General features: G+C 42.0%; 3 protein-coding genes across 3 annotated transcripts; all 3 read left to right on the top strand.

The window, feature by feature from the left end:
* The first annotated feature begins 36,402 nt into the window (after window positions 1–36,402).
* On the top strand, window positions 36,403–38,180 carry rgs5b (regulator of G protein signaling 5b). Its single transcript, XM_048239212.1, has 5 exons — window positions 36,403–36,545; window positions 36,680–36,763; window positions 36,879–36,940; window positions 37,068–37,234; window positions 37,438–38,180. Exons 1-5 carry the CDS (start codon window positions 36,502–36,504, stop codon window positions 37,609–37,611), a joined length of 531 nt encoding a protein of 176 aa, XP_048095169.1. The 5' UTR covers window positions 36,403–36,501; the 3' UTR covers window positions 37,612–38,180.
* Window positions 38,181–41,703: 3,523 nt separating this feature from the next.
* On the top strand, window positions 41,704–58,953 carry nos1apb (nitric oxide synthase 1 (neuronal) adaptor protein b). The gene is made up of 10 exons (XM_048238766.1): window positions 41,704–42,161; window positions 42,327–42,398; window positions 43,685–43,777; window positions 43,968–44,029; window positions 44,358–44,466; window positions 47,110–47,203; window positions 48,163–48,260; window positions 56,230–56,382; window positions 56,967–57,132; window positions 57,715–58,953. The coding sequence occupies exons 1-10, from the start codon at window positions 42,057–42,059 to the stop codon at window positions 58,161–58,163; spliced, it is 1,401 nt and encodes a 466-aa protein (XP_048094723.1). The 5' UTR covers window positions 41,704–42,056; the 3' UTR covers window positions 58,164–58,953.
* Window positions 58,954–59,667: 714 nt separating this feature from the next.
* Window positions 59,668–71,233, top strand: ddr2b (discoidin domain receptor tyrosine kinase 2b). The gene is made up of 17 exons (XM_048238448.1): window positions 59,668–59,846; window positions 60,978–61,084; window positions 62,667–62,769; window positions 63,002–63,233; window positions 63,540–63,687; window positions 64,267–64,369; window positions 65,020–65,203; window positions 65,337–65,577; window positions 65,715–65,780; window positions 66,070–66,206; window positions 67,361–67,565; window positions 67,866–68,095; window positions 68,845–68,966; window positions 69,047–69,244; window positions 69,350–69,584; window positions 69,797–69,946; window positions 70,798–71,233. Coding segments are annotated over exons 1-17 (2,595 nt in total). The 5' UTR covers window positions 59,668–59,844; the 3' UTR covers window positions 70,930–71,233.
* Window positions 71,234–72,089: the final 856 nt, after the last annotated feature.

The raw sequence follows: 72,089 nt of genomic DNA, 5'->3' as shown, positions 1-72,089 counted from the left end.
CACACACACACACACACACACACACACACACACACACACACACACACATGCACTCATACACACAAACATGAAGCCTATGGCACTGTGACTACTCCCTCGCTTTTTTCCACCAACCATCTCTAGATACACTTCTTAACAAACACAAGCACACTAATCATGAGAGGAGGGAGAAACTTCTGACAGACTTCTGAGGGGATGTGGGAGTCCTTGAAGTGCAATCATCACTTGACAAGGCCGTTAACTGTCGAGAATCTCTCCCTCCCTCCGCACCCCTGGGGCCACCCACACCGTGCACAAGGTTTCTGTTCTCCGGAGATCACACGTGCTATGCACTATAGTTCACAAAAGTCTGTTTTCAAAATAAAGTGCATCTTAAAATTTCTCGGAATAACACCAGTATTTGCATTCTCACCTTTTTCCGCTCTGATGAATCTATAAACTAACAACCCTTTCCAGACAGAGGTTTGTTTTCCTGGCAAATGGCTCTCTGGGTGATAAGGTTCGGTAAAAAGATGTGTTACAGTGATACAGTGAGTAGTTTTTGCAGATCCTATTTCTAAACTTATAGTATAACCATGATGAATGATGAGTAATGGTGATGAATAAACAACGTTCCCCTAAATTATGTTGTGGCGTGCCTCACAGACTTTGTTTCATTTTTTATGTATTTCTTAACATAACAACACCCCCCTGAATGAAGAAATCTTGATTCTAACCTGGAGACAGGTTAAAGTCTCAAGCCCTTCAGGTAAATGGCATCATGATAGGTATTACTTTAGGTACTACATTAGGTACTACAAAATAGCTGACTGTTCTGAAGGGATTCTCTGTAGAAAATGTCTAAAGCCTGTACACCTCCTGTACCTCTTTAGGCAAGAGAGAATCTTCAGGTTCTCAGATACAAAGCTTGTAGCCTGTGGCATTCCACTACCAACTGTCCATCAAGGAGTTGGAAATGGATCTTGCAGTGTAACATCTTTTGTTGTTGTGTCAGAAGCAATACACCAGTAATAAATACAATTGGTTGAACATACTGTACTAGCCTGTCTGGTTGAAGATATTCCATATCAGACGCATGATCTTTATGTTACTGCAGTGCTTTGCATTAGCATATTACTGAGGCTCACTTCCAATCATGGTTGGTGCAATTGTCCTGTGATTGTTCACTGCAATGCATTTTACACCTTGTATATTAATTCTGGCCAACTCCATACCACTTCAGGCAGTACATAATCCATTTTGAAATCTTGGCAAGCACAACCCCTTCTACTGTCCCATAGCACACAATGAAAATTATGTTGTCTTGTCTATAATGGATGAATTTGCAGTGTTCTTACAAACATTGCAAATTATAACCAACAATGATCTAACAGTAAGTGGCTGCAGTTGTAAATAGGTCACCACAGGGAGATGCCTGCAGCGGGTGTGATTGCTCCTCTGCTGGGGCCTTGGGGAGCCGGCACTTTATGAGAAACTCATTAAAAAAAATAACACTCCGCTACGCCAACATAAATCAAATATCGGCAAAACCTGCACATAAACACACGGCTAGGGACAGCTTTGCAATTAAGTGTGCCAAGAACCACACGAAGGGATGTCCACATCAGCAATTTTTCCCTCTTCCGGGAGTATCAGTGTAGCAAAAAGCCTGCCACGCAAAGGTGATGTGTGATCTAGCGAAAAGAAATGAGAGGGAGGGGGCACACATGCTAAAACTGCAGAGAACTGCTACAGTATGCAGCAACATTTTCAGGGGTGAGTTAAATAATCTCATTACTGTAAAAAAGACAGAAATCATCAAGTGGTGTTGGTGTAGACGTCTGGCTATGCTTACAGAGGCCCAGAGGAGCGACGACTGATTAAAGAGTGGACTGGAGAGATCCTCCTGGCCTCTCCAGATGGCAGAGATGCCTGTGAAGTGTTACCATTACTTTGAGGGATGAGAGGAAGGATCTGTGATTATTATTAACCATTATGGCCGTGGAGGACTTCCATGTGTTCACCCATCTGTGCACGTATCTGTCACTCACAGCCCATCTCTGAATCTGACTGAAGTGTCCACCAGGAGGGAGTTCTGCAGGAGCAGGCTGTTAATTGGTAGGTGAGACAAGCAAGGGAAGATCTAATTGGATGGCATGCATGTCCAACATGTCCAATGACCCACCTCCTCACTGGGGGTGGTTGGTTCCCACCACCGGGATGCACTCCACATGTGTTAGTGTGGCGAACGAGACCCGCACCGTGTGTCTGATATTCTGCTTCCGCACCATTTTATTTAATCTCCCAGCCTCTAACTGTGCTCTAGACACTCTCTCACTCTCACACGCGTAGTAGAGGGAGCGGCTGCATGCGTGATTCAGTGGCTGCGGCGGTTGTTTGATTCAGTCGGCCAACCTGCGGGGCCAGTGTGTTTCTCACAGTAGCGCTCCCACCTGTCAACTCCTCTGCATCTCGCCAGGCTGTTTGCATTCAGATAAAACGGCCTCTTAACAGCCCTCGGTGAAATGCCCTTGGTTATCCTAATGACAACATCCATCATGCAGACCGCCTTGCTTTTCACTGTTAATGCATTTATGAATTCCAAGGCATGAGCAATGGCCTGTGTTTCACAATAAATGCTCTTCCACAGCAGAGGTAGTCTACAGTAAGTCGCGGTAGTGAGGTGGTTCATATCTCAAGGAGAGGGAGGGGAAAATAATAATACGAGAAGCACACTTACAGCCCCGAAATTAAATTCAAAAAGAAATATTTTCGTGGTGCATCCTTCAAGCGCTGGGGGAGGGAGAAAAGTGCCCTTTCTTCTTTGCTGCAGAACCTGTCTATGGTGTGTAAGCTTTCCCTGGGTTTGGAGATGATGATGATGAAAGAGCAGTTGTATCCTAGCTGAAGATGAAAGAGATGTCTCAGCTCCATTCTGGACTCATTATTCTCAATTCAGGTGCCCTCCCCCCCCCCCTTCCCGCTCCGCTAGCCCCCATCCACATCCACATCTCCTGTGCTCCCCCGGTATCTCTGCCTGATAGTCCTCTCCCCAGCTGAGTGCAGTCATCTTGCAGTCATCTCTATTTAGCCGTGCTCTCTAATACAACCGTTAGGATCCTCCGGGGACTCTGGTGGACAAATGGAGACAAATCTGCAGTGGGCTGCCAGATACCCAGCCTGTCACACACAACCCATTCAAAACCAAAGATGAAGCCCAGGCGCTTACCCTATTAATTGTTCTTCACTTTAAATTAGCTGCATGATCTTGGTGTAAGAGCCACTCAATGCGTTGAAGGGTTCTTATGTTAAATACCATTTAAAATATTGCAGTTAATGTTTTAGAATTTGATATTACCAGTTACCTATATAAATGTGTATCAACCAATCAGCTACTATCATTATTGGCTGCAGTTATTATAATTACGTTAACTAGCCTTAGGCACTATCTAAAAAATAACTTAATTTATTGAAAAGCACAATTTATGTCTGTGTTGTGATATTGTACGTTTAGAAAGGATCACAGATAGTGTTTATATGTGTGATTGACATTTGATACTACATGCTTACGATAACACCATAATATTAATATCCACTGTAGATTTTTACAGACAGTTTACAGATTTTTGCAGTTGGCTAACTTGGCTTTCATGGAGAAGGAGAAGGCGCAGTAAATAAAGACAAAGGCTTTGCTGCTTTAGAATAAAGGTGAAAGAAGTGCTCTGCACTCTGCATGTTATACATGCCTGGTGGAATGTTCTGTCACAACATGTCATGTTACATTTGTGAGGACATATGTCTAAATTTCAAAAACTGATATTAACAAACAACATTCTCTCATCTTCACATTGAAAAACATGCTACAAAAAAGTCTCTCTCTCTCTCTCTCTCTCTATATATATATATATATACACACACACACACAATTGACCTCTCTTTATCTCAGTGAAGGTAATGTGTTGACTAGTGTAAAACAGTAAAACATGTTTGTTATGAAAAATGTAACAGTCAGTCCATATGTAAAAAAAAAAAAAACATTATGTGTGGTTGTGTTCAAGTGTTTGCAGTAGTCAGCTCATTCAGAATTCTTCCCCACTAAGACCTCTCCTCAGCACATTAGGTGGAGGTTGCACAGCCAGTAAGACCGCGGATGGTTGACCAAGAGACAGTGTCAGCCCAAGTTGGGCACAAACTTTTAAAGTGGTGAGTTGCAGCAGTGCTGACGCCAACAGAGCAACGTTCATCAGCTTTCAGGGGAGGACTGTGGCCTGGGGACATCTTGGCCATGGGGAAAGCATTAACCTGCATTACTGTCAAAGATGTACTGTGGCAAGTTTTTTGGCCCTCAGAAGACACCATAGAGGCAGAATAATGTCCTGCTCCCACTGTCATCATTACCCACGAGGCATCCTCCCACAGTGACATGGTGCTCAACAGGAATCTTTACAAACTGTCCATAGTAAAGGTGACACTTCCCCACCTGGCTTTGTCAGGCGACTTTGTGTGCCCTTAGTCTTTGTGCTTCCCATACCCCAAACGCCTCATTGAGTTACATAGGCCACACATTTACAACCTCGATTTCACTCTGTGCTCATAAACCTCTCAAGAGTTATCACCAGCTTACCACCCCTCTGAGATGCATTCTGGGAGAGACACACAAGGCATATTTTAAATGGCTGCACAATTAATCTGCCCTCCTATTTTATAACTGCCCCTTAAGTACCATGCTACCATATGCTAATTTTACAGGGCTAAACAGTTGTGAGTTATTATCTGGATGCATTTTTTTTTTTTATCTGCTATTGGGTAATGGTCCATCCCAATGGAAATAAGGTTACCAAGGCAAAAAACATGCCCTGTTTGATATCTTTGAAGATCAGTTATAAGTTATAATTACTTCAAAATAATACATTTGTCCAATGTTCAAATAATTGTGTTACTTGTGTTAATTAAATATGACTTCAGGCTCTTTGATAGTGGAATATTACAGAGAAGGTTGAAAGAAAGAACTACTGTACACTTTGTAAATTAAGTCCTCCTGTGACACATGTATTCTACATTTATTAGATCCTCTATTAGTCCACCTTGAGTTATGAGCACCTGACTAAAATACACAACATGGGTGTATGTGGGTAGTTTGAATATATTAGCATTTCATGTCCTGCTCTCCCAGGCCAACTTTCTGCCATTTCAGTTTGTCAGTTGTCAGGCATGCATTCGTGTCAGGTAATTCACAGAACCTGCAATTATGGCCTAATCGTCATTCTCGCTGCAAAGAGCTTTCCTGCCAAAGCTTATGAGCACTGAAGAAGATGTCAATTCTGTATCACCATAACATACAGATGGTCAAGTGAGTCATAGAGTTGGTCACATGGGGAAAATAAAACTCTCATCAAAAGGTCACAAATTAAATGGAGAGCCTCTTGATAACGCTCATTTCCAGACAACCATTTTATGTTGAGAGTTTATTCTGCTAAAAGCCTCTCTGAGATATTTCTAAACGTTTCACAGCAGGTTTCACACTGTAACCAATAATCCAGCAGCAATCACATCACAGCCTTCTTCATTACTGGACACTTTCCACATGGCCTTCTGTTTCAACTTCATTTTCAGTTTCAAGATGAGGAATCGTTACAAAGCAGCTTTATTGACACTCTACACAAATCCTTCAAGGATTAAGCGAATGGCAACAGTCTTAAGCTACCGCTATGACAAGGAGGGAATGTTAAGCAGAACCTGGGTGGAATCAGGTGGTGGTTTCAGTTTGTCTCGTGTAGAGATGAAGGAGAAATAAACATCATAACAGAACGAGGGGCCAGGTTAGCAAGGGTGGTGAGGGCGGTGGAGAGAGAAGGCAGGGGGAGTCAGGTGTAAGATAGTACAATAGCATCAAAAGAGTTGAACTGGGAACTGACTTTGTCTTGGCCCATGTCATCACAGGATGTGAAATTACAATAAAATTAACTATATCTGAACTGGCACTCTGCCAGGTGTTGAGTGTTGGTGTGTTTTTATCAAGGTTTAGGGTGAGAACTTATTTTCTTTCTTTTATATGTCAGAATGAAAGCCAACCTCTGGTGTCCTAATATATACATCTGTCTAATTTCAGAATGAGGAAATAATGGATGAAAAGGATATGGCTAAAGTAATTGTTAAAGGCATAGCAGAAAATGTATATAAACTGTTTTATGTGATGTTTTCTCCATTAGGTCTTCCATTTTGGTGTGCTATCATTGGTTTTACAATGCTCACATTTTAGACTTTTCAGACACACCTAAACCAAAATTGGCTTGCAAGTGTGTGTTCAAACTCCAGCTACCCGGAGGGGTTTCCGAAGCTCAGATAACACAGCAGGTCTGAGACAGTCATTTTTAAAAGAGCTGAGAGACAGACAGACAGAGAGGAGGAAGAGAGAGAGAAATGAGAAAGAGAGAAAATGTCTGCGCTCCTGCTCTCATATCCTCCTCGGAGTTGTGTAGTTTGCACTTCTCATTTTCAGACAAATTACACCTGAGCCATCATCTACACTCACTTAGTCTATCATTTGGGTCAAGTCTCTCAAAGGAAGGTGGACAGTCAGTGAAATTAATCCAGGTTTCCGCACTGTTCAAACCACCTTGCCATGACTCTAAACTAAACCCACTTCCTTGTTTTTTTTTTTGTTTTTTTTGCAAAATGCTCAGGTCAAGTCTACATATAAATGCGGACATTTGTTCAAACCCTTCCCCACCATTAATACAAGTGCAGTGCTAGACATGAGGCAGGTGTGAGACCCAAGTTTCAATCTGGTACTTGCCCTCGTGTTGAACACACTGGGGAAATGTGCACGTCGAGGCAATTTGAATGCATTTGTGCACCTGGAAACAGGTGGCTTACCCTGCCATGTAATAAGCCATTTTAGATTCTCACTGTGCCGAATGATGCATACCAAGTACACACTTGGCCTCAGGGCAGTCTACATATCCAGGCAGTGCTATGCCGCCGACTGCCTCTCCAACCGAAATGTCGACAGAAAAAAAAAATAATTCCTGTTCTGTGTTCACTGTTTTTCCTCTCAAGCGGACATCCTGTGGCGCAGTTACCTCAGGGCACACAAAGAATGCCATTAACATTCACAACAAGATTTTAATACTGACTTTTTAAAGGATGGACCCTGTCAAAGGGTGATTGCTGCTGACTCTTGCTGTTTTATTGTGACTGTGTGTATGTGTGTGTGTTTGTCTGTGTATGTGTGAGCAAGAGAGAGAAAAAGAGAGAAAGGAAAAGAGTGCATGTGTGTGTGTGTGTGTGTGTGTGTGTGTGTGTGTGTGTGTGTGTGTGTGTGTGTGTGTGTGTGTGTGTGTGTGTGCCGTGCTTAGTGAATGGGAGCAATATGCCACCAAGCTGGCAGAATGCAGCAGAGCAATCAAAATTGCCTCCTCAACTGCGGCCCTTAACACAGAATTGATTCAACGCACTGGCTGCAGTGTTTCCACTCCTCCCTCTGCATCCTCAGAACAGACAAACAAGCCCCAGAAAATCAGCCCCAGGTCCGTCTGGGAGCTGTTTGGCTTTGAACTGATTGGCGGTGGGTGAATTAAAATAAACTCCAAAAACTAGGGATTTATGCCTCAAGTTTGGGTTCAGCATCCATTTGAGAAGTGATTTGTCCACCTGATATTCAGTCAAGTTTAATGAAAATACCCATTCAGTAGAGATGGGTACATCAAGTTTACAGTAATATGATCAAAGTTGTAAGTGTTCACCTACAAATATAAACAAAGGTAAGCTTTAAATGTGACCTATAAACATCTGTTTAGCAGGGATGTTAACACTATCACAACCACCTCTCAGGCCATAAACAGTCTCAGTTTGTTCAGTCCCTTTACAGTGCACTGCAGCACAGTAGTAAGGTCCACTTGACTGCAACGTTGAAGGAAATTAGGCTCTTCCTGCCATCTTCTGGTAACATGGCAACATGTCTATCTGTTCGATCAGATACCTTGTAATGGCACAGTATCAGATCGAACAGATAGACATTCAACTCTTTCTTCAGACGAAAAGCAGCATGCAATAATTTACTGTATAGAATGCCGCTAACTATAACTATGAGCATTTGAGCAACATCACTTACAGTGTGTTCACTGGTGTAACATGTTCAGCAGCATACAAATATCATAGATCTCTGCTGTATCAGTATCAGGTGAAAAGACAGCTAAAAACAAATGGGGAAAGTGAGACAGTGTCATTTTTTGACATGCAAAAAAGGGGGTGTGGACACTGATGCTTGCCTCTATTGGACTTGGGTATAATTCAAGGACTTCCCTTTTGAGATTAAAATGTCAATGATCTGTTACAATATTCCTCCCTGACCAGCAACTAACTGGTTACATACGTCATGTTAACTTCCCGAGGAGAACATCAATATGAATCTTGCTCCTTTCTCAAGGTACTTGAGCTGTGTTCGTAATGTCAAGAAAACACAAATTACATGTTCTGAAAAAACATCAAGGACACAATATAATATCGGTACTGAAATATCGGTATATATATAATGATGTGCACACACATACTCCATGTTCATACATAAAGCAACATAATGTATTTGGAATCGGAATTCACCCCAATTTTCAACATTTTCCAATGTGCAAGGCAGTTTGAGAGACATCGAGAGAACCCTGCATGTTGGTCTTTTGGATGAAAATATAAACCAAACCAATATTGAGAAAATGGAGGAAAAAGGCCATATTTCCTAGAGAACACCAAAGTTCCACGGTGCAATCCCAGGTGTTACAACCGTGCAGTAGAAATACATAACAGAGATGCCATTATTATTTAGCGTACCATCAAAATGAATATCAAGCTATTATGTTAAGATAAAGAACTACATTTTGTTGCTTTATCTTCCTGACCTGGATTTTGTGTTTGAGTGTGTGTGTGTGTGTATGTGTGTGTGCGCGCACGCATGTGAGTGTGTGTGTGTGCATGTGAGTGTGCGTGTGTGTGTGCGTTATGCTGTTAATGAGTCTGCTGAATCAGTGGAAAGACTCAGGTGAAGCCTCATTAACCCCCTCCATGTGGTGGGCCCTCCAGTGTGCCTGAGCGGACCCAACACTGTGTGCCGTTCAGTGGCTCAGTATGGAGCTAAGTGGACCAACCTAAGTCAAGCACAGAAGGTGGCCCTCACCACCTGTTTGGCTTGCAAGGTTTGTGCACTTGGAAGCTCAGGCAAAAAGGTGTTATTGAACACAAATGCTAAATCATGCATGAGGGAAATGGAAACTCCCATAGTCAATAACAATATGCTTGACTGGTCAATGGGAAAATAAGTCACAGTGAAGGATAAAGAAACAGATTAATTTCACTCCACCTGCGCAGCCATTTTCTCACCCACCTCATTGCCTCTGTGTGCCTGTGTGCTGATGTACTGCTTCTTGTTGTTTAACCAAATCTCAATTCATTCCAGTGTTCAGAAAAAAATAATCAGTGAAGGAAAGTGATAGAACACAACCGGGGCCTAATGTTTAGATTAATACAAGGTCATTACCAACCAACCAAACCAAGGAGCACACCAATGGGTAGCTTATGCTGTATATCAATATCAACCTTGTCAAGGAGGGCAAAACATGACCCCAGTATCTACTACAGCCAAAATAGCAGGCATCAACAATGGTGCGTATTGAATTAAGTTAAATGTACAGGTGAGCAGCACCCTCTAGAGGAGAGAAGTGATGGTCAGAAATAAATGCACATTGCTGGACTGTTTTTGCCACAAACTAGGTCCATGTTATATTTATTAACTCAAACATACCCTGTATGTATTTCATCACATAGGGAGAGTGGCGAACATTGTCATACATTTCAGTTTCTTACAATGACTGCAAAAGATGCATGGATATTATATCAAATTAAATTCTTGGGCACATTTTTCTTATTTCACACATTGCATTGTCATAATATTTTACATGTAACAAACAAATACAATTTATTAACTTGAAAATGCATAGCCTACTTGTGTTGAATTGCCTCATAAGCTGGAGTAAAAATATAAAATCAAAAACCACTAACTTGTCAAATAGTTTTTTGTAAGGGTCTCGTCTTTGTCCTGTTTCCATGTTGTCTGCTCCTTACTTCCTGTTGCCTTTGTTTACTTCCTGTGTCCTGTGGTCCTATGTTTATCCTGGTTGTGTGCCTTTATTCCATTCCTTATTCCCAGAAGGACAGTAGGGGTTAAGTCATTTAGAGACCGTCAGACGAGTCCAGGAAGTGACGCCAAGCACGTCAAAATAGGTGTGTTCGACTTGAGGCAGATCTGTGCAGATCTGACTTGATGCGATGCATGCTGGGTTGAACACAATGCATACTGGGATGGACGCAATGCTTACTGGTTAGAAATTCTGTCCGACTTCTGTCAGCCGGGGAGGGACTTACCCCTGTGACACCATGTCACATGACCTTAAAGGGACACCAGGCAAGCCTGATGCTTTTCTCTCTGAAACTCCCCTCGCTTTCGGTCTGAAGCTCTTTTCCTTTTCTTTTCGTCTTCCGTCAAGGGTTTTAGCTGCTTCTTAGCCCGGCTCTGCCATTATACACCGCGTTTGCAACAATCTCTAGCGTTTACGTTAGCCTGCCTCTGTGCTGTAAACTGATCCTGCTTCGTCGGGTGGGTAGGATACACCGAACTTACAAGTGGGATATTCTTCCTACAGGCAGTAGAAGGGCGAGAGAGCCTTCATTAAGCCCGTAATGAGTCATTTAACCATATACCGACTTACGAAGATGATTAATTAACTAAAGCGTTGCCTGGTGTCCCTTTAAAATATCGCGGGAGTCTTAGGGTGCATTCAGGGCGCCGAATGACAAGGACGCCCCATGGCTACTTTGTTTTTCCGACAGCAAGTGTTCATGTGCTTTGCCGTCGGAATGTGTGACAAACACGGATGCCACAACAAAGGTTAAAACATACACTCACTAATCCTAAACAAACAACTGTATTTGCTTAAAATATAGTGTAAGACGCTCATGAAAGAAAGATATGCAGCTTTCAAGTGGCAAAAACGGCAAATTCCCTAGTTCACATTAAAACTGTTGGACATGAAAGGCCACATGGACTACAAACGAACTACAACGTGACGACAAAAGTGACGACGAGCCCCTAACTGGGCAACTCTGTTAGCAAAATCTAGCCCCAGTTTCCGACCTCTGACTCACACATTACGTGACGTGAATGACGCGGAATGATGATGTTTTCACTCGGAGAAAGGTTTTTCCGAAGCCCATGAACACTAGGTTAGCCCATAGACATAATATACATAGATCTCCCAAGGGGGCAGGCGAACGTTCGGAGAGCGTAGACACTATGGCTGATCTGAGGCTAAATAGTAGACCAATTCACCTAGCCATCCCATTGAAGCCCATTCAATTTTGGCGCCACTTTGACATCAAATAACGTTACAGCTGAAGCGTTTTAAGCCTTTATATGAACTTTTTCTATTTTCGGGGTAATACAACATTGTGTAATTGGCATCATAACCTCGTAACTGACTTAACGCCTGAGTAATAAACTTTTTTCCAAAATCAATGCTAAAGTGACGTAATGAGCATACAACCAGAGCGTGTGAAAGCGTCGCACAGGAGCAAAATAACCGTATTCTCTGAATAAGAATGAAAGCACATTGGAGCACACACATCGGAGCACATTTCTGCGAAGTTTTGATGGATTGACAGTAGCCTAGGCTATGAATGTGGCAAGTGCTGTTTATATGAAATCACATTTATCTACGAACAACTAGGACATTTAGAACAGTAATGTAGACATGGTGGTAACGAAGGAAGTGGCTACATAGCCTAGCCAATCTCTCGGTGCAGCTATCACAAGAGTTAGAGTCAGACTACGTGCCTACGTTACATTTACGTCCCCTGAGCCTGCGCAGAAAGCCTCGTCGACCAACAGGAAACTTTCTGAAATTTGCTTCACCCGCCCAGAGAATAGGCTTGTTCGATTTCGGCTGAGTCTGACTTGGTCTGGCTTACTACGTAAACGTGATCTTCAGAGGCTAGCCGGGAGGAGCTACAACAGAGGGCAGCTCATCCCGGACAGAAAGGCTACAGTCTGCCTGACGTGACTCGTGGGAGACATGGCGGGAGATATCGCGGAATGTTGTTTGCAATAAACACAGCAGAACTTTCATTCTTACTCATTAAAATGAGCATGATGACTGACGAAATAAATTCTTATGATGTAGTTTAAATAAACCACTGTTGTCATACAGTTAACAGGCCTGCATTGTAGCACATACATTCAATATCAAGTGTTTCCCACATATGTGTGTCTATCTATTTAGCCAACAGCAGAAAATAACAGAATATCCTAATAGGCGAGTTCGACTTGCGGCAGATCTGTGCAGATCTGACTTGATGTGATGCATGCTGGGTTGAACACAATGCATACTGGGATGGACGCAATGCTTACTGGTTAGACATTTTGTCCGACTTCTGTCAGCCGGGGAGGGACTTACCACCGTGACACCATGTCACATGACCTTAAAATATCGCGGGAGTCTTAGCTTGCAGACAGATCTTGCAGTTGCCTTCCACTAGCTGCACGAGCTGAAACACGCCCTCATGACGTCAGTTCAAAGACGTGATAGGGCCATTTGGGAGGAATGTCCTCATGACGATTTTGACGGGAGTCTCATGCTGCTTCTTTATGTTGGAATATGCGAAAATAAACAGAAATCGAAGGGATACCTTCTCATACTGATTTCTGCAACAATGGTAGGCTAGCCTACTGAAAATGTTTGGATATTCTGTTATTTTCTGCTGTTGGTTAAATAGATAGACACACATATAGGGAAAACACTTGATATTGAATTTATGTGCTACAAAGCAGGCCTGTTAACTGTATGACAACAGTGGTTTATTTAAACTACATCATAATAATTTATTTTGTCAGTCATCATGCTCATTTTAATGAGTAAGAATGAAAGTTCTGCTGTGTTTATTGCAAACAACATTCCGCGATATCTTCCGCGATGTCTCCCGCGAGTCACGTCAGGCAGGCTGTAGCCTGTCTGTCCGGGATGAGCTGCCCTCTGTTGTAGCTCCTCCCGGCTAGGCTCTGAAGATCACGTTTACGTAGTAAGCCAGACCAAGTCAGACTCAGTCGAAGTCGAACACGCCTTATGTCTAATAAGGGGAGAACCGCCACTCTCGGGAAACTTCCGGTTTCTGAACTGGTTGCAGTTCCCGTTCTGGTTCCACATGAGGGCGCTCACGAATAAGTGCAGAATTAATGGAGGTCTGTGGAGCTGTACCCCTCAAATCCACTTTTCTCGGGATATAATTTTTTGCCCAGAAATTTGAATGTTGCATGCGAAAGAGGGGACAGAGAAAATACACACCGTTGAGTATTATATTTTTTGAGTCACTTATTTGTTCTAAAAAGCCTTTCAAATGTGTCAATGACGTCATTCATTAGCAGAAAGCTAGTGTGTTGTGGGCAACAACGACCCAACCTGTAAGAAATCGAAAGGACGTAAGTACTTGTTCATTCAACTTTTGACCTATAATCCATGGTGAGCTTGCAGAAACCACAATAAAATCTTCGATTTTTCAATGACAACCAGGTGAAAGAGACAAATTTAGCCGTCTAGCTCCATAGACCCCCATTGTTTTTGCACTTATTCGTGATCGCCCCTAGCGGAACTGCAACAGATTGCATGTACAATGGAGTTAATAGGGAGTGATCCGGCTCTCCGTAAACGGGCTCTGACCCGCCTCGATTGACATCTACGTGATGACTCTGTCCATATCTTTTACTGTCTATGGCTACTCCCTACTAGCACTGACGAGACGTGGAGCTGCCATCTTGGACCGGTCATCCACTCCACTTAGTGTAATCTGTTTGGCCGGTGAGCTGTCAGCGCACTTAATTAATCATATCTCACTGAATACCGAACAGATTCTCACGCGTTTTTTTTTGCTGCAAAGGTCATACATGTAGCTATGATACAGGACACAAGCGTATTTTAATATTCATAGTGGGTTTAACAGTAATAGAATATTCTGATATATGATATAAAGTGACCTGACGTCCGATATCAAAACTGGGAACATAATCCATGTTTGACAGCATAGACAAAACTAGTTTGATACAAGTTTAATGAGTTCAATATAGTTCACAGTTGACAGAAAAGTTCCATCAACGGCATTATTCACAGAAAGGTTCCATAAACATTTAAGTAAGATCAGTGCCATTCAGACATCTGAGGGGTATTCCAAGTAGGCCTATGTGGTTTAGTGACAAACTTGGGTAAATTGACAGAATAAGTTGTAAATCTCCCAGTAGAAAAGCTGTATGATACAGGAAACATTGTTGTGTGTATTTTAATATTCATAGTGGGCTTAATAGTAATAGAATATTCTGATATATTATAAAGTGATGACATCCAATATAAACACTGGGAACATAACTAATCCATGTTTGACAGCATAGACAGAAACTGGTTCTGATTCTGTCAACAAGTTTTAATGAGTTAAATTGACAGAAAAAATCCATTAACATTTTCAGTTCAGTGCCATCAAAAATAAAGTTTGATGAACAGACATTGGTGTGGCATACGTAAAGGAAATGGAGTAACTGGGTTCAGTATCAACAGTAGACAAGTTCCATAAATATTGTAAAGTGCAGGTTTGTAGGTTTGTTTCTGATCCTTAAAAAACAGACATTGGTTTGGCATGATAAGTGTAACAGTTCATCAATTCAAGACAAAAAGGTGACTTGTCACTTGTACAGTGTCAATGGGTTCATCAACAGCATCTGTTATTTACAGTTCACAGAAAGGTTTTAGCTCCAATGAAGAGATTAAATAAAGAGGAATTAAGAAACATTTTAGAAACTGCTAAGATCAGCCCCGTTCATTGCAATCAGTAAAGAATCGGCGAGTGTCTTCACAGGTGCATGTAATTTTGTATGTTCCCACCTTGCTAAAATTGCTTGGGTACACTTTGGCTAAAAAGACAGACTTTGGCTTTCAGACAGCAGGTGGGCAAATAAGATAGCAGTACAAAGTGAAACTGGGTAAACTCCATAAAAGAGGACTGAGTCAACCAGACGATGGGAAAATGGGACACAGAGTGGTGAATGCAGGTGATGAAGGTGGAGCTCATAAACCAAAAATTCAGTCACAGTGTAGCAGATGCCCTGTAATACTGCAATGAAGAGCTGCACCTTCATCAGTTCCAGGGATGTGAGGAGACTGTTCTGTTCATTCACAGTCTCCTAGAGCAAGGCAGCTGGGGATATATAAAATAAATAAATGAATAGGAATTTGAGAGGCATCTTATTCTTGTTAGGGTAAATGACACGTGAATAACAGTGTTGGGCAAGCTACTTCGAAATTGTAGTGAGCTAAACTATCAGTTACTCTGCCATGAATAAAACACTACACTATACTATTACTACCACCCAGTCAAATGTATTAGTAACACAAACACAGCAGTAGGCTAGTTCTCTACATAGGAAGCTACTTTAAATTGTGCCAATTACACATGACAAGAAAAGTGTAGCTTGTGTGGCTAAGCTACTTGATAAATAAAGAAGCTATTGAAAAGTTACTTTATTCAGGAAATAGTGAAGCTAGGCTACCAACACGCTTAGGCTACAAGTAGCAGCTAGCGATTGCCCAATAATAGGCTACAGTCTGTGCCACTTGTGTAAAATTCGCCGGCCAAATCTAGTATGATTTATTTCTACAATAGCCTTTTTGTGTCAGTTGTAATCTAAGTCAGTGTTATGGATTATGACTTATCAAGTCTCAGTTCATAGCCAGGTGAACACCGAGTAAACATAGCCTAGCTAGATAGCTGGCTACGATTTTCATACAGTAATATCAAAGATCTTTGCTCCTTCTCAACTCTCTGGTAATATTCTATTCACAAAATACAACCAATAGTACGGTAATGTTAAATCTCCCGAGCCCTGTTTGCGATGGTCCGTCGATTTGAGTAGGAACATGCTGCACAGGGCTGGCATCTTGTGTCTTCTGCTGCAACGCAACGAGGAGTATGACCGGTCCAAGATGGCAGCCGCATTTCTCGTTTCCAGTGCAGCTATGTATATTATGTCTATGGGTTGCAGACAGATCTTGCAGTTGCCTTCCACGAGCTGCACGAGCTAAAACACGCCCCCATGACGTCAGTTGAAAGACGTGATTGGGCCATTTGGGAGGAATCTCCTCATGACGATTTTGACGGGAGTCTCATGCTGCTTCCTTATGTTGGAATATGCGAAAATAAACAGAAATCGAAGGGATACCTTCTTATACGTGATTTCTGCAACAATGGTAGGCTAGCCTACTGAAAACGTTTGGATATTCTGTTATTTTCTGCTGTTGGTTAAATAGATAGACACACATAGCCTATAGGGAAAACACTTGATATTGAATTTATGTGCTACAAAGCAGGCCTGTTAACTGTATGACAACAGTGGTTTATTTAAACTACATCATAACAATTTATTTCGTCAGTCATCATGCTCATTTTAATGAGTAAGAATGAAAGTTCTGCTGTATTTATTGGCAACAAAATTCTGCGATATCTCCTGTGATGTCTCCCGCGAGTCACGTCAGGCAGACTGTAGCCTGTCTGTCCGGGATGAGCTGCCCTCTGTTGTAGCTCCTCCCAGCTAGCCTCTGAAGATCACGTTTACGTAGAAAGCCAGAAGTCAGACTCAGTCGATCTCAAACAAGCCTAATGTGTCATACCGGAAGTAAGATTCCGGAAGTAGGTACATCATATACTTTACTGTTTATGAGATCCAGAGTTCCTTTGAGAGGATGAGAGAAGTGTAAAGGACTAACATCAGTGCATCACTCCACCAACCAGGCCTTTATGGTAGAGTGGACAGATGGAAGCCATTTCTTGCTGGGAATTTCCCAAAAAGCACCTGAACGACTTTCAGTCCATGAGAAATAAAATCATCTGGTCTGATGAACCAAAGGCTGAACTATTTGGCCACAATTCCCAACTCCTTATGTGGAAGAAACCAGGCACTGAGCTACACTGATGTTTGTCCTTTACGCTTCTCTCATCCTCTCAAAGGAACTCTGGATCTCATTCATAGTGACCATTGGGTCCTTGGTTACCTGTCTGACCAAGGCCCTTCATCCCGGATTACAAAGTTTTGCTGAGCGGCCAGATCTAGGAAGACTGTTGGTTCTTCCAAACTTTTCCATTTGAAAATGATGGAGGCTACTGTATTCTTGTATCCTTCTCCAGGTCTACGGACAATTCTCTCGACCTCTTGGCTTGGTTTTCACTCTGACATTGACTAGGCTCTCGGTGAGCTTGTTTGTTTCCTGTGGAGCCAGGCGTGTACACAAACCTGGTTGGGTGTTGCTTCTAGTGCATCAGCATGTTACGATAAAGGACGTGTAGACACATTCAGAATAGCGGCAGGTTCAAAAACACCTGGCTCCACAGGAAACAAAAGAGCTCACCGAGAGCCTTTAGTGCAACTAGTCCATTGTAAGAGTCCTGTCTTGTTCTGTTTAGTGTTTTTTCCATCATGTCTGCTCCTCTTGTGACTTCCTGTTAGCTTTTTTTACTTCCTGTGCCCTGTTCCATGTGCTCCTTTGTTTACCCTTGCCATGTGTTCTTCATTACCTGTCAGCGTCTTCACCTGTGTCTCGTTCCACAGTGTATTTAGTCCTCTTGTTCCCTCTGTTTCTTGTTGGTCTTTGTTGTTGTTTGTGTCGTGTTATACATGCGGTTTGTTCTGTTCCTAGTAAAGATTCCCCTAATTCTAAGTTTGCCTTGCCTTGCCTTGCGTTTGGGTCCAACCCTCCCCTACAAACCATAACAGATCAACTGTGAGACCTTATATAAAGAGATGTGTGCCTTTCCTAATAATGTCCAGTGAATTAATTTAGGTACAGGTGGACTCCAATCAAGTTGTAGAAACATCTCAAGGACCATTGATAGAAGTAGGGTGCACCAGAGCTCAATTACAAGTGTCATAACAAAGGGTCTGAATACTTATGTAAATGGAATATTTCTGTCTTCAGTCAAACACTCCAAACACCTGTTTTTTGTAGAGTGTTGGAGTATTATGTGTAGATTGATGAAAAAAATACCATATGTACAGTAATTAGTGTCTACACCTATTGAATGAGCATGTTACGATAAAAAAAGGATGTATAGACACTAATTACATAGGCGCATGCATCACATCAAGTCAGATCTGCATGAAGACGAACACGCCTAATAGCGGCAGGTTCAAACACACCTGGCTCTACAGGAAACAAACGAGCTCACTGAGAGCCTTTTGCGCAACTAGTCCATTACAAAGCATGATTGATTATCACATTACAGCATGACCTGTGCTATTTAAATTAGGGGCGTCTTTCAGAAATCAGGGGTGAATAACATAGCCCATCTTATATGATTAAGGGGCCCAGATCATATCCATATTTTGGAATTTGGTCTCACTTTCTTTTCCATTGTGAGATAGGGGTGAGGGTCTGCAGTGACCTGACTGCATGTGTTATTATTGTAACGCCGAATGGCCTAGCCTAAAGTCCCTGTTGAGAAGAAAAGTATGGACAATGCAGATGAGAACATCAAAATGTCAGCTAGATATTAGTCTAACTGATCTGCTCCTTGCAGAAATAGAAAACATGTTTGGTGGCACCCTAGACTCACGTCATGGCACTGACTTTTGGAATACCTTCCCTATAGGGCACATGGTAAGGAAAATGGTGGTAGGACACTACATCTCATTTTACTGGGATTTGTTCATTTCCATTGCAAGGGCACTTAGTGCAGCAGTACCCTAAGAGGTAGAGGTAATCATTTATTTTCTTCCATAAGGGCACCTACCACATATTTATCACTGCAGGGGCATCCATTTCAGAAACTTCCCTAAATTGATGCAAGTAGGGACACCCTTCACTGAATCACATTTTATCCACTAGAGGAGCACCTATGTTGGCACTTCTTTCTCACATACTGTAAAGTACAATTTATATGGAACACTGTCATTTAGGGGCAGCATAGAGGGCACTTCATAATGCTACCCTTTTCGAACGGAAGGGCACACATACTGTAGGGAACGGCAAGTAGACCGTGCTCCCATGGTTGAAAAAAACATGAGAAATTATTTTGTGCATGCCAGTGGTGGTATAAGTTTTTTTTTGGAAGAGGAAAACTGGCTAAGCCCAGTTTTGGAGAAGCTTGACTAAAGGTAAACAAGATCTTGGAGTGGAGTGGGATATACAATGGTGCTGTTTTGGCTTTGATAAATCTGTGTCTTCAGTGTTCTACCCAGGGGGCTGGACCCTGACCTGGCTTTTCTATGTTAGCATGCAGTCACACAAACCACAAAAATCAGGCTGCTTTCCCAACCACAGAATCTTAGAAGGTTGTGATGGCTTCCAGAGAACTCTTGCCATGGAGTTTGTGGGTTGGCCCATATTGTTTATTTTTTTATTGCTGATTTTGTTGCTGATGAGAGCCCTCTTGGGTGCATTTGTTTCATGAGAAGACAAAAAAGCAAACAAGCCCCTATCCCAGTGTTTCTCAAACTTTTTTTCTGGGGACCCACTTTTGAAAAATGACAGACTATCGCGACCCAACTTGTGACTGTGGTAGTTAACAAACTAGATCCTTATAGAAAGCTGTTAGCTTTCCTATATAAGGTATAAGGAACCAATGAGCTAGACAACAAATTCCCATTATGTTATTGTGTAGCTTAGTACCCTGGGAGTGAGACAGCTATAAGTTAGTGTCTTGAGAGTGAGACAGTTGTCTGTGTGACTTTCTGAGTCACTCCTTAGAGCAGTGGTTCTCAAACGTTTTCTTTCATTCCCCAAAAACATTTGCTGACTGTAGCAGAGACACAGCACTCAAAAAATCCTCCATAGAAATGCATGGGCTTATCACACCCCTTCCGCGGCAAAACGTCGACATGTGAATGCATTGAGCCAATAATGTGGTGTGTTGTGAAGACATCGTGCCAATCATGTGTTGTGATCTCGCCGCTGGAGCAAGATTGGTGTCGTGAAACCTTGTGCACGCGCATTTCTGCCGAAATGGATGCCCGAATAGTGTAACTGTAGGTCTGTACCAGTTTGAGAGGATGCCCTTTGTCCTGTGCAATGCCCTGACCATGTTTCAATGGTTGATCCAACAGTGTCTAGGAGACCAGGTTAGTGACTTTCTAGTTATTTATTTGGATGACAAGTAGCCTAAGATAAATGCAAATAATGCTAAGAACTTGTAAAGTGCTGCATGTTTTGAACCATATCAGCTTGCAGGAATGCATATTGTAGTTCCACAACTAATGAGAAGTTATTCGCATCTTCAACATGGCCTTACAGTCCTGTACAGTATTACATTTTCATTTATTACAACAAAGCAGTTGTACAGATTTTTTCTCTCTCTTCAATCTCTCTTTCAACTGTTAAAGGTCCACAAAGTTCTGATTTGTTGACAGTTGACAGAGTGTGCACTGTCAGCAGTGGATATCGTAATGTGATTTTTTAAAATGGGGAAGCTATCTCCAAACATGGTCTTTTCAACAGTCCCAGAAGAATTCCCCTGAACAGCAGACCCACTCAGTGCAGTACGTGTCTCTTTTGTGATGATGTGTCTAAACAGTGATAGGCAAGCTTACAAAATGTAGCTTAAATAAAGCTTTAAGGACAGATCCGGCAATTTTTCCATATAGATTTCTGTTTCTTGTGGTACTGTCAGTATGGGAAAAAAATCAATACAAAATCGGTAAAGAAGCCAGGCAGCTGCAACACTACACTCTGGGGGCATGAACACGGGGGCTCATGAACATGCAGAGTGTAGCACTGTAGCTGCCTGGAAGCTCTAACTGTTGGCTGCAGCAACTTAAGTTTTTGTGACCTCGAGAATCGGAGCTCTATGAAAAATGGCTGTATTTCTCCTTTAAAAGTAGCTTATAGAGTAGCTTGTAGCTTAGGTCACTACATCTTGCCCATCACTGTCTGAATAACATGGGCTCTTTCTCTTTAAATCTATCAGCGTTGCTTATGTGACAGTAGCCTACCTTGTATATAAACAGTCACCAGGTTCTAATACCCTGTTACCCAGGAACCTACCCGTTAAATTAACCTGAATTTCCTGTTTACCACTAGGGTCACACAAGTTGGTAGTCTGAATAATAGGCAGAGACGTGAGATTACAATACAAAACTATTACAATTTATTTAAAACAGGACCAATGTACATGCACTTCAATACCAGAGCAACACCATGTAAGGCTAGGTCGTCAGGATCAATGTTGAAACTAGATTGGGCTTACCGTAGAGGGCAGATGTCAAAGCCTCTGAGGCGAAATCTGTGATTCAAACCACACTGCAAATCAAAAATGAAAAGGTGACTTATCTAAACTAATTAACACCGCACACACAATAAGGGATGGACACCACCAGAGGAGAATACACCCTCCAACATGCGCCAAATGTAGCCCCCAGCAGGAGACAAGCAACATACACAGGGAAAGCCCACTTGACAGTACATGCAGTAGAAAAACAAACAAAAACAAATGAGTACAAATAAGACAAAACAAAATACAGAGAAAAGCACAGAGCCTCAATAGAGCAGCAAGTAAACCAAACTCCCACGCATGCACACTCATGCAACAAACACGCACGTCCGCACTAAACAGGCCCAAGCAGATAGCCACCACAAGGTTAGCTAGCAATCATGCATCAAAGACGCAGCGATGGAAGGCCACAGAGAGAAGCGGAAGGCGCTCCACACAGCAAACCCCAAACAGGAACAAAACAGCAAGGCCGTCACCACATCAGGATACCATACAGATCCATGCAACAGCTAACGTCAGATGTAGGGAGCCCGGACCACGCAACACTGTGATGTTGCTAAGCTGGAATTGATGAGCACACCGGGGGTACGATCAGCCGTGAGAATATCCAGACAGTATAGCAGCGACTTCTGTTACTGGAGCAAATGGTGGAACAAGCTACAGCCAAACGTCGGAGATAGGCGATAGGTCGGTCAGAGTCGTCCCTGGACAAAGCAGACGTCTGCCCTGGATAGCCGCGCTTCCTTTTTATGGAGCACAGCTGCCAATTACCCACTTACGAAGTAGGTGGGGCAGGAGCGAGACACAACAAAACCCATCACAATGCTCCAGGTAAGGACTCGTCCGGCTACAATCACAAGATACAGGTGATCTTCTCTAGGTGTTCAGTGAATGAGTCACATCTATGCACAGGAGAAGTCAGACACCAAAAAAATGGCCAAACAATGTCACAGTTTTTTGTACAGCTAACATGACACAAATCAATTGAAAAAAACACATCATAAAATCTGAAACACATTGGCCATGGAAGTTGCTGAGAGTGATTAGTCATCTCCAAGTTACCAAGTTACTGCAAAGTATGCAAGACCTTTTCTTTGTAAAAGCTCTCAATTATCAGCTCTGACAAAATGTTGAGCAAAATGTGACAGTCCTTTAGAGACTCTGTGGGCAGATGCCTCATTACATTTAGCTTTGAGGGTTTTCCCTTTCCCCAGTGCGTGCGTGTGCAAACCTCTGCAGTCCAGTTGTGGTCTTCCTTTCTTTATGCCATTGCAGGCCTGGGCATACATCGTTTCTGTACAACATTGATATCGGAACTCCCCCTATTACCGTCGGTCCCGTATTTCCACCGTCTTGCGTGTATGTGTCATTTAATATCAATTTCTATACAAACCAAGACAGCAGACTCCTAAAGAAACGCAACCACCCACACCATATGTGTATCTAAATTAGCTATGTACCAAAAATGACATTTTACCGTGACTCAAAGAGCTGTAGACAGTGTTGTAAGGCTGCGTGTACACAACCGCTTGGAGCTCCAGTAGAATTTTAATTTCACGACGAGAATTCTCGGTCTAACCGTTCATGTGCCGTTGAAACGGTGTAAATAGGCGACCCATCAGGCCAGCACTATAACTACGAGCGTGGTAAACAAAATCGGATATTTCAGGCAGTAAATGCTCCCGTTAACAAACAAACCAGATTTTGTTCAAATCTACACACCTATGCCTACTGAAAAATGTCAGGTTAATTTAGCAAATGTTATTTTGAAGTTTTGAAAAACGTCGTTGTTTTAGAATTTCTGAATAAAAGTGGTGATAATTGGGGGTGTTACGATAGGTATGCTTTAAGGTAAGTGCACACCTTCCTTAAAAAAGTGCAGACTTCAAAGCACTATACCTATTATGCTGATTGACTGTTGAGTTGCCTTGCCTTTCCCTAACAAACAAAAGTTTCATTGCACACACTGAAAAGACTACCCACTGTAGCCTATGCTACATTCTGCTGTTAACACAATGTACGTATATAATATTAACAAAGCAGTATATACAGTTATACCAGTTCTATGTAAACAAAGTAGTACTAGCTTAACATTTTCACTCTAGGCTACTCTTATTCACCAAAGAAAATGCCTACTGCACAAAAGGTGAAATTGCTCATTAGATCCAGTCATTCAGAGGCAAAACCCCACCAGGATTGTTTCTCCTTACTAGAATATCTAATGATTAAACACTGTGATTACACTTTTAAACAAGTAGGCCGGCTAAATAGCCCAATCAGAGTATCCCTTTTCCCGACACCTCAGAATTAACTGAGATTCAACATGTTCAATCGGAGTCTGCAAATAAGCCAATGGGTCTGTCCGTTTTGCCAGTGCTGCACACACCACACTGATTGGACAGACACTCTGGCCAGACATTATCAGATGTTGACCATCACCTAGGTCTGCATGCTCCAGTACACTGTCCTCTGTGATAAATAAGGATTTTGGTAAACTTATTTCAGTAGATAGTTTGTACACACTGTCATAGTTTTCCAAGTGAAGATTGTTCTTGTAGGCCAGCCTGTGTGGTGCTTAGCCAAGCCCTCAGCTGAAGGAGTCAGCATTATATTGTGATTGTTATGGAGTAGCCTAGGCTAGCACAACAACTTAGGCTAGCACAACAACTTTAAAGTCTGTTCACATAGGCTATACATTCTATAAATTGATTTTACAGCCACGCACAGAAAAATCTATGGATTCACAACTGCCTGGCTGCCAATGACAGTAGGCCTGCTATTTGGATGTCAGTGCATATGGATCCCAACTAGCACAGTTACGTTGCCATTACGTTGCTGAAATGTAATTTAATGGTCAGGTTCATAGGCCAAGTATACTTGCGTATACAAGGAATTTGGTCTCATCTATCCAAGTACAACTTTTGTGATAACATCCCATCTCATCAGTAAGTATCAACCTGTGCTGGTGGGACCCAGTCATCTTCTTCCTTCTAGCTATTCATGAGGCTATTTGCTGTAATGAAAGTGGTTCTGGTAGACTTATTAGAAAATTACATACATTTAAGCAGCTGGTCTATTTTTAGACAGCATTGTTTTGACTGAGTCTGCTGTTTAGGCGTAGTTGTTTAGTCTAACTAGATTTACCACATAGCAACAATTTGTTTGGCAATGCAAGCAATTCAGTTTGACCTGAAAAACAAAATTACATGGAATCCAAAACTATACCACAGTGTTTCTCTTTCTCTGTGTGTGTGTGTGTGTGTATGTCTGTTTTTCTAAAATCTTGTGTATATTGCTTCACTAACAATGGACAAAATATACTGTACCTGAATAATGAGGGGAAAATGAGTAGTACTACAAAGTACTACAAAATACTACAAAGTACATTTTTTTTTAATTATATTTTCATTCTAGTGTGATAATGACTTCCTGTACTTTACATCCCTAAAACAGACAATAAGTAAAATCACAGAGCTGTGTCAGTTTACATGGCTTAGATTAGAAATCTTAGAGCGTTTTCACACCTGAAAGTGCGGACCAAGGTCTGGACCAACGTTCATGTTTAGTTACATTGAATACATTTGATCCGGTTAGTTAATGGTTTCACATTGCAATTTTTCTAGCTCCCTTAAGAACTTTCATGACATCCCTGCATCCTTTTGTTACCACCTACGTGCGCTGTGTCTCCCTTTGATTGGTTTGTTAACAGGCATGCGTCTGACGTTGACATGTTGTCAAATCAGTGGCCTATTTCAGCAGGCTGACAACATCTCCTCCTCTCCATCCGCAGCTCATTTTAAGCTATTTATTAGGGCCTATCCGTTCTTTGGTAGTTAGCTGCCTCAACTTCCTGTAATTGGTCCAAAGGTCTGAACCATCCAAAACGTGTTTTCATCCTGCAAACAAACCGAACCATGGTTCAGTTTAATCTGGACCGAGACCACCTCTTTAGTTCGGACTAAATTTTGGTCTTTTGATCCGGACTGTGGTCCATGGTACCTTTCTCACATACAATTTTGGTTCAGACCAAACTGAAAAGTCCGAAGGTCCGGACCAAATGAGGTAGCCTACAGTATGTGTGAAAACTGTTGTTTTTCACCAGGCGTGACATTCCGTTCTATTTTCTCTTATGATGACCAATTTACAGGACTCTAAGGGGTGCATCAGCAGTGTGCTCATGGCAATCATCTTAGATTAAAGAAGCATCAGGCACTGGCTCCCACACTCCTTACAATGTTCCCAATTAGGCTTTGTATAAAAACATCCTGCTGTTCGCCCGTTGCCTTTCCTAGTACCAGAGAAATTATTGGGTTCAACAAAGAGGGACCTTATTCTCTAATCAAGTTCAAGTTGAGCCCCCCTGCAGTTTTACGCTGAAAATCGCCTGAAGTTGTGTTGAGTCCCAGCACTTTTGAATATGATCAGTATATGATTTTTTCTTTTTTTAATTCTGAGAATACATTGCCCCTGGGTGTAAAGGGTTCATGCACAAGAAAATTCTGCCCAGACCAAAACAGTAATTGTAACTGTATGTATATTAAAGGGGACACCTTTAGCAAATCATTAGGACATCTAAAAATCATAAATACAATTTGAGGAGGAGATGCATGTAGGACATGTTTGCCTACTTTGCTTACCTTGATGAATATATGGTATGTCGGATGAGTTATATATCTCTATTACTGCCTACAACTACATAACCTAATACCATCAGAAATTAGGATTAAGGATTAAGACTAGTCCTAGACTTGAATAAAAATCTCCATTGTCAAAAAGCTTTTAGTCTAGGACCAGGGTTACCCTATGTACAGGAAACCGGAGTAGTAAATACTTTTTTTTGGAACTGCAGCAAATGTGGGGGCGACATTTGTTTTCCCTCTCCCCAGTGTTGACTCCATGGCCATGGTCCAAGTTGTAGTTAGTGAAGCAAGGAAAAGCAAGTATGCGGAAGACACACAACAAAATGTCTGTCTGAAGCATTCAAACTTTTTTTTAAATGCATTGCCTGGCCTAGCAGCAGGTGGCATGTAATTGAGATGAGCACAGATTATTCATGTCAAATATCACCACCTTTGCCAGACTGCCCTGGATTAAAAATGGGCGAGCATGTGATTCAGTAACCGAAGCTGAAAAATGTAGATGGCACCAAGTGAATAAAGATGTGGCCATGTTGATTGCATTGCAGCCGTAGTGCTACATATGCACAGCAACCTGTTTGCTGTTAAACACAGCCTGTGATGTGCCCTGCTGTTTGCTCTGACTGTGCCGGGTGTCTTTGCTGCACCACGTTACGGCTGGCTTCGTCTGATCAGCAACCTCTGCAGTAACATATGAATGGGCATCACAGCCTGGTCCTCAGCCATATGGCAGTGGCAGGGGCCCAAAAGATGTTGTCTTATCTCTAACCACCCAAAACATAGTGTAACAACACTTGTAGTTTGACAATTACATGTTGAAGATGGAGAATTGTGAGAAAAAACTTTGCTAAACTTATCATGTGCTGTCTGAATGAATGGGTCTCAAGATCCTTGTTTTGAGCATATTATCAAGTAAACTATGAATAAAGGATAGCACTCACGGTGCTGTGGCAGATTAAAAAAAAATAAAAAAGAACTGTGAGTGCTATCCTTTATTCATACAATTTATATTGACGCTCAAAAGGAGTTGATCGTATTTATTTAATCTTATCAAAGTATGATCATTTTGAATATCCAAAAGCATGATCTGATCACTTCTCTCTGTAGAAGCATTCAGTAAAATCAAAGCCAAACCAAAAGCTGTGTGGGACAGGTACAGATCAGCAAAACTGAACAGTTCAATGACAACTTGTGTAGCATTAAGACATGGCACATGGGTTATCACTACCTGTGTAGCATTGAGACATGGCACATGGGGTATCACTACCTGAGTAGCATTGAGACATGGCACATGGGGCATCATTGAGACATGGCACATGGGGTATCACTTCCTGAGTAGCATTGAGACATGGCACATGGGGCATCATTGAGACATGGCACAAGGGGCATCACTACCTCAGTAGCATTGAGACATGGGGCATCAGTAGCATTGCGACATGGCACATGGGGCATCAGTAGCATTGAGACATGGCACATGGAGTATCACTACCTGAGTAGCATTGAGACATGGCACATGGGCCATCATTGAGACATGGCACATGGGGTATCAGTAGCATTGAGATATGGCACATGGGGCATCACTACCTGAGTAGCATTGAGACATGGCACACGGGGTATCACTACCTGTGTAGCATTGAGACATGGCACATGGGGCATCATTGAGACATGGCACATGGGGCATCACTACCTGAGTAGCATTGAGACATGGCACATGGGGCATCATTGAGGCATGGCACATGGGGCATCACTACCTGTGTAGCATTGAGGCATGGCACATGGGGCATCATTGAGGCATGGCACATGGGGCATCACTACCTGAGAAGCATTGAGACATGGCACATGGGGCATCACTACCTGAGTAGCATTGAGACATGGCACATGGGGCATCATTGAGGCATGGCACATAGGGGCCATATGTGCTTATCGAGAAAATGGGGAAACACACAGGGGATGCTGACTTCCTGTGAATGGGCAAGACGTAAGACCCAGTGACAACAATATTTCTAGAAAATAGTGGGCATCTGTCCAAGTGGATATTTTTAACACGTCACGGTCCCATGAGCAGGCCACACTCTCGCTTCCACACAACAAATGTCTGTCTGGAGACTTCCGGAGGGCAGCTAGGGTTGATTAGTCAGAGTGAGGCTTGGCTGGATGTGTCTTGGGAGGCAGGCCAGCATCTGGTGCATATCAGTGAGCAGGCTGACAAAACAACCTTCCCCCCCGTCTGGGGAAACATGGGAAAGGGATAGGCTTTTCCCACAGTGGCCACAGAGTCACCCGTCGGACACAGTCACCAGACACGTCATGTCACCGCTGACTCAAGTTGGGCTTTCTGCAACACCAGCATTGTGTGCAGTTAGTGGTTTTGGGGAAATAGAGCTCAACAGTCCAGCCCCTTCTCCGAGAGAGTTTAGTTTCCGGAAGTAAGTTTCCCATTCATTTCTCCAATCGACATCTGGAGAAATCTGTATCGTGCCGTAGCTGGTTTTAAGTCTACCATGGACAGTTACGATTTTATTGCTTATACGCCAATTGTCAAATGAGAAATTGTATTGTATTCTTACTTCCGGAATCTGTGAGCGTGACTGTTGAGGTTTATGCAGTTGCAGATGCAGTTAGTAACAGAAACAGGGTCATTTCATTTTGAATTAAGATTAGATTAGATTAGATGCAACTTTATTGTTATTGTACAAGGACAACCAGTACAAACAAATGCAGTTTAACATCTAACCAATAGTGTAATCATTAAAAAGTGCTTTTCTTTATAGCAGTGCTTAAAAAAAGACATAAAACACAGAATACAGTATTAGTCCATTATTGAACTGCATTAGCAAATAAAGTGCATAGTTCTGAGGAATCAGACAGTCCATAGTCCATAATTAGTAAAGACAGAATGCAGTATGGTCATATATAGTGCATTGTTGAGGTGGATTATGTGCATAGTGGTCAGAGGTAGTCAGACAGTCCATAGTCCATGTGCAAAAGGAGAGGGGACGGAGTGTGGGGGTAGTTATGGGTCTTGGTGTTGAGCAGCGTTATGGTGTTGTGAAAAAAAAAACTGTTTCTGAGCCTGCTGGTATGACTCCTAAGGCTCCTGTAAGGTCTCCCAGATGGGAGGATGGAGAACAGTCCAAGAATGGGGTGTGTGTGGTCCTTGAAGATAGTGTGTGCATGTCGCAGACACCGTGAATGATGAAGGTCAGTGATGGTCAGGACTGATGTGCCAAGGATTTCTTGTCAGTTTTCACCACTCGCTGTGAAGCAGCACCATGAAGCAGTTGGGGAGGATGCTCTCGACGGTGCAGCAAATGATGTTTTCTAAACAAAGTTCAGGAGGAGCCCTTAGGGATGATTGACAGCAATTAACTCACCTGTCTTCCGCCGCCAGGGTATTTAAGCCGGCCTCCTTATCCATACGTCACACGCCGCGGCGCTCACAAAATTATCCCTCCTCCTCCCCTTACTCCTCCATTTCACTGATGACCCAGTCACGCATCCTCCTTACACTGGGGGGTGCAAGCGGCCATCGCTCTATTGCGATCTCCGCTTCAGGCATCTCATGACCACGGCCAGCTACCATGCCAAACGCTTAGCTTATTCACTCAGTATAGCAATCATGCCGACGGGCGAACTAGTGAATAGATGTTGCGGAGGATCTGAGGGGAGAGTCCAGCTTTTTCAGTTTTCTGAGGAAGAAGAGGCGTTGTTGAGCTTTCTTGATTAGAGTGGAGGTGTTGAGTGACCAAGAGAAGTCTTGTGAAATGTGGACACCCAGGAACTTGAAGCTTGAAGACAATGAGTTCTTTGGTTTTGGAGGTGTTGAGGTGCGCAAGGTTGTTATTTGCGCACCATGCTGCCAAGTGCTGCACTTCCTCCCTGTAGGCTGATTCATCATTTTTCCCAATCAAGCCAAGCACTGTAGCGTCATCTGCAAATTTGATGATGGAGTTAGTGTTGTGAATGGGGGAGCAGTCATGGGTGAAGAGGGTGCACAGTAATGGGCTGAGCACACACCCTTGTGGCACACCAGTGTTTAGAGGAAGTGTAGTGGATTGGAGAGATTGTTTAACCTCACCGCCTGGGGTCTGTTGATCAGAAAGTCCAATATCTAGTTGCAGATGGATATGCTGATGCCAAGCCTATAGAGTTTCATGATCAGATCAGATGATGTGACTGTATTAAAAGCTGAGCTAAAGTCGATGGATAGCATCCTAATATAGGAGTTGCTATTATCTACGTAGATGGGTGAGGGCAGAGTGGAGGGCTGTGGAAATAGTATCCTCAGTCGATCTGTTGGCACGGTATGCATACTGGTGGGGGTCTAGTGCAGGAGGAAGACATAGTAAGATACATTTGACAATGTAAATCACTATTTACATAGAAAGGTTGTCATGTATGGATTCCCAATAGTCCAAGCTTTCAAATGGTGTATAATATGACTACGCTACATCCCTATGTATACCCATGATGGATAAATTTGATTTAGAATGTTGGGGCGGACAGGTGAATGAATGGGTTTACAATTCCAGTGGCATACATTACAAATTTAAGTAGTAAGTATGTAAGTATGACAGATGAGAAACAGAAGTATGAAATGAAAGATGAGGAACAGAAGATGCATAGAAGACTGCATAGTCGTGATGTAAGCATGTTGTGAATGTTCAACTTGGAACATTTGATTTGTTTTGGCACTAGAAACTGGAAAATGAACCCTGAAGTCATAAACCTACCACCCCCTTTCCAAAAAGATTGCCCTATTTCCGTTCTTTTATGTGTATACTGTATGTCACTTGAAATCCATTTCTATAAAATCCAAGACGGAGGATTCCTAAAGAAACACAAGGGTATGTAAATTATCTTTGTACTAAAAATGCCATTTTACAGTGACTCAAAGAGCTGTAAACAGTTTTGTAAGGCTGCATGTACAAAACCACTTGGAGCTCCAGTGGAATTTAGATTTCGCATCGACAATTCTCAGTCTAACGTTATTTTTTTCCTCTTGAGTTTTATCCTCAATGTTTTCTGTATTAGCTATCCACTAATCTGAACACATGAGCTGATTACCTAATGAGAAAGGGGTCTTGGGAGAATACAAATGAGTCTGAATGTGGTTTTCAACTCACCAGTACATTTCAAGGCTACTGAAAAATGTAAGGTTCATCAATCAAATATTATTTTGAAGTATTAAAAGATTTTTCGATTGAACAGGACGGAAATTTGTCCTTTTCCGAAAGATAACATAAAAGTGACAAAATGGACTGTAATGGAAAATGAAATGAAACATGTCTCCCTGTGGTTAGACAAATACAATTGTGTAATTCCTTTTGGAACTGATGGACTCATCCTCCAGGCTATAGAGGAGAGGGACTATCCAACTTGTTATTAGTGCACAGTTGAAAAGCCAGCATCTATAAAGGGAATGGGGGTGCATTAGTGCCTATGGTATGGCCATCTTGCACATCTGGTAAGGCACAATTAATTCTAAATTATCAGGCTTTTGAGCAACATATGCTCAGAGTAAGGTGAGACCTTGAATATTTCAAGAAAACAATGTCAACATGCTTTCTACACATGTTACAACAGTATGACACCATAGTAAAAGAGTACAAGAGCTAGTCTAGTCCAGACCGGTCACATTGGGTGCATCATGGAGTCAAACCTTAATTAAGAAGACCCCAGACTGTTGAGCTGCTGAAATTATAGGGAAAGAATGGGACATTTTATACTCAAAACTCCAGCAACTGGTCTCCTCAGTTTCAACATTTTTACGGAATGTTGTTAAATGAGGTGAAGAGACACAGTGATTAACATGCCCCTGTCCCACCTTTTTTCAAATGTGTTGTTGGCATCAAATTCTAAATGAGCATACTGTATATTTTGTGAAAGAAAAATATATACTGTAGTTTCAACGTCATTGTACTTTCCTCAGCATTAATATGATTTGTAAATAATAGCATTCTGTTTTTATTTACATCTCACACTGTCCCAAAGTATTAGGAAATGGGGTTGTACTTTTACTTTTGATCCCATGATTTTCTGTCTTCTAAACCTTAAACTAGAGTAAGATGTTCTGTTGACAGGAGTTCATTATTACAAGGGTCATGAGAACATTTTGTCCCAGACTGAAGGCAGAGATACCGTTTACAGAATGTAACCGTGCCAGAATACAGGCAGAGGCCTACTGACACTTAACTAAATTATGTTATGTAAGCCAAAAAAGGATCTGCACTGCACTGTCAAATAACATCAAGCAGTTTATTCTGAGAGTGTGTCAGAGAGTAATGCAAATACAGCACTTGCATTATGATATTCTGTCTTAATAAAGACAAAACAACATATTGCTAAAAGACATTGTTGCAGAATTCAGCCTGTGATTTGACCTAAAGGGTGGGCAACATATCCCTGTGCAAAAGTAGTCTTGTTGTGATACTTCTTCATCCCCATAAATGACTTTCCATCAGGATGCTTCACTGAAGAGATGGCTCATAAATGCATTCATGGCTTGGCTTACAGACATGGTATTTGTTTCTCTTGTTCCCACATGGTTCACTGTGTGGTGGATATGTGCCAGACAATAAGGTGAATTATGTGCATTACAGGTTATTTTCTTTTCAAGGACATAACATCATTTGGTCTGGTTATTAGTTTTTTTTCATCCATCAACACTTGACCCAATTGCAGGCAGACCAAATAACACTGGCCATTTAGTTTTACATCAGATGCATGAATCTTATGCAAACAATATGCAGGTAATCTGCAGGGCAGTAATCAAAAGAGATTGAAATGAGACAACACGAAGAAAAAGAAAACTACATGATCTCTCACAAAGGTAAATTCTCTGATCTAGGTCAATGGGGCTTCAAAACCGTGTCAAGATATAACACAGTTTACATAAATGTGAAAATCTGGAGTGGAATGTGAAACCTTTTGAAGTCTAAATATCCTCCAAAAGCTTTTCTGTGCTAACTCCGCCATCATCATTCAAGTTTTTGGGCTCCATCATTTCCCAGGATCTGAAGTGGGAGTTCAACGCCATCCTTAAAAAGGCACAGCACAGGATGTACTTCCTACTGCAACTGCGGAAGCATGGCCTACCACGAGAGCTGTTGGCCATCTTCTACACTGTTGCCATTGAATCCATCCTCTTCACATCCATTTGGTTTGGGGCAGCCACAAAACAGGACAAACGCAGATTACAACACACAATTCGGACAGCTGGAAAAAAATCATTAGTGCACCCCTGCCCTCCCTCCAGAACCTGTACTCTGGTAAGACCAAGAAGCGGGCAGAGAACATCACCAAAGACCCCACACATCCTGCACACACACACTCTTTAACCTCCTCCCCTCTGGCAAGCGCGACAGAACCCTGTACACAAAAACAACTAGGCACAAGAACAGCTTCTTTCCCACTGCCATCACTCTCCTGAACTGCGGATAAGTGGGGTCATCCCCACTTTGGCCATTCACCCACTTCTCCAACACATTACATATACTTTATCATTCCAATATGCATCTTGCACACTACATTTGTTTTCTCTACAGTATGATATGTTACTGAATGTAAAAGTTACTACTACATGTCTATTTTGTATTATTTGTTGAATGTCTAGAGAGTTAACACCTAGCGAAGTCAAATTCCTTGTGTACGTACGTATACTTGGCCAATAAAAACTGATTCTAATTCTGATCATTGTGTTTCATCAATACCACAATGCCATCACACATACTAATGTGAGGAGTACCAAAGGAAAGTTGGATGAATTTTGAATGAGGTTTGGTTTTCACCTTGCTTCCCCCACCCCATGCTACGTGAATAGCTTTGGAAATTGGGGAATGTGGTGTGTGTGTTATAGGGTTGTGTTGAGGGTGATGGTTTATTCATTTAAAGGCAGTATCTCTGCTCAGCTGTCGGTCTCATTCAAAGTTGTACGTTTTTTTTTCTTCCTCTGGCATTTGAGTCTATTGCTTACATTGTTTATCAAAACACTACAGACAGTTGGAGTGGTTGTAGAGATTTACCAGTAAACAGGTTATGTATAATTAAAGAATTTTGGGAAGTGGCTTGAAAAGTAAAGCTCTATAAGCTCATCCTTACATTCTTGAAAGATGAATACAGTTTAAGGAAAAATACTCACATTTTGTAATTCAGCTCTTGTAACAATGACATCATGACTATGATATTATAACACAATAGCAGTAGTTACTAACATTTTAAACAGAAATTCACTGCTCACACATTAGCACCTTGACACCAAACCAAATCTTATTTGCAGAGTAAGTAAACATGCGTATCTTCCCGAGGACCAGCCTCCCCCTGCACTGAGTATGCTGAGTTGGGCAGGTTATGTAAGGGATAATGGGCGACACGGTGGTCTGTTCACAGAAGTTAATGCACGGTCGAGGTTGTAAAATGGCCCCGACGCGAACCTCGTAAGGTAATACATTTCAGGCCTTGCTGACAGGAACTTAATGGTTTGTATTGACTGTTTCCCCCTTTACCGGAATGCAGGATGACTAATGGCTGATGAATTCCCAGCTGATTCTGTCATCTCCAGCCATCAGAGGCATTCTCTAACAGATTTAATAAAAAAATCCTGGATGTTAGATGCAGTTGGATCTGTACACTTCATCTACATTTTTCATGGGATAAATATTTGTATCTGTATACTTCATCTTCATCTTCACTGGATAAATGTTTGCCTCATCGCACTAGTGTTCCTGTAATCAAAACATGTTTTCAGCACAGTTTGTGTAGAATGGCCAAGGGGAACATCGGATGGAATTTGGCACGCATGTTTTTAAGTCACTGTGTCCCAAATGAATAGCAAAACAAGTGTGAAAAGCACACTCCATCATTTGCTCCCCACATATGATCTTTTTCAGACTTACAGTGTACTTACAGCAAGCTTGCAGTGTTCTTTCTGACATATTACACTCTGGAGCAGGTCATTTCTAAATTAAGTCATTTCCATTTTTTTTTTTTTTTTCTAACTGGCTTTTGTGGTTGTGTGCTGTTTCAACCATTGAACAGGAAATGAGAAGAATGGGTATTCCAGCTCTTACACTATCAAGGGCAAAGGAAGAATAATTACCCATGAGGGCATCGGTGACACATTTTGATCAATATCTGATTATTCCAGCACCACAAAAGATAGTTAATGCATAAGATATACAGTATTCATGTGCTGACTTCCATATATTCATACAAATAAAAAATAATCAGAGACCCTAACAATACAAGATATTGTGACAGTGTGTCATTTGTCAATACAATATCCCATAATATTGTCATTCAGTCCATGAACTTCAAAAAGATTAATGAGTGTTCCATTTTTCATTAATTTTATATTCACCCCATCCTAATCAATTAAACATTTGCACTCCACTTGTCTATCATGGGTGTACTCACAAGAATACATTATGACAGTCAAGCTCTAAAAATAATCTCCAAATGGGACCTATTTGAGGAGGCAACTGGGCATTTGTTCTTACCTCACAGGGCTTCACGGGGACACATAGTAATCATGACCACAACAAATATCTTGTGTGGAGACAAGGCATCATGCTAAAGTTCTCATTAGGTCACCCCAAGCATAAATAATAAATTACATGACTAAACTACAGTTTAGCCTATTGCAATTGCACCACGCATGTGATTGCACATGCGCCTTGGGTCTGAATTCAGTTTTTGCGTGTGGGCGAGATAGCTCGGGGAGGTCCGTGTGTGCTGAGCACGCTGGTGCATCACAGTTCAGCCTGATTGACCAGTTGGTTAGCAGGACAGCCATGCGGGGGCCGAGTGTCCTGAGGTTCTTCCTAGGAATTCCCTTCTGTGGCCCCCCTGCATTAATTCCACTAATTACCACCATGATAATATATGATGTTACCATGGTAATAATAATAATTATCACCCACAGTAGTGTGCTCAGTTCACTGACATAATTCTTGTTCACATATTGTGCTCAGTTCAGTCAATAAAGGTCACATTTGGTTAGCATACACTTTCTTATATACTTTTGCAGGGTTAAGAGGCATGATTTGTTTAAAATGTAAAATGATGATCAATCAAGAATGGTTTGAACTTTCTAACTTGTTTCATATTTCATGAATTTCATGCCATTCTTTATAAACTACTGTATTTCTTACCACTTCTAGTAATTATTTATCAGGATCATCTCAAAGCATTCCACATTTTCGCAATCTGAATATTTCATAGAGAATCCTAATCCAACTGAATAAAAATAGATTTGGGGGAGTCCAAAGCTAAGCTCATGGGATCACAGTCTCATGGGGCTGAAGCTAGTGATTTGAGGATAAATCACAGCAAGCCGCTTTGCTCTAAAAGACTCCCCCTCCTCCTCTTACTTCCACTGCCCTCATCCTATTGGCTGGGTGTTGTGATGTCACAGGCCAGTCTACAGTATAAAAAGACAGTTTCTCATGCTTCTCAGGCAGAAACAAAGTAATCCACTCACTCACACACACATAGACAATCAAGCACTCTTGCCTGTGATCAGCAGCACACAGCATCTCAATCTGACACAATGTGCCGGGGACTGGAATCTCTACCATCTGCTTGCTTGGAGAGGTATGTTTTCTGCCATTTTTGTGTACGTTTAATTTTCATATACTGTTACGTCTTTGCACTCAAGTCTCAATCCTGCACATTTTTTTTTTAAAACATATGGTATAATAATGATCGATTGCTTGTCTACTCTTTAGGGCAAAGGAACTGAAATCTCGTTTGGGAAGTCTTCTTCATAAAAAACAGATGGGCCTAATTGGACAGAAAGCTGACATGCAAAGGTAAGAAAATTAAGATATAAAAAAATGACTTAATATTAATAGTTATCAAGCAAAGGTATTACCTAACAAGTTTCTATTTGATGATACTCATGGACTATAAACATTGACTTTTCAGGCAGATAGTTGTAGCTTCTCTGAGATGGAAGGAGTCATTTCAAGAGCTTCTACAAGACAAACGTGAGTATTGCAGCTAATTTACTGTAGCTGCACTGAAAATAATGAATTGGTCTTTTTTCTTTGGAATACTACTTGGCAGCATTTACATGAAGTCTAACATACTTCCTTTCCCTCTGCCTCCTCACAGAAATCCTGCATGCCTTCCAGGCGTTTCTAATGTCAGAGTACAGTGAGGAGAACCTGGCTTTCTACCTGGCATGTGAAGACTACACGACCACCCAGTCGCCCTCCAAACTGCCTGCTAAAGCTAAAAAGATTTACGATGAATTTATCATCTGTGATGCTCCAAGAGAGGTAATTGTCTTTTTAATGACACACCTACTACATACACAATTGTATGTCTTGCATGCTGCATCTTATCTAAACTGTAAGACATACAGTACAACACACATCACCAGTAACTGATAGTATGACTGGATGACAGTTTTAAAAGAGTACACTCTACTCACCCCTGCACTGCCAAACAATTAAAACATGTTTTCTTTTCTCTCAATCAGGTGAATCTTGACCATGAGACTAAAATCATCACTGTGAAGAACCTGGAAAACCCCAACACCTCCTGTTTTGACCTGGCCAGGAGCAAGATCTACTCCCTGATGGAGAAAGACTGCTACCCACGCTTCCTCAAATCCGTGGCCTGCCAGGAGCTCAGCCGCCAGCTGGCCGGTTAACCCACCTCCACCAGGCGGAGATAGAGAAGCACAACAGATTAAAAAAACAGACGTGGTTTAAGCAGAAAGCTCTCCACCCACAACTGGAACTCCTCACTGGTTGGGGCAACTTCATGGCCATAAGCTATGAAGAGGCACCAGTTATCAATCTCAGGAACAGTCGGGCGGCCCCACAGAGCTGAGTGTGCTGTTTGACCACTACTGGCCTTCACAGGAGGGCTGGAGAGCACACATGCACCTGGAGGGACTGACTGGAAAAGTAAACTGAGGAGTGCTGACAATGTTCCCTCCTGGAACAGGAGAGTGTAGAGCACAAGGACAGAGTGAGAGCCACTCAGCTGACCCCCAGCACGGGCAGCGCAGCCTCATTTGAAGGGATCAATCTCCCTATTTATTTATTTATGCAGTTTGAACTGTCGGCTCCTTGCCACCTATTTATTATTGTTATTGGAAGATGAATGTGGTATTTATTATGTTATTTATGTGCCTCAAAATGTGATCTTGCTTGTTTTTATGGAAAAATGAAAGACATTTTGAGCTGTGAAGAATAAAATACACACTGCAACAGATTGTGAGTTGTGCTTATTATGCAAAGTTGAATGTTTACTGTGTTTATAAAAAGTTGCCTCATTTTTATATCCGATAAGCCATTAGCCATTATTAATTATTAACATGATAACATTATTAACATGATTAACAATTAGCCATTGTTAGCTTGAACAAAATCAGAATGAAATCAGAAGGAAAGAATAACCAATGCCAACTCTCGTCTATTTGTCCAAACATTTCTTTTGTTCTGTCATCACCTTACTTGGCCTGATTTAGTGTTTTGTGATGAGAAAAGGCTTGTTCAGCATCAACCTCAAGCAGACATGGCTAAATGGCATACACGAGAAAGCAGTCAGCGGCTGAAACAAACAGCTTTTACTGGCATATTAAACGAGATTAAGATGTTTTTCAAGGGAAACACCAGTGAGTGGGGGCAGGTCTCCATGGAGACTGATCACCCACTCAACGCCTCTTCAGTTCTTGTTTATCTCTCATAACAGGAGTCATCTCGTCACAAGAAAATGGAGAGGTGTGTGGGGAGGGGATGAGAGAGAGGGGGGAGTGAGAGGGAGAATAGGTCCCCAGCATGAGTCATCAATAAGAAGATTGCTGATGCCCAGGTTGCATGTCTCAACCTGCATGTATACCACCCTGAGGACTCCTCCACACTGCTCTATGTGTCCATTCAGCACAGTGTGGAGTGTCCATTTGACGTGATAAGGGGAAGACTGAACCTTTTCATAAGGTTGATGATGTCAAAGCCCCATAGCTCCTCAGTGGGCAGCACACGGCTTTGCTTTATCAAAACATAATACTGTTTTCTGCTGTTGTGCAACCTGAACACGACTGACCCTCCTAAAACAATACTATTGGCTGAAAGGGGTAAAAGGTGTAAAATGTTCTTCATGAGAAGAGAACATCAGTGAGATGATACAAAGTTATTGCATAACCAATGAACTTGCAATGAACTAGTAAGTAGTGCTTACTATTGTTTAGGCTGAAATATACTGTATATGTCTGGTTCTCCATTAAACTGTAAGCAGCTTTCTAGATGTTCTCTTTACATTACTGCTGAACAAAGACACCTCAGCTGTGTCTAGTAACCATCATTCAAATGAATTGGGTCAAATTTCCAACCACTGTGCACACATTAGACAAGTGATTCTCAACATTTTTTTAAAAAATCCCCCCTGACCTCGTCATGATTGTCTTGTCGGCACTGATCATAAAGTTGGAATATATTCAGTTGATCACATTAAGTTTTAAAGGTGAACACCAGCCTGTGTGATATGACGAATGATGTCAATGGCCAAGCATCAAAGCTTATCAAACATTGCTGTGAACATCTGGGAATGGTGTCCATCATAATAACAGTGCCATACAAGGTGACTGAATTCTCACCTGACAGGGTTTGTCAGTGTTTTCCCTTAGCAGGATCTGTTTGGCTTCTCGTGGATTTAATGGAACTCACCGTAATCCCTTTGTATGACGTCCCATCATTTTCTAGATACCTCTTTTGAGGGATAGAGATAAGTAAATGAACAGGCTGTGAAAAGAGATGGAAGGCTGGTTTCAAGAGGCCACACTGGCTTGTTCCCGTATAACCTGTGGAGACATAAAATTAATGAATGGGGTAGTAGATAAGCATTGATATGAAATAAAGGACCTACTGTATACAATGCAGTTACATACGGCACATGGCTACCCCCTGTGTATGAATCGTAAGAGGACGATCCATATGGTATAACAATAATGATATAAAAGCGCTATTTTTGCAGTAGGGACACACATAGTTTGAACATATCCTGTGGATATCCAGTAGCTTGTTGACCAGATTGTGCACTGAGGTTGTGATCCATGGACATTGTAGATTTCATTTTTGTACAGCAACCTTTTACAACATCCCATGTTTTGCCCCCTGGATAATTAAGTTTTTATCATCTAAGAAGGCCTTAGAAGACCCTGATGGATGGCACAAGATGGATAAGATACAGTACAGTGCAACTAAAAAGTTTTCAGACCTTTTCAAGTTTCCCACATTTTGTTATGTTTCAGACTCATCTTAAAATCGATTCAATTCATTTTTTTCTCATAAATCTACACACAATACTCAACCACACAACACTCCACAAAAAAGCCGGTGTTTGGAGTATTTATAAATATATACATTTATAAAAAATAAAAAACTGAAATATCCTTTTACATTCAGACCTTTTGTTATGAGAGCCTTGAGATGCTTCTACAACTTGATTGGAGTTCACTTGTGCTTAAATGAATTCACTGAACATTATTAGGAGAGGCACACATCTCTTTATATACGGTCTCACAGTTGATGTAGTATGTCAGAGTGAAAACCAAGCTATGAGGTCGAGAGAATTGTCCGTAGACCTGTGAGACATACTCTCTGGGCATGGTTGTGGCAACCCGCTGATTAAGTTGTTTTGATATGCCAACATGGTTTCCAACACAGGAGGGAAAATATTTGCTCCAGCTGAGAGGTGTAAAAAAGTTCATATTCAGTGGCTGCTGCTCTCCTCTGCTGTGCCCTGACCTGTTCCACAGGTGATGCATTTCTCAGGACTAAGCTGATGTTAACTTGCATTAGGTTACCATAGCAGTACTTGAGCAGATTTCAGAGTGACACAAACCAGTGTGAAATAACAAAGCCTTTAGTCCTCGGCAGGCCCAGCAAGTGCAGTGACAGCACGTTTGGTGACAGTCTGTTTCGACTTATTTCAAAATGTGAACTTGCTTTGGGTCAAGGTGCACTTCTACCATCTCACATTGTAGAGTGCACCTATTTATAGAAGCCATATTTATTTTGAAATTGCTGACGCAGATTATGTCTTGACATCTCACAAAGCGAAGCCCCGGGAAGTGTCAAACCTTGCCAAAAAAGAGGTGTCAGCTGGAGGCACGCGCTCACTGGGTGCCAGAGGCGTCACACAAACACTGGCTGCAGCACTGCAGCGCAGTTCACTGGGGCTAGCAGCAGAAAATTCAGCTGTACGTTTCCAAATGTGGTTTTTAGATTTTGTATGCAACCTAAAAAATATAGGCCTATTCTGTTTTGTAAAAATAAAACAGTATGAGACTGGCCTAAGGAAAGTCTTATATCATTAGTCTAGGCTATGTTGGACATAACTTAAAGCAGTCAAAGCAAAGTAAAATATATTGTGTATACTGCGCTAGTTGGTTTACAAAATAACATGCTTATGAAAGTGAGAAAATTTTAAAAAGAAGAATATTTGGTATAACTGGCAATGATGAAACACACTCTGCTGTTGATTTTAACGTGTCAAAGTTTTATCTATTGCAACCTGTAGACCTGTAGACATTTGCCCTTATTTATTGTATTCAAATAGAGAAATAAAGGAAATTGTGAATGGTCTCATTCTAAACAGATTATTGTGCCTTGCGAGTTTCACACCTCTAGATGGCAGTGTTCACCTAGAGTTGACCTAGAGTTGTTCATTTCTGTATTCCAACCACGGACAATGCTCGTGCGTCTCCATCAGCCCTCCTTAAATCCGTGATACTCCAATAGGAACAGGTGGAATTCCTCTCAGATGCACGTCGGGGTGAATTATTACTTTACGTACGAAACGATGCACCAGGACGCAGTGTTATGATTCTGACAGAAGGATTCTCGGGCTATCATCGACGCTAATTTGATTTATTCGGTGACTCTGGATGCTTTATTCTATTAGGTTGAATTGAATGAATATGAATGAGTGAATCAGATGGACCATTTCAGAGAAAGCAACAGTAATTCTTCAACGTCTCAACCTTTGTCTTGTTTCTGAATGATGATGGTGACTTATGGGCAAAGATCTTTGCTCTGTCTTTGGGCTTGAAAGAATCCAGCTTTCAGGTGAAACTTTTCAGTGTCCACAATGCCGGAGAAAACAAGGTACAATTTGGTGGATGATGCGCAAGACCTCAGGATTCCGATGCACGACGAGGACGCATTCAAGCACGGCGTGATGTTTGAAGTGAAGGTAAAGTCCCTGTATATTCTGGTGATGCTTTGAAACTGAAATGTATCTTCTAAGTTACCTAGCCTAAGTTGCTTGTTTTATGTATGTACATTGTTCTAGTCGCTCTTACAAAATTGGAACATATGGGCCAATGTGTCTCTCCTTTTTTTTTGTTTATCTTCAAAGTATATTGGCAGCTTGGACGTTGTGAGACCCAATAACCGGATGGACATACTGGCAGCTATGAGAAGAATACGTGTAAGCCATACATTTTCTGAATAAATACGCATACAATCTCACCTTTCCAAGTTGCTTCACACACCCTTGACTAATATAATTTTAATGGCTTAATTGAGTAAAGGAAAACTGTTTGTTAGGAAACACATCTGTAACATAATCCAGCTATCTGGCTTATTGCAATTCTAAAAACATCATTCCCAGTAGAACATCAGTGCTGAGTTACACCTCAAATCATTGGACAATATCAGTCGTTCACTGAGATTAGTGTTAAATAGGTGTAGACATTTGAAAGCAGAAGACTGGGTCTAACACTGTAGTTTGCCATGGTTTTGTACATTGGATGTTTCACCTTAAAGATATAGCCTCGTCATTCAACTATGCTTGTGAAGCTTCATCCAGTTCAAAAATCAATCTCAATAGGAGATATTTTAGGGCAGGGAATGTCAAAGACAGAAACAGAGTCATTCCCCATCCCACAAAAAATATTAGAGACAGATAAGACTTGCTTGTCCTGCCGCAGGAGTGGTCTGTAATATTTAAAATGCTCTTTGGCTGTCTCTGATGTGAAAGAGCCTTTGATAATGCACCTCACACTTGGGATGTAAGTTGTCAGGTCCAGTTTGTTGTCCTGTGATGTGAGAGTGCTTTTTAACATGTGAAATTGAAATAGCATCAGTGGCATGCTCATGCATACTGCCTCTGATATCTGGCTGATGGTGGGGGGGCAGACTTCGCTTGGAAGAGCCAGAAAAACATCTCTGTGAGTGAGGCCACTTTGTACTGTGAGCCTCTGCCAAATCTTGTAAGCATTTGCTTACTCCCCTGTGAATTTCTTGTTTGCTTATGTTTACTGTTTTGCTGCAGACCAAGGCAGTGACAGGCAGCAGACACATCTGTTTATGTTCAGTTTGATCCACTGTGGTTTTAAAATGATCTGAGCCTATTTTGTCTGTGGTGTTTCAGAGACAGTTGACACACATGAACCACATAGAACCTAGTTACTGATCAAAGTAGGCTTTCTTTTAGACTAGTCCAAAAGCATTCTTTGATCACATGATTCTGAACGTATATGGGTTGCTTAAGAGTAATTGTAACTTGAAAGTTGTACCCGTTGCACAATTAACTGCAAGTATATTAGCATGTGTGATCATATTTATATTAATATTGCACCATAATTCTATCTGTTTATCAATCTGATTTGATATGATATCTCTCTCTTGAATGTATATTGTGTTCTGGGATATTGTTTAGACATGAAATGTGTAATGAGCAAAGCATTACATTTTTATTTGTTTTTCTCACAGTATGAATTCAAAGTGAAAAACATTAAGAAGAAGAAAGTCAGTTTAATGGTGGCTGTAGATGGAGTCAAGGTCATGTTTCAGACAAAAAAAAAGGTAAGGAAAGTTTTAATTTTAGGCCTGAAGTGGAAGTGTTCCTGAGGCAGATAACCATTGTCTTAACAGACATAACAAACAGATTCATTTCCACAGCATCTCAGTGGACATCACTAATGAATGCAACCTAAACGTAAGAGTTTGAGCCATGTTATTTTAATGTGATTAATGTCATAGTGGTTTCTAACAGATGAAAGACAGGACATGGGATGACAGCCACCACATAACTCTGATCCAGGATCCTATCTACAGGTAGGCTATGCACTGTAGGTCACACATATATAGCAGGAGTAGCCTAGTCCTAAAGTATCAATGTCAGATGCCAAATCTGTTCAGTCAAAAGCTAATTAAAATGCCCCATTATAGAGATTTTCCAGAAACATCACATCATTTACTGAGCTGGTTGACATTTGTCTACTATTGGATGACCATTAAATTATAAAGTCAAATGATCACTAAGGACAAGGCACTCAGGGGGGAAGGGAGAAAAAGGCTGAACAGAGAGCAGATGTAATCATACTGGTTGTTTCCATGGAGATCATTATCTGTTGGCATTCACTGAGTTTTCCCTTTCACTCAGGATTTTCTATGTCTCTCATGACTCTCAAGATCTGAAAATCTTCAGCTATATAGCACGAGATGGCCAGAGCAAAGTGTTCCGTTGCAACGTCTTTAAATGTAAGAGAAAGGTAATGCAGTTCTCATGGTGGTCTTCTAAACTTTGACTCCTGTCATGTAATGGTAATTTATACCGATACAGTTAGTTAATCCTAGATCTAATCCTAGAAGTTGTTTGTGTGGTAGATAATGTAGCCACAGAACATCCCTCCCATCCCCCACTGAAATGGTTAGTATTTATTTCTAATTCAATATTTCCTTTAGGCAAATTATAGCATATTCACCCCTGTCCATACAGTTTACATAAATACTTATGGAACACATGACATATAAAGAGCTCACACCAGACATATATGGAACTCTTAGATAACATGACTTTACAGTGCTGGAGGTGACATGGTGCCACAAGCTTGATGTGATAGGCTACTCATTTGATGATGCAAAAGGCCCTCTGATATAATAGACCCTCCTATTTCCTCAAATTGTTATCTTTAAATGGGTCATTGACAAAAAAAGGCTTTTAAAAATGTGTTTTCAAAATAATCTTTAAAATGAACACAATGCATTATTTTAAGTTGGAAGAAAGTGCTTAAATAAGTCTTAATGGCTGCACAACATTTACATGAGTTTTAATACTTTTTTAGACTGTATTTGTAATTTCACCACAAAATGTCAGGTGGCGCAACCACTTCTTTTTTTGCGCAGCACTTTTTTTTTGGTAAGTATACCTGAGAGTGACTACAGTGCTTAACACATTATTATTTTGTAGTTGACCTTGGTATTAAAAGTAACTTATGAATACTTTATCGTAGAGGGTGGGTATTTTGGTTATCCAACATCCAACTTTACATGTAAAATGTTACTAAATACTTTACAATAGAATAGAATAATTAGGTACAACACATTTTACAACCAATTGTTCACATTAATCTACTATTTCTTAGTTTAAATTCATATTTTACCTGGTTGCACCACCTGATGATGCGGTTGCACCACCTGACGTTTGCTACTAGTTTCAAATTAGGCATCTTCTTTCTATAATTTCTCTATAAAATATTTCCTTTAGGCAAATTATAGGTTTTAGCATATTCACCCATGTCCATACAGTTTACATAAATACTTATGGAACACATGACATATAAAGAGCTCACACCAGACATATATGGAACTCTTAGATAACATGACTTTACAGTGCTGGAGGTGACATGGTGCCACAAGCTTGATGTGATGGGCTACTCATTTGATGATGCAAAAGGCCCTCTGATGTAATAGACCCCCCTATTTCCTCAAATTGTTATCTTTATATGGGTCATTGACAAAAAAGGCTTTTAAAAATGTGTTTTCAAAATAATCTTTAAAATGAACACAATGCATTATTTTAAGTTGGAAGAAAGTGCTTAAATAAGTCTTAATGGCTGCACAACATTTACATGAGTTTTAATACTTTTTTAGACTGTATTTGTAATTTCACCACAAAATGTCAGGTGGCGCAACCACTTCTATTTTTGCGCAGCACTTTTTTTGGTAAGTATACCTGAGAGTGACTACTATTTCTTAGTTTAAATTCATATTTTACCTGGTTGCACCACCTGATGATGTGGTTGCACCACCTGACGTTTGCTACTAGTTTCAAATTAGGCATCTTCTTGGACACCTATATAACCTTTTGACTTTGCTAGGAAGTTTGACTTTGCTAGAAAAAATCCATTCGATTTTCCAATACAATAAAGAGTTTTATATTAAAGTAATTTTATCTTAGTTTTACATTGGTTGTACCACCTGACATGTAAACCTGACAAGTCCAACTATGAAGAGAAAATAGCTATTTATTTATTTATTAACATTTGAGAGAGATTTACAAACTTTTCACTCATCAGTAAAGGTCACTTGTAAATAAAAAAAAATATATAGAATTTTTATGATAAACAGAAAATATGTTTAAATTATACAGGTTTTATAGAATAAAATAATTGAAACCAAAGTAATGGATTCGGACACCAAAATCTGCATGTCACGTCATTGACCCATATGGGAAGTAAAAATCAATATGAGTTCATCATTTATTTATCTTAGGAATTAATTATAGGCTAGGTGTGAATATTCTGTAGGAATGTGCAGGCCTAATGGCCTAATGGTTTTTTCTTTATACACAAAGACACTGAAAAGAACACAGTTAGAAAATCAGTTCACAGCCAGGAACCCTCAGATATACCAAAGACAAACTGCCGAATTTCTCCAAGAGCCTGAATAGAAATATAAGACCATGATAAGGGAAAGACCAACCAGATGAGAAATGTCTTTGTCCTCGTCACCTTTGAAATGGGCCAATCCATCAGAGTGACAGAGCGCTCTTATTGTGGCATGGTCAAATGCACGTCACGACTTTCTTAGCCAGCAGTAGTGCCACAGCTGACTCTCTGGTCCCTTCCCCCACCCCTACACAAACCTACACAAATGCAAACCTATTTGGGACCCCACTCATACCCCACACACATCCCAAACATGATTCATTTGGTTAAACGTTTTAACCACATTGCTGCCACAGAAACCAATCTGTTCACCTGCTTTCTATTTTAAATGTCAGAGATTTTCTGGTAAGTGAATAGTGTATAGTGCTTGAATGTACTACAGCTTCTGGCCTGTATTTGCCATGTTCCCTGTGTTATGGTGTCCCACTCCTCTTCCTTTGTGTGTGTCATCTCCTGCCATATCAGAGTCAAGCCATGGAGATTGTGCGGACTGTTGGTCAGGCTTTTGAGGTTTGCCACAAGCTGAGTCTGGATGACGCTGACGGGCAGAACATATTAGGTGATCCATATCATCCTTCCCTCAATTATTGATTAATTAATGTAATTTTCATCCTTGAACAGATTTACCGGTTTAAGTTATTTAAGACAATCATTCTCCCTTTTTCACAGAAAGGCATATGTGGTTGAGGAAGTGTTACCTTCGGCCCTGTTTTGGCAATCAGAAACGGATGGTCATAGGCTCAAATTTTATAGACATTAAGGGCCCTATTTTGGTGATCTAAAACCCAGCGCATAGCGCATTCTTATCAAGACTCAAAGCGTATTCCTATTGTACACTCAAATTTATGTTCGAATGACTGAATAAAAATCCTAAGGATATTTATCCTGCAGAGGAGTTGCTGCTTACATCTCGTAACAGTGTATCCTCAGCTGTGCTTTATATGCGCCTTTAGCTATAGACCAGGTTTTTCTTGGTCAGTGGCGTAATCATTTTTAAGGGTGTACAACAGTGATTTTTGGATCATGCGCCAGACCACACCATATGTCACCAATTACTACACTCCTGGGCGCAAGGTTTATTAAAAGTGGAGCGCAATGCGAGAAATTCCTCACTTTATTGAGTTAAGATAAGAATAAGCCTTGCACCAGGTGCACGAGATGAATGTGAATGTGCCTCAAAAACATCCTGTGTTTAGGCATGAATGTGTGTCAGCCCATGAGCCCAAACAAGCTGTTTTCTGAATGACCATCTGTCTCAAAGGCTCTTTGCATGGCTTACAGATGTAAATGTTAAGAAAGATAAAGGGCACATTTTTGAGCTACTGTAGCCTGTAATAACCCAGAAGTCAGCCATGAGAGAAGCCTCTGGATGAGAGAAGCCTCTGGAGGTTTCTTTTACAGAGGACCTCATAACCTCTGAGAGTAAGTTTCAACTCTGTTGGCATCTGCTACAGGTGGCCTCACATATGACAAAACTTGGCCCCACTTATAACTCTTTCTCCTGGCTTCCACCCTCAGCTTGGATGGAGAAGACAGAGGAAGAAGGGGACCCTGTGTCTGCGAGCACATCAGGGGACTCCAGCCGTAGTGTGAAGGACCTCAAGAAGGAGAAGAAGGTAGTTTTCATCTATAAAATACTACTGAAATGTGTTTCTGTGTTCTGGGTGAACAAATATGGATTAAACAAATCAAAACAAAATCTCTCTTTTAAATGAGTTAGCATCATCTTTCAAGCATAGAGTAAAATCATGTTTTTGCCCCCTGAAATGACCAACAGGGGTCAGATATGAGCATTAGACTGAACTGCTCTGATGGTTCTTATATCAAAATACACTGATATGCCCTACATTAACATAGCCTTAAAAGTGTAATATTGTAGCCTTAGACTATGGTATTGGGAACCATACATAAATCTGAAGTAATTTTGATACCACACAGGGTAGCAGTTTTTGTGGAATAACTCAAGACTGCTGTGCCAAAGTTGGTGTTTCTCTCTCTCACTCAGTGAATAATGTCAAAGCAAAATTGTAATGCTACACCCACACACACACACACACCAGCACAAACTGTTAAAGACTAGACGTACTGTATAGCAGTGCATAATATGACCAGTATACTTTGTGGTCAAAGCTGATGTGCAATGTGGATATGGACACGTGTTTGGGTGTCACAAAAATATACTTGGCCTCTTATTGCAGACCTGTCCTAATGAGGCAGAGCGCAGAAGTTTGTACAGACATAAAATGTTGGTGAATAACACTGTGTACAGACACTGTGGATGATGAAATTTCACATAATTTTTCACTGTGTGTAGACTGTATACAGATTGTATTTGCATATAGTTTCTTGTGCAAACATGAGCAATAGTCATGACTGCCACTAGTGAGAAAGAGTACACATAGAGTTTCAGGAGTGGGGGATGAAGTAGAGGATGTTGCGATGTGAAAATTGAGATGTCGAAATGTATTTTCTGCTGAGAGAAGGCAGGACTGTGACACACACACACACACACACACACACACACACAGAAAGAAGCACACATGCACACAGAAGCAAACACACTTGAGAGAATGTGGAGGACTGAGCAGGTGTTACATTCTGTACCGCTATGCGGTAAATCTAGTTTGAACCATTGTTTGATGATGTAGTGGCTGTGGTGTTACAGTGTAATGGTGTTACTCTACATGTGACAATTTTGTGACCTTGAAGTGAGGATGAGCTTTGGAATACGTACATTATAACCAATTTTGTATTTATTAATGTATTTTGTAAAACATACATATACATACATACATACATACATACATACAAACATACAAACATACATGAACTGCATTGTATAGAGGAAATAAGTACTCAATCTGTCAACATTTCTTTTAGTAAGTATATTTCCAATTCCTCTAATGACAAGACATTTTGAGTGAAGTAGTTTTACTTAAAGAAATACACACATATAAAATAATATTACAGTCTGTTATGTGTAATTACATGATTTTAGTATCCAATATTAAACATCATAATTTATAGTAATGGTAATTATTATGTAACAACATAGCATCAAAGTTTTATTAGTATTTTGTTTAAGTTAAATATACTGTATGCACCCACCTAATCCACATAAAATGAGACTACAGTATAGTACATGAACTACATTAGGCAATATATGTTCATTCCATTTCAGCACTACATCTAATCACTGGTGAGATGAGTAGCTGCAACTCAAGTTAGAACAGCAAGACAGTCACACCATCCCATCTATCTGGCTCTATATGATGACACACTTATCAGCACACTAACTAAAATACACGCACATTGCATATAAACACAAAAGCTCATGTGTGTATGTGTACAACATACACATCTACATATACCAGACAACATACACACACACCCACACACACATGTACCCCACAACAACATACAGTATGTTGCATGTTCCCATACTTACATACATATACTCCACAATACTCACACAGACCATACATCCTAACAACAGACTCAAACTTAAAACTACAACACACTGCTACAATTTTGAAACACTCTCACACACAGAGATGCACATACAGTACAGAAACGCACACACACCTCAGTGATTACAGCAGCTGGCACAGGAAGTTTCTCCTCACAGTCCCTGTGCACCAAGTTCCCTGTGTTGCGGTCCATTGCTGCACAGTGATGAAGTGGGCATATCTCCTGCCCCTCCCCCACTGCCCACTGATGGTACACCAGATCTGCACCACTCAACCAGAGCCAGTTCCCTGCCAGGAAGCGAAGCCCCATCCACACATGCGTCGTTGTGGCATCCTGGACCACCCTATGGGTCAGCTTTTGGTTGTCATCATCCTTGATGCTGGCCAGGTCTCCACCTTACCCCCGGCAGTGCAGCAGAGCTTCCTCCCAGCTAGAGGGCGCTGTCACCACCCTCAGCTTCTTCATCAAGCAGAAGAACGGGCAGCGGTGTGAGCACGGCAGGTCATACCACAACCCTTCATGCATCACCACACAGTCCTCATTGGTGTCCTTGTAGTTGTTGGGCTCCGTTTCCATCCAGTAATGGAGTTCGGCGCTGGAGCCGTAAGGCCACCTCCAGGGGTCGTTGGACAGGCCAATCCAGAACTCACCGGCAAAGCTGGCAAACCTGCGATGAAGATGAGCATTCTCATTGGCGTTGCGGATGGTGACCAGATGCATGTTTTTGTTCCTGCATGCCTCGTTGGCTTTGTGCCAGCTGCGAGGGGTCTCACTCAGTTCCAGTACCTGCTCGTGTGTGCACACAAACCAGTGGTTCTCATGACACAACCCATCCCTCCATCCCCCATCAGAGGCCATCAGCCCACAGAACAGCCGCGTATGCCAGTTGGTATAGTCGAGTTCCCCCCGACTCTCCTCACCCTCCACCCAGGTCCAGCCTCCAGACCGTTTATACAGCCCCATACAGTGTGGGGTATCTGGCCACTGGGTTTGGTGGCAGCGTTTTTGAAAGTAGCCAGTCTGTGCCCATTGCTTTCACAGTGAGTCTTTGCGTCTGACCACATCTTTTTGTCTGAGATGATGTTGTATGTCCCCTCATCAATCTGGCAGATGAACGGTCATTCCGTCCGACAGTCCAGGTTCACCCACAGTCCATCCATTGTCACTGCAGCACAGTCCCCTTTCTCACGGCTCCAGTTGTAGTAGGCAGGTTTGCTGCCAGTGCTCCATGTCCAGTTCTGAGGTCCGAGATAGAGACCAATCCAGGCGACCTGTATTATGCCTAGGCTCTGGATTTCCTGGTGGTCAGCTTGGGTTAGGATGGAGGACAGGTCAACATGATGTTCCTGGCAGTACCTCACCCCGAGTTAGAGCTTTGTCCACAAATATGTGGGCTCTCCCTTGAGGATGGTTCTGCTGGGCACACACACATAGACATGCCAGCAGTAGCAGCAGTAGCGATGGCAATACAATCTGTTTGGACTAAGTGACATAGAGTCTGTTCAGACTTCTGCTGGTGTTATGGTGTTACATTCCTGGCCCTGCCTAGTGGTATTTGGAAGGCAAATCCCAGGTAATCTTTCACCTTTTCAAGACTGAATTAAAAACCAGTGGGCCAGCCAGGCTTTACATATGTGAGTCTGTTCTTCATGCCTGGTGCCTAAGGTCACTCTAACAGTCTTATTTTACATACAGTATGTAAACTTTGTATTCTGAGGAGCCCCACTTTACAAATGTAAGCCTTGTTAGGTTTGGAATGTCTGGAACATAATGCCTCAAAGGAGCCAATGCAGTATCAGATAGAGGGCAGGGCAGCCGTGGCCCACTGGTTAGCACTTCGGACTTGTAACTGGAGGGTTGCCGGTTCAAACCCCCACCAGTAGGCATGGCTGAAGTGCCCTTGAGCAAGGCACCTAACCCCTCACTGCTCTCCGAGCGCCGCTGTTGTTGCAGGCAGCTCACTGCGCCGGGATTAGTGTGTGCTTCACCTCACTGTGTGTTCACTGTGTGCTGAGTGTGTTTCACTAATTCACAGATTATGTCACTACATCTGAATGATAACTGATGATTCAAGTATTGTAAAATGTTTTTGATAACATACAAAGACCAGATGGGTAAAAAATAGACTTTCTATTTTCTCTCATTCTCTCCTGGGGCCCACTATAACACTGTTTCACTAGTTCACATTCCTGAATTTGCATAAAGACATAAAAGCATAATACATAAAAGCATAATAGAAAACCATGTTTGGCGAAGTCTCTGGCCATGGTCCTGAAGGGCTTTCGCTGAATCGTGCCGGAGTAGGCACTGCGCAGGCAGGAGTCGGCAGGATTCCGCCATACACCCCCTTATTCTTTAACTATGGGAGACGGGAGGCGTAAGGGGAAGTGGTGGGTTGCGAGCGGAGTAACACCGATGCTGCAACTTCGACAGGTAGACTGCGAATAAATAACCTGACTGATTGAAGGAGGCGTGGCAAATTCCGTCACGCTCCTCCGCATTTGAAGATCCCTATGGCCAGATCCACGCTGAGAAAAAAATCAATGGGAGTGCACGAGGTGCGCTAACCTCAGATCAAAGATTTGATCTGATATATGAGTGATAGGCATCGGAGGACCACCGGCCGAGAGTTTTGAGGGCTTGATCGGACAGACCGTTATTTGCCGCAGTGGTGGCTGCACCAATCCTAAAAGAATGAGTTGAGTAACGGTCTGCTGGGATTCCGACTTGCGTTAGAACAACTTTGAGCTGCATTTGAAACCAGAAACAAGTGACGGAGCGTCCGTCGTCTGTAGCAAAGGGGGGATCTAATGGGGATGCGATAGAGGAACGACTTGAATTAAGACAGCCAGGGGCGCCTGTCGTCTATGGTAGAAGGAGATCTAATGATGATGCAAATGCCAATCTATGAGTTGACATTCAAAACAGCAAACTTGTTTGGCAAGATCCCTAACCAGGGTGAAGGAGTGCTTAGCAGATTGGTCAGACCACCAGCGGTGGTGGTGGCTGTACCAATCCTAAAATAATGGGAAGCTTGAGGGCCAACTTAACATGCATGCACTTAACACATAACATGCACTTAACGTGAACACATAACATGCACTTAACGTGCAGGGCAATGAGCTTGCAATTGCAGAACTCTGGGTCAGTGCAGGGGAGTACAGCTTGTAGTAACAGAGCTTGGGGTCAGTGCAGGGGAGTACAGCTTGCAGTAGCAGAGCTCGGGATCAGTGCAGTGGGAATAGAGGACTGATGTAGTTGCTGATGCTCATGGCATGTGATTCGAAAATTTGTGAGTGATTCATAAAGCTAACATTCCAAATTACAATCTACTGTACAATTCTGCTGTTTGGCAAGATCCCTAGCCTGGGACATGGAGTGCTTTGCAGGAATCATGCAGGAGTGTACTGTGCTGGCAGGAATCAAGCAGGATCCATGTGATCACCCCAAAAAATGCAACCCAATTGAAAAGACCCTGGCTAGGACCATGTAGGCTATAGATAAGGTGACATGAAAGGTATCTAAGGCACCTGGAGTATTTGAGCAAGTGCTCGAGTAGACCGTTATTTGCCTGAATGAAACCTAAAACGGTCTGTGCCAATACCAATATGCGTTGGTAGATATCCGAGTTGCCCTTAAAACCAATGAGGGTTACATGTGCAAAAAAAATGTAATATATGCTATAAGGGGAACTTAGACATTACAAAGCATGTACACATGGTCTGAATATAAGGATATTTACTGAAAGGTGATAAATGGGTGTTACAGGTTTCTACTTTGCTGTATTAAGTTTGTAGAGAACACTGAGCTACCTAGCATTATAATAGCCGATCTAGAGAATAAATAGGAACCTGTAGCAAACATTTTAATAGAGGCAGTTTGCATTCAAGAGCATGAGAAGAAATTTAGAGAATGAGAGCAAGCGGCTAGGCTGGAGTAGGTTAGGCATTGACATGAAGATTAGTGAAGAGCCTGAAAAGCCATCTTGAAGCTAAACTGATTAATGGATGTTAAGAAACCCATGCTTGGCAGAGTCTATGGCTCAGCCAAATTGCTCTGGGGGGATCGTGCAGGAGTCATTGTGCAGGCAGGAGTCAGCAGGATCCGTGTATACAACCCAAAGATGAGGGCAACTAAGGCACCTTAAAAAACGAAGCAAAAGGGTTTGTAAAGAGCAAAACATGTAGAGCAGAAAGAGAAACTAAAGATTCAATAATGTCCATAGATTGACCTGGGTGTGATCTGGAAAACATTGTTCCCACAGAATTAAATTCCAATTGTGGTGGTTGGTTTGCAGAATTAACTTGAATGGAACAGTTTTTAACAAATTAGCACAGCGTGGTTATGATGCTAACCAGATTTAAGCACAATTTAGTACAACCTGGAAAATCATTCTGTGGTGGTCAATGTTGATATTGTGGTAGGCCGCTACAAATAAGTCAATGTATGGGAAACACTGGGTGACCCCATGGGTGGTGGCACCAATCCAGGGAAAGAGGGGTGAGGGAGAACCAGGGACGCGGTCCCTGGCTTGGGAAGAGACACGGGCACGAACGCGGTTCGCGCCGGTGGGAGATGATGGGGAAAGGGGAAAGGTAGAGACGCGGTCGCTACAGGGGAGGGGAAGGAGGTTGCACAGCACCCAGGGTCTGCAAAGCGCAATTTCACCTTCACCAAAGAACCACGAAGGACAGACTGGAACTGAAGCCTGATTTATCAGAAATGTCACGTCTATCTAACATGGCCGCTTACAATGTTCAAGTGTGATTCACGGGATATTTAGCCTACACTGACTTCAGTTCACCCTATGCCTCCAGACAAGCAGTATCGGCTACTCCGTGAGCCTGTAACTATTAACACACCCAATGCGACCGAAAAGTTGTTAGCTAAAAACAGGCACATAGCAAAACAAGTGCCTTCATCTAGTAGGCTATAGCACTACATGTTTGTGACATGTATCTCAACATTCAGCAGGAACGAGTGGGCTTTACAAACAGCTCTAATACAAAGCGACAAGATAAGAACTACCTCCCTCCAGTAGTTTCCCACACAACCTAGACCATGAAGGTCTGTAACAGATAATGGGCAGCAAGTTCTGCTTGAGACAAGAGAGCAAACCGGTAGTCACTGCGAGCGGAGTAACACCGATGCTGCAACTGAACTTCGGCAGGTGGATTGAAGGAAGCGTGGCAAATTCCGTCACGCTCCTCCCGAACTTCCGTTTGTAAGATGCCATTTACAATGCATGTATTAGAATCACTCTATTAAGGTCTTACATTACTAGTCGCAGATGTTTGTTTTTAGAGTTTTTCTCATGTTCTCGGCTGCTGCAGGAGGGTAGGTCAGGAAGTGTACAGGGTGTGGAAGCTGTGAGGCGTTTGATAAAAGTGGTACAGCTGTAGTAGATAATCTGAGGTAAAAAAGACATTTTTGATCATCACTAGACAAGCTGTGTGTGTGTGTCTGTGTGTGTGTGTCTGTGTGATGGAAAGTCAAGGTTTTTGTTGACTATGTCATATGTCCAGACCAGACTTATAAAAGGTTTCATCAATTATGCAGATAGAAACGTAACTATGTTGTATACTTCATTTGGCAACTGGAAAAGGAAAAAAATTACTCTCTCTCTCACACACACACACACACACACACATCAGCCTGCTGCAGCAGGCTCTAGATAGCTCAGCATGAATTTTTAATGTATGTGTTGATGTTTTACAAGTTTCACTCCAGGGTGTGCTTTGATGTCATCTTGTTAATCATTGACCACCATGCCAGTGTTGTGCATGACTATAATAGATTGTGGCTGATACACAGTTGGTCAATATATCTGAAATGTAGCCCACTGTAAGCAGCATGCTAGAAAAGGCCTGATAAACTTGGAGAATATATACAGCAACATACAACATAAAAACATTGCAGACCAATATATTGGTCATACTGTGATACTGTGTCATAAGCCTTTTCAGCTTTTTCAAAGCAAAGTAAAAAAACTGTTTTTCCTCCCACCACATCTATGTAATGCACTAATAACACAGCACTCCAAATCTCCATGTCAGGGGCAGCTATTCAGTAGGGAAAGAAAAGGTGCTCACAGAACAATACAATCTATTGCAGGATGCGGCGGTCACCACGGAAACCCCAGGAGGACGGGCCCAGTGGGGCGGCCTGGCAGCGGAGGAGGAAGCCCTGTCAGTAGAGCACCACATCCAGCTGCTGCAGAGGCAGCTGCTGCAGCAGGAGCAGAAGACCCAGGCAGCCAGCTCCCAGGCAGGGCCACCCCTCCTTCTCTCTCACCAGCATGCTACAAGTGAAAGCTACACTGTAGACATTTCATACATCAAAATGGAGGTGGCAGCTGTTCTCTGCTCTTTGGATGAATAGTCACGTTAGGATGTTTTGATAGTGGCTGCTGGCTTGTGACAGCTGTCAGGGTGTTGTAAAGGCTTTTAATGTTTGTGAATACATGCAACATTAATAATGAGGACTAGACAGCACAACAGAACCTACGGATAATTCTTCAAAATATTCTTCAAAAGTGTTACTAATAAACACTAGCAGACATTGTAGAATAAGTTATTATGGTGAATGTCTGGAAGCATATGTTTGTAAGGGCTTGTGTTTGTTTCTCTGTGTGTGTGTGTGTGTGTGTGTGTGTGTGTGTGTTTGCTTTTACATTGTTTGTGGTGTACCGGACTATGCAAAGCCATGTGCATTTTGGTGCATGCTGTACCCATACATCTGCATGCAGTACGGCATGTGCTGATTAATGTATGCATCAGGCGTCGTGTTCCCTACGAGCTCCGTCAGGGCGAGGCCATCTGCTGACGGACTCTCTGGGTCAACTCTCCCAGGTGGCGCTGCTCCAGCAGCAGGTACAGGTGGAGGTGGCCGCCAGGGCGGAGGCCCAGGGCCGGGCGGAGCAGCTGCTGCTTCAGAACGCTGAGCTCCTGCAGCACCTCTCGCTGCTGGTCAAACACGTGCAGGAGCTGGAGCTCCGTGTGTCCGCACGCTCCCCTCGTGAGTCTGACTGCGTGTCTGCGTGCCTCTCTCTCTCTCTCACTATTTCTCTTTCTCTCTCTTTCTTTCTCTCTCTCTCTATCTATCTATTTCTCTATATCTCTATTTCTCTCTCTCACTATTTCTGTCTTTCTCTCTCACTTTCTCTCTCTCTCTCTCTCTCTCTCTCATTACACAGTCAGAATGGCCCTGGCCACACAGAGGCTAGCTAGCCGCCCTGTCATTTCAGAGGTATTCATCAGAGGATCTGACAAGGGACGGTTGACTGTGATGTTGTGTTGCATCATTCTGGGTTAACTCTGAAGCAGATTTTATTTTCAGCTTAAGACACACATCTATTTTGTCTCAAACAAACCTCACTACACAGTTAGACAAGACATTCTATAGTGAATTAGAAGAATTAGAAGTGAATTAGTCCAAACTGTAAACTGGTCTTTATAGTAGTCACATCAAGCATTTTACTGTAATGGTTCTTTAATAAAAAAAAATCAGTATAGTCCCCATATCACTCATATTAGTGTGCAGTATTTGATAGCTGATAGTCTTAACGGTCTAACACCCTTATCACACTCTCTTCTCCAGTGGGCTCACAGGACAGCCTTCTCGAGATCGCTCTCCGTCCCACCATGCCATCTGTGTCCCGGGGCGTAACCTCAGCCTACCCCTCTGCCCTCATGCAGGACAGCGTGCTGGGAGTGGACACCTGTCCCATCCAGCTGCAGAACTTCCACTTCCTCCCGGGCCAAAACCAGCAAGATCACAAGGACGAGGACCAGGACCAAGACCACGACTCTGGTCAGGGGGATGTCGAGGAAGTGTCCCCGGTAGAGGGCTCCCCCCGGAGGGAAGAGTTCCTTTTCGCTGGCCTCGAGGTCCGGGGCTTCAGGGAGTCGGGCATCGCCTCAGAGTACGAGTCCAACACGGACGAGAGCGATGAGCGCGACAGCTGGGGTCAGGGCGAGGGGTCCATGCTTCTCCTGAGCGAGCTGAAGGAGGAGGCAGCGCCCCCTACAGGGAGGGGGGATGTGTGAGCGGAGAGGAGACCGCAGACACCCAGCAACACAACTGCTCTGAGAGATCTATACAGTTGCATTTCCATTTATTAATTTGTTCTGACACTATTTGTTTCCAAGCAACAACTGAAGCAGTGTAGCTTAATGTAAAGAACGTGTAAGATATCAGCCTCAGTGTACTTTCTCAGTCTCTCATTCTTTAATGTCAAGGGTTAATCAAATGCCAACATGTCAGACCCACAAATAAACATAAAAATGCATCTGCTGACATTTTACTGTGCTGTGCCCACTGTGAGCCGCTATCCCTGTGGTGCTTCTCCCTCTCAGGGCCTCACTCTCTCTGAGGCAATGCATGATAGATCACATTGTTAAAGATCATTGTTCTTACTTTGATACATCATTAGCGGACTGTTTCATGTTTCTGTGCTGATTGCATTAGAGTATCATTGTATTGAATAACACTGTATTTTACAGACTGTACAGTATGTCAAAATTGTAACTCCTCTTGCCAGCCAATTCTTTGTCCTTGTCTGTGTTCACAATTTGATCTGCCTCTGTGTCATTTCCTGTCACTGTCCTGATATTAACGGTCTGATAACAGTTCAGTATGATTACTGGAGAATTACTGTAGCATGCATCAGAATGTCTCACTGTTATTTGAGTTTCAGAGTTATCGGGATCCAAAAAGCTGTTCAGTGCTGGGTAAAAGTTACCCCTTCCCTGTTAATATGTGTCTGCACAGACCCATGTGTTGTAGTTGATTGCTTCTAATGAACATTTCCCTGAATAAAATGTTTTTTGTTGCTTATTTGTGTCCATCTGGTGTATTCTAGATTAACTTTGATCATAATTATTATTTGCTCAAACTAAATATTATTCAGTGTCTCCTCAATTGTCTGAATGAATCTGAAACTGAATGTTAATTAGGTTAGGTTCTTTATTGTCCCAAGGGGATAATCTTTTTCACACATCAGAGGTTTCAAGCAGCATGTAATATTATATTGCCATGAGGTTTAGGAAGTAAATTATAATGATCAGTTTTCAGATTATATAGTAAAAAGAGGGGGGAAATACCAGTTTACATCACAGATCATAAGTAGCAGTTGCTTGCAGTTGTTCCGTGGTAGTATTGTCAATTGATAATACCTTTAAACTGACATATTTAACTGGATATTTAAGATTGAGGATTAACACTTTTTAGTGTCAGCATTGTCTGTCTATGGCTCAGTCACACACAATATATTTAAAGGAAAAGACAGTATCCTAATACTACATTTGAACACAAGTGGACCCATAAAATGCAACAGGTCTTTCTGCAGGAACATTAAATTATGTACATGTTGACTACAGTGCACAGTATTTTTTTGGAGGAAGGCTTAAACGTATTGTCCCAGCATAGAACTAGTGGCTGGAGTGTGCTCCTTTTTTCTCAGTAACTCTGTGGCCGTCTAAACGTATGCTATAAACAGCCACTCTGGGACATAATTGAAACCTTCTGTGTTTCAGGTGGAATTCTGGGGCTGTTGGCATCTCTCCCGCCTTGCTCGGACTGTAAACTTCCTTCAGTCTACTTCTCCACTAGCCGGAGAGCTTCTGACTGTGCCCTGCTCTCGCACTGAAGAAGTCCAGATGAGACGCACAACAGTGGAATATCATCAGTACAGTCTGGACCAATGTCTTGAGGATTTCAACATTTGAAATGTAAGTTTGGACCCTTAACTACTGTGTGTTTTCAATGTGTGTATTATACTAGAATCACAGACTGATTTTCAGTGTTATGCTATCTGTGGCTTAGACGTAATACTTCATGGACATTTACATTGTACATTCAGAATCATTTAGTGTCCTACTATCTCTAAAAAATCTAAAAAAAATTTAGCTGAAATGCCTTTTTTTATCAAACAAAGTACAGACATACAATTTCAGAATGAAATGAAACTCAATACTTATGTTTTCACTGCAAAGTATCAATGTAATGTTTTAATCAAATCAGTTATCAATATCTCTAAAATTAATTTAATAAAATCTAGTACTGAGGCTGGGAAAATATTGACTGTTTTCAGGCACATTAATATGACATGACACGTGGGAAAACAAAGTATGCTCTCAAGTGTTCACAGGTAGAGCACACAGCTAATATGGTAAAACATTGCACAGGGGTGAGAAATCTGCCCCTCACCTCAGGAATGACTGTATATGCTGTACAACACCCCTCACCCCTCCCTCCCATGCTTATCAAGGGAGACATACTTACATACCAGCATTTATAGGTTTTCCCTAAGATAAATAAACACCATGTACACAGTGCATTTTATTTTTATGCCATTACCTGCCTCTACAAGAGGACTACTGTGTTCCTCTCAGTCCCAGTAAACCAGGCAACTCTAACAGGACTCTGTTTAAATATAGTCAAGAGGATTACACTCTTAGTTTTATTGCTAACATTGTTTTTTGCCAAAATTACTTTTCAAGGCAATAGCTTGACTTTGAGGTACCCATAGTTAGATTTTAAAAATCGCCCAGCTGTGAAAACAGTTTGAGTTTGAAATGTTTATGGAAAGCCTTTCATGTTCAGATGGATTAAGACATCTGTTGTATTAATATTACTGTTCTGACACAGCTATTAATCTAGAATGGAGGTTGGTGTGTTTGTATGTGTGTTTGTTTAACATGCTATGAAGGGTGTATTAAACTCACCTATTTCATGTCGTAATTATTTATGTGTGTATACTGGTTAAATGAGTTGACTATGTGCTTTTTCTCAAAAGAGGAAATGTTAAACTTTTAAACACTTTTAAAACTGTTAAAAGTATTTTCTGTCTGATGTTTTAGGGATAATCACTATCCAGATGTTGAAATGAAGTTGCCTCGGGAATGGCAATTACTCCTCCTAGTCCTCCCACTGTTGCTTGATGTGGCACATCCTCAGGTAAATCCAGGTAAGTATCTGACATCCTTTACATGCAGCCAATACTCTTAATATGCTACTGGCCCTTTGTGGAGACATACCAGGTTGGTTATGGTCATATTCATAAGGAAACAGGTCTGAGGAATGGAATTCCTGACATGGTTTTCCCTGAAACTGCTCATTCGTCTCAGTGGTGATGATGCAGTGGCGTGTTGCTCCAGTGGCCAGACAGCTAACAGGAGGGTCATTTACACACCCGAGGGCCCGAGGCGAGTGGACTGGACACCCCACCGGGGGTCTGGTGTCTGTTGTGCCTGCCAACGCCAACAGGAGCTGTGTGGGTGCGCAGAAAAGGTCCCATTCATTGCCTGCTGCCGGACTTTTCCACCAGCGGCCTCTCTGCCGCTCAGCGCACAGTGGCGTCCATTCATGGCCGGGCTGTCCGGCTCCGCGGCCGCTACCCTGCTGAGTCGCTCCGCAGCCCCCGCAGAGCGGCTCAGACCACCTCTCTGATTGGACGTCGGCCTAAAGCCCATGCAGGGCTGCCAGCGGCTTTGAGAAATGCACTGAGCATGTCAATCAAGCCTCAAATACACAGGGATGCAGTGGGGGGTGGTAGGTGTTCTGGGAAAAGAGGATATAAGAAAGTGATGCAGAGGTGAAATCGATAGGCTTCTCAAGAGAACGGAAAAAAACATATCCAAAGAGCTAAAGATAATAACAAAGAAAAAAATCACATCTTAAATGATAAGGTTCATTTGTCCTATTTCACACAGCACAAAGGGTTCTGTTGCCAATTTGAGAAATGCTGTCATTCACACAAAGTTCTGGTGAAACAATCTCCACTTTCAAATGTGAGTCACAGGCCCACTCTTCCTCACCTTCCTCCTCACACTCTCGTCCTCCCTTGAGGACAGCCGGGCTCCTGTGAAAGAATGAAAAATAAGGAAATGGCATACAAAGCCTCTTGCTTCTGCTTCTGCTTGCATTGGCACTAACATAAAGGTACCTCTTCCTGTGAAGGAGCTGAGGCCTCACTGGCGGGCTGCTGAGGGCTACTGAGGCTGTTTTGGTTGAGGGGTGTGGGGCTGGGCAGGAGAGAGGCCACTGCGTGTCCAATTCCCATGTTTCCTGATTAGCTATGGACTTCTCACAAAACCGCAACACCTACAATAACACTTTGTGCCGAGCTGTGTAGACTTACTCTTTGTTGTGAGGCCTGGTTCAGTGGTTCTGTATGTACCGGTGGTAATGCTGCTTTAAAAAAAAAAAGCCTACTTTAGAGAAAAGGAAGTTTGAGGTAATAAGATGTTATTGATGGTCGTTTCTTGGAATGGGAACAAACGTATCTTAAAACTGCAGTGTTTGCTTAGTTCTGAAGCAGTTACTGAACACAGCCACTTCATAAAGTCATTTTGTTATTTATTTTCAAAACAAGTAGTCAAAACTTTCCAGTTTTTAGGTTCCTCATTTAAAATGGCTTCCTCCTATGCTTTGCCTGCCTGTGATCTCAGTGTCTAAAAGTGCTGGATGATCTCAGCATAAGTGTGTGGGATGGACCTTCTGTTAGCCGCGTTAGTCTGGTCTGACTGTGGGGTTGCTGTTGTTTGCAGGCGTGTGTCGCTACCCTCTGGGGATGGCAGGAGGGCAGATCCAGGACGAGGACATCTCTGCCTCCAGCCAGTGGTCAGAGTCCACTGCAGCCAGATATGGCAGGTGGGCATGCATGGGCAAGAGCACGTACACATCTAAAGAAACACAAGCACTCACAGACACATACACACACATACAGACGGACACACACGCACACATATACATGGACATGCACTCATGCTGAGATCTCTCTCTCACTTTCTCTCTCTCTCACACACACACACACACACACACTAACGTGTATAGCCTACATCTCCTTACATGGGAACACATGACATATTTGATGTCCCCATAGGCTGGACTTTGATGATGGTGACGGTGCGTGGTGTCCAGATGTGATGGGCGAGCAGGAGCCTCTGAAGGAATTCTTGCAGATAGACCTGCGAACGCTACACTTTGTCACGCTGGTGGGCACCCAGGGGCGCCATGCCGACGGTGTGGGCAATGAGTTTGCCCAACGCTACCGCATCAAATTTAGCCGAGATGGCACCCGCTGGGTGGCATGGAGGGATCGGAAAGGGAGGCAGGTACACATCGTGTTGGATCTACTGCTGTGAACAACCCAGACCTCCTTTCAAACAGTAGAGTGATCTGGTTTCCATTTCTGTTTATATGAATCAGACTGTATGGTCACTAGGACTAACATGATTATACAGAAAGCCTCATATAGCTTCATAGAGAGCAGACATATTCCTCTAACTGTTCACTGTATAATGTGGTTCAAGGCTGGCGATGCTATAATCCATTTGTGGTTATGTGGCTTGTTCTTACAGTATTATTTGTTGTCAGTGTAGAGATTACAATTGACTGCATACCTTTTGTCCTTGATACAGATCATTGAAGGGAACAGAAATGCATATGATGTGGTGCTGAAGGACTTGGAGCCTCCCATCATTGCTCGCTTTGTCCGATTCATGCCCGTCACGGACCACTCTATGATTGTGTGCATGAGGGTGGAGCTGTATGGCTGCGAATGGTTAGGTGGGAACCCTGTTTCTCAAAGAAATAAAACATTTACAGCCTTGTGGAAATTATTTGGAAAAAGTGGTAAAAACATAGCCCTGTCTGATAATTGTTTAAACTGCATCTGACTGCTTGTTCAAACTGCATCTGACTGCTTAAACTACATTAAATTACTTTAAAACCAAGGACCAGTTGGAGTTCACAAAGGCCAAATCTCACTACATTAGTGAAAATTAACATTTTGTGGATGTAAAATGTAGTGTTTTCTTCTGGTATATGCTACATCTTTCTACCAGTAGTTTTTCTGTTATACTACTTCTTGTAGAATGGATAAATCACACCGAAAACATAACCTCCTTTGAGGAGGTAATACATTGATAAGGGGCATTTTGGAATATGAAATGGGGAAGGAAGTGAAATACAGAGAAATTATGTTTTCTTTTAATTTATTTGAACACAGGTATAATTATCTATTTTTGTCAACAGCCATAAAAAACCATTTAAAATGTCAAGATTATCAGATAATTAATGCTTACATTACACATTACACTCCGTGGAGGAATCTGACAAATTCTTTATCATCTGCTTTTGCAAAAGATGGCCTTGTGTCCTACAGTGGTCCAAATGGACAGCAGATGACGCTGAAAGGCCAGCGAGTCGACCTGAATGACTCAGTGTATGATGGTGCGATGGGCAACAGGTGAGCTGCCCTTAAAGTTTAGTAGGAAATGCAAACAAACACACACACACACACACACACAGTGTACACACAAACACATCTTAGTGAGTAAACCTCCCTCTGTCCTCACCTGAGGTGCATACTGTGAAAATAGATGGAATGAAATCTGTTTAGCCTATGGCCGTCTATGGAAAACATGAATATATAATTCAATATAAATCATTTGAAAGAGCCATTTCTAATTTTTAAACTGAAAGAAACTTACAATGGACACTTTTCATTAGCTTTTTAGTTATTCTTGGTTATTTGAAATGTTTCTGAAATTGCCCTTTTCTCTTGGAATTTCCAGGAATCTGGATCATTGTTGTAAAATTCTATTGGGGTATAGAGGGTTAAGACATTTAAGGTATCTTTTGCTGTTTGTCTTTGAAGGAGTGATATACTGATATACAACGATTTTGACAAAAATGGCAATGGTAAAGGGACCTAAATTAAGTAAAGCTAGACCATTGAAAATGATCAGGATCAAATTAATCAGTGAAATTAATCAGACTTCATGAATCAATTGTGTGACAGTAGACCGACACTAGGATTTAGACAATGAATGCAGAGGTGACAGTAAGGTATTCTGGTGACTGTCAGTAGGGTAATGTTCCTTCTCTTTGTTCTAGTCTGACGGAGGGCCTTGGTCAGCTGACCGATGGAGCCTGGGGTCTGGATGACTTTACTCTGAGCCAAGTTTATGGTGTGTGGCCAGGATATGATTATGTGGGCTGGACCAATGCCAGTTTCCCCAGTGGATATGTGGAGATGACCTTTGAGTTTGACCGTGTGAGAAACTTCTCCTCAATGAAGGTTGGTTCACTAGATCAGAACCAAAAAGGATATTGGATCATTAATAATAATCATGTACCCTCTGTTGTTATGAAAGAACACTTTTGAAGGGTTCTCTACAGATTACTGTAAGGCTTGCTCTCTAATCCCACAGGTCCACTGCAACAACATGTATACCTGGGGTGTGAGGATATTCCGGCAAGCAACATGTTACTTCCGTTCTGAGACAGAATGGGAGCCCAATCCCGTGTCATTCCGACCCAGGGTGGACAAGATCAGCCCTAGTGCTCGCTTTGTCACTGTTGCCCTGGGCAACCACATGGCCAGTGCCATTAGGTGTCGCTTTGCTTTTAGCGATGCCTGGATGATGTTCAGTGAAATCGCTTTTCAGTCAGGTAATCTTTTCCCTGAATGAGGATACCTCTTCCAACCTTCCTCTCCTTATGTGCTTTTATTTACCATTTTTAGAATACTTAATTTCACATCAACAGTATACAATAATAAATGTATGGCCTCCCATGCACTCTTATAGATACAGCAGTATATAACACCTCTTTGGTCCCTCGTAAGCGAGGCCACACAACGGGCCTTCACCCAGGTAAGTGATATCCATATCATCCAAATGAACTGAAGAGTCCTGTTTCTCTACAAGGTGGCCAGCAGTTTGGCTTAGAGACCAGTCACTGCTATATTTGAAAACACAATGGTGCCCCCTACTGTATCTTTTTTGAAAATGTAAACATTTAATTATCTTGGCTGTTTTTGTCACAAAATTGGCGCGTTAACCAAATGCTTTTAACCAGAATAACTAATAGTAAAAGTCAATGTCTTCAATGTGAGACAACTGGCATTGGTCAGATATTGTTGTATATCCTTCTATCTCCCAGGAGATGATCCGACACATAAGGTGGATGACAGCAACACTAGGATTCTGATTGGCTGCTTGGTTGCCATCATTGTTATTCTGCTGGCCATCATAATCATTATCCTGTGGCGTCAGGTTTGGCAGAAGATGCTCGAGAAGGTATGACTACAGCTGTTGCTTTGGTCCTAGTCATTACAGAAGTGCCTCAAGGCCACTGATGGTTTCTAACTAAACTCACTCTCAAACAAAATCAGTGCTGAAGAGCAAAATATTGTAGGCTGGTTCAGACATGACTTTTCAGTTATGAATATACAAGCTGTTCAAAATCAAAATCGAAGTTAACTCTATTATCCCGAAAAAGGGGAAATTCAGGTGGTCAAGGCGCAGAAACACACACAACATATAGAAAACATACAGATACACAATATGCTGACCCCCACACACACACACACACACACACACACCCTACAAAAAAATCCCAAATATAAATAAGCCTAATAATTCACACACACACACACACACACATTTAAAGGCACACTGTGCAGTTTTTTTTAGCTTAATATGCAAGTTTTTAAGCTTAATTTACCTTCATTTAACAGCTTCAGAGTCATTGGGATGGTTATGACTTTTTTCGGGTTGAATGGTGGCCATCTCGCTTCCCCCTAGCGCCTGTGAGCGGAAAAAACACCCTTGCAACTGTGGGCCGGCGGGCCGACGGCCTCGGTGTCAGGAAGTATAACGAGTGTAACGAATTGCTTTACTGCATTCAAATACACGCCAGGCAGCGGCTAGAAAAGTAGCGATGGAGTTTCTCAGACATTCGTCATGAAAGAGCCAGCGAAAAAGAAACAAAAACCGAGAAAACAGTAAGGAAATTGCCAATACTGCATAGTTTACCTTTAAGAGCCTAATTGCTGGACAAATGATTAGCTAATTTTAACTTTCTTTGGACCATTGCCCCGCTGACTTACTTGAAATTTATTGTGTAGTAGATGAGTAGGGTCTCTGAGGATGCGCTCAGCTTTGCTCAGTATTAGATCTTTACACAACTGAGCAGCCAACGTCTGATCACACCCAATGACTCTACTAGCCATTTTAATCATGTGTTGCAGCTTGTCCTGATCTTGCTTGCGCATGTTACCAAAAACACAAATCAAACCTAAAGACAAGATGCTCTGAAGAACGGCTTTAGAAAACGCTGTATTGTAAATGGCTAAAACATTACAATGGAAGGTGCTATACTGACAGATAAGTGATTCCCACTCTAAAGCAGACAAGACCTTTTTATGCCCCAGTGTATCCACTCTCTACAGGCGTCTCGTCGCATGCTCGACGATGAGCTGACGGCGCGCCTGTCATCCCAGAGAGAGGCTTTCTCCTATCACCGTTCCTCTCTGTCCAGTGAGGTGGAGTCCACCTCTACATATGAAAGGATCTTCCCCCTTGGATCTGATTATCAAGAGCCATCTCACCTGATAAGAAAGTTACCAGAGTTTGGCCAGTCTACAGAGGATGCTGGTGAGGGCTAGATTTGGGAAATTAGAGAATAATGTAGTTACATTGTGCTATGCTTGTCACAGCGAATGTGTATGTATTATTTATTATTTCTAAGTGCATGCATTCCTTCATGAAGAGAAGTGCTATTGCTGTCCCTATGGAAAAACCCACAAGGCTCTGAATTGAAAATGGATCCTCAGAGTGTATTCTAAACGAGACATCTTCATCAGAGATTTATTCATAGAACCTTGAAAACCTTGTGTGTATGTGCATATGTGTATGTGTATTTATATAATACATATTATCTACACTTATCTACAGAAAAAGATACATCATCATCAAGCTCACCCCAAACAAGTTCCACTGATGACGCACCACACTATGCTGAAGCTAACATAGTGAGCGAGGGAAACATTGCTGCTGGAAGCACCAGCTACTCCATAGCTGCTGTGTGCCTGACCATTCCCCCGGGGAGAGAGGGGGCCCTGGAGGAGTTCCCCAGGAATCAGCTCACCTTCAAGGAGAAGCTGGGGGAAGGCCAGTTTGGGGAGGTAAGAGGCAGTCTACAGCTGCATGCTTATCAGAGTGAACCATTTCAGCTTTCCTGTGTTCCATTGTCAACTATCAGGACTCTCTATAACTAGGAGTCTCTATAACTATCAGGAGTCTATAAACCTGGATTTGCAAATGAGAAAAAGTTTAATAAGAAGGGAATGACCATTTTAAGTGCAAGTTAGCTTAGGAGTTGAGTTGTCAACACTTGATTTCATGATTTCAATTGAATGCACTTGCATAAGATGTCCATGTGGGGGAGCAAGAGAGACTCTTTTGCAAGTTGAAAGGTTGGGAAACATTGTTTTAGTCCTGCATGCAGTAGATTTCCAAGTTGTTGATTCAGCTGTTGTTGGGTTCACAAAGTTCACAAAACACCATGGCCAGTTCTGGAAAGCAGTAACTGTCTTTAATGCTTCATGTTGACTTATCTACCACCTTTGACCCAAAGTTTGTTCATGGTGAGTGAGAAAGGATCTCAACTCACTGAGAGGTTGTTACTGTGCACACTGTATAGCTGTAAGACAAGGTAAATGTAAGAGATTAATAAAAACGGGCATTATTGCCAAAATTACACTGCCGTTTCATTGCTCTTGAAACTCCTGTCACGTTTGGAGAAGCAAACAGGCATAAGTTAGCTTAGAAATCTAGACGCACCCTAGCGGCAGATGTGGGTCTGGCTCGTCAGGCTAGGAATAAGTATATTTAAAATAAAATAAACATGAATTCAAATTCAAATCTCTCCTAGGTTCATCTTTGTGAAGCAGAGGGCATGCAGGAATTCCTGAAAGAAGACTTTGGAGGCAATGGAGACAAACTGATCTTAGTGGCAGTGAAGACCCTTAGAGAGGATGCAGACAAAAATGCCAGGTTAGTAGGAAAATAAATGTTGAGTAGAAATATTCTTTTGAAATATTCAGATGAATCCAACTTATATTGCCCCCGCTCAGGAATGACTTCTTAAAGGAGATCAGGATCATGTCTCGGCTGAGGGACCCTAACATCATCCGCCTTTTGGCCGTGTGTGTGGAGAGCGACCCCCTCTGCATGATCACAGAGTACATGGAGAACGGAGACCTCAATCAGTTCCTTTCTCGCCATGAGCTCAAGGATGAGTCCTCTGCCCCAAGTGAGGTACCCACTATCAGGTACAACATCACCTCTGCCAGACCACTTGACTTTAGACTATAGTAACATGCATTATTTAAGATCTGCTGTCCATTCATGTATAAACCTAAATATTCCCATTGCAGCTACCATACTCTGTGTGGTATGGCCACGCAGATTGCTTCTGGCATGAGGTATCTGTCTTCACTCAACTTTGTGCACCGGGACTTGGCCACACGTAATTGCCTTGTGGGTGAGAACAACATCCTCAAAATCGCTGACTTTGGCATGAGCAGAAACCTCTACAGAGGGGACTACTATCGCGTGCAGGGGCGAGCAGTGCTCCCTATTCGCTGGATGTCCTGGGAGAGCATTCTTCTGGTGAGCTCTTAAACCATTTCAACATCACACTTGAAAGTGCAACAGAAACAGTAGCAAAGTTCATTCTTCGCCTGCTTACTGAACCTAACTGAACTTGGTGTTGTCAGCCTGGCTTCAGTGAAAGTCTTATCAACGATCCTGGAGTCCTTGTGAAAGGCTCTGGGTATGTGGTGAATGCTGTCACCTGAGATTGTACTACTATACTCTCCCAGGGTAAATTCACCATGGCAAGTGATGTGTGGGCCTTTGGGGTGACATTGTGGGAGACTCTGACCCTCTGTAAAGAGCAGCCCTATTCCAACCTGTCAGATGAGCAGGTCATCGAGAACACCGGAGAGTTCTTCAGGGACCAAAATAAGCAAGTAAGGCATCGACACACATTAAACAAACTTCTTTTCTTTCAAGCTATTGAAATTAATATTCATATTAATATTATTCTATTATATTGACTGTCTGCTTTGCATAGTGCAGTCTAAATGGTTCTGTTGTGCTGACAAAACAGTTGCAGTGTGACAGGAATTCTTCCTTGTTGATAACTTTTGTAGCTAAACTGTATCTTAACGGTCTAGCTTACATCTGATAGGCTGAATGAGATTTTGCTTGACTCTTGACTCCAAAATTCCAGTTTGATCATTTGTATAGGCCAAAAGTCAATAGCTGACCTGACACACCAGACAATGTATGCTCTCAAATCCAGCTTCTGACTAACAGATCATATTTGATTAATACTGTAATATGGAGCACAGCAACATATCTAGGAATTACATATTTTTGTTTGTTTGGTTGTATTAAGATTATTAGAGATGACTATATGTAACTGAATAGGCATAAAAGGTTATCATATGCAGCTGTATGTTGTTTGAAGGTGGAAAAAAACACAGATTAGTAGAGTAGATAGATAGATAGATAGATAGATAGATACTTTATTGATCCCCAGGGGAAATTCAAGGTCTCAGCAGCATACAGACAACACAAACACATTCTTTAACAGCAGAAAGAGTAATTAAAGTATATAATATAAAAACACAACTAAGCAATAAGGACAGTAGAAGATAAAGAATATGCTAAATATACTAAAATACAAATTATACTAACTAACACTTAATATAATTTGTATTTTAGTATATTTAGCATATTCTTTATCTTCTACTGTCCTGTATTGCTTAGAGTAGAATATAATGAATGGACTTGTACCTCTCCTGTACCTTTCCAGGTGTATTTGGCCAAGCCGGCCTGCTGCCCTGACCCAGTTTACCAGCTTATGCTCAGTTGCTGGCGAAGGAATGCTAAAGAGAGGCCCAATTTCACAGAGATCCACAGCACTCTACTGGCATGCCAGGAGTAGAGGCAGTGCACTGTCGGATTTAACATTCTTGCATGTCTAATTTGAGAGCACAATCAGATTCTCAACTATACATCAAAACTTTCTTCTGCCATGCTAATAGGGAGAGGAAAATGCATGCACAGGTTATGTCACATGTCTGGCTCTTAACTTTAAGTCTGTAGTAGATGTACATTGTTGTTTATATGAAGATGCCCTATGTGCAGAACATTATTTTGATGATAATAAAACATTATATTTAAACAGATAAAACATGTAAATATGCAAATGTATCAATTTAAATTAAAACATATTAGATTTTGTGGTTCAAGCAGTGTTTGTCCTTTTGTCTTCTATTTTTGGGGGCCAAGCAGCGAAGCTGCGAAGGCACCCATTGTGTTTCTACGTTTTCCTATTATTATTAAGTATAAGTATACTTTTTTGATCCCGTGAGGGAAATTTGGTCTCTGCATTTAACCCAATCTGTGAATTAGTGAAACACAAACATCACACAGTGAACACACAGTGAGGTGAAGCACACACTAATCCCAGCGCAGTGAACTGCCTGCTTCAATGGCGGCGTGAGGGGTTAGGTGCCTTGCTCAAGGGCACTTCAGCCGCGGCCCACTGGTCGGGGCTTGAACCGGCAACCCTCCGGTTACAAGTCCAGAGTGCTAACCAGTGGGCCATGGCTGCCCATTATTATTCTGTCATGGAAGTCTATGACAGCCCATAGAACCGTCTGGTAAAAAGTTGTAAAATGTGGCACATAAATTAGGCACAGTCCCCTGATTAATTTCACCAAGTTTCAAGTCGGCACCTCGAGCACTCTAGCGCCACCAACAGGCCAAAGTTGGACGTACGTTCATGCAAGTAACTTTTGACCCGTTAGCCCGATTGTCAAATATGAGGTATCGTTGGAATCCTTGGACCAAGCCGAGTTCAACACACCCTATGACGTCATTTTCCACCATGATGGATTTTCCGCTATATTGGATTTGATCAAAACACCTAAAAGTTTTCACAGGTCACAAAGTTTGTCCGATTGACACCAAACTTGACACACATAATCTTCAGTCCAAGCCTCAAAAAAGTTATCCCTTTTTGTCTTCAAACCTAAAACCGTTCGCCCGTAACAGCCAATCGAATTTGGCCGCGAAGCCACCAAACAGGAAGTGAAGGGA

Source organism: Alosa alosa, chromosome 1, assembly GCF_017589495.1.
Source record: "Alosa alosa isolate M-15738 ecotype Scorff River chromosome 1, AALO_Geno_1.1, whole genome shotgun sequence".
Lineage (NCBI taxonomy): Eukaryota > Metazoa > Chordata > Actinopteri > Clupeiformes > Clupeidae > Alosa > Alosa alosa.
Note: the sequence above shows the minus strand (reverse complement) of the source record. Positions and strands in the feature narration are given on the sequence as shown.

Bases quoted from the DNA above. Each gene is read 5' to 3' on its own strand.
- ddr2b (XM_048238448.1), top strand. The intron at 69,245-69,349 runs GTACAACATCAC...TTCCCATTGCAG, and splicing joins AGTGAGGTACCCACTATCAG to CTACCATACTCTGTGTGGTA. The intron at 69,585-69,796 runs GTGAGCTCTTAA...ATACTCTCCCAG, and splicing joins CCTGGGAGAGCATTCTTCTG to GGTAAATTCACCATGGCAAG.
- rgs5b (XM_048239212.1), top strand. From the start codon at position 36,502: ATGTGCCGGGGACTGGAATCTCTACCATCTGCTTGCTTGGAGAG. The intron at 36,764-36,878 runs GTAAGAAAATTA...TTGACTTTTCAG, and splicing joins CAGAAAGCTGACATGCAAAG to GCAGATAGTTGTAGCTTCTC. The intron at 36,941-37,067 runs GTGAGTATTGCA...GCCTCCTCACAG, and splicing joins AGAGCTTCTACAAGACAAAC to AAATCCTGCATGCCTTCCAG.
- nos1apb (XM_048238766.1), top strand. From the start codon at position 42,057: ATGCCGGAGAAAACAAGGTACAATTTGGTGGATGATGCGCAAGACCTC. The intron at 43,778-43,967 runs GTAAGGAAAGTT...GGTTTCTAACAG, and splicing joins TGTTTCAGACAAAAAAAAAG to ATGAAAGACAGGACATGGGA. The intron at 57,133-57,714 runs GTGAGTCTGACT...TCTCTTCTCCAG, and splicing joins TGTGTCCGCACGCTCCCCTC to TGGGCTCACAGGACAGCCTT.